General features: G+C 35.7%; 5 protein-coding genes across 7 annotated transcripts; 2 read left to right on the forward strand and 3 right to left on the reverse strand.

Annotated features, from left to right (window-relative positions):
- Positions 1–6,009: 6,009 nt before the first annotated feature.
- LOC106374966 (zinc finger protein SHOOT GRAVITROPISM 5-like) lies at positions 6,010–6,969 on the reverse strand. Of its 3 annotated transcripts, none has more exons than XM_013814879.3 (2): positions 6,318–6,969; positions 6,010–6,235 (listed from the first exon to the last, which is right to left on the reverse strand). In XM_013814879.3, the coding sequence occupies exons 1-2, from the start codon at positions 6,680–6,682 to the stop codon at positions 6,202–6,204; spliced, it is 399 nt and encodes a 132-aa protein (XP_013670333.1). In that variant the 5' UTR covers positions 6,683–6,969; the 3' UTR covers positions 6,010–6,201. The 3 variants fall into 3 exon arrangements, with proteins under 3 accessions (XP_013670333.1, XP_013670332.1, XP_013670331.1); XM_013814878.3 differs by having other exon boundaries at positions 6,010–6,238; positions 6,318–6,968; XM_013814877.3 differs by having other exon boundaries at positions 6,010–6,251; positions 6,318–6,938.
- An 11,718-nt stretch (positions 6,970–18,687) lies between these two features.
- On the forward strand, positions 18,688–21,142 carry LOC106376557 (deoxycytidylate deaminase-like). The gene is made up of 9 exons (XM_013816653.3): positions 18,688–19,015; positions 19,138–19,213; positions 19,731–19,770; positions 19,875–19,933; positions 20,077–20,114; positions 20,197–20,260; positions 20,490–20,543; positions 20,716–20,817; positions 20,919–21,142. Exons 1-9 carry the CDS (start codon positions 18,831–18,833, stop codon positions 20,979–20,981), a joined length of 681 nt encoding a protein of 226 aa, XP_013672107.1. The 5' UTR covers positions 18,688–18,830; the 3' UTR covers positions 20,982–21,142.
- On the reverse strand, positions 21,035–23,558 carry LOC106376556 (SNF1-related protein kinase regulatory subunit gamma-1). Its single transcript, XM_013816652.3, has 6 exons — positions 23,155–23,558; positions 22,415–22,587; positions 22,135–22,290; positions 21,790–22,065; positions 21,547–21,710; positions 21,035–21,466 (listed from the first exon to the last, which is right to left on the reverse strand). Exons 1-6 carry the CDS (start codon positions 23,357–23,359, stop codon positions 21,166–21,168), a joined length of 1,275 nt encoding a protein of 424 aa, XP_013672106.1. The 5' UTR covers positions 23,360–23,558; the 3' UTR covers positions 21,035–21,165.
- Positions 23,559–34,039: 10,481 nt separating this feature from the next.
- On the reverse strand, positions 34,040–34,564 carry LOC106373538. Its single transcript, XM_013813698.1, has one exon. It carries the CDS (start codon positions 34,562–34,564, stop codon positions 34,040–34,042), a length of 525 nt encoding a protein of 174 aa, XP_013669152.1.
- An 18,378-nt stretch (positions 34,565–52,942) lies between these two features.
- On the forward strand, positions 52,943–54,186 carry LOC106374680. Its single transcript, XM_013814655.3, has one exon. It carries the CDS (start codon positions 52,946–52,948, stop codon positions 53,930–53,932), a length of 987 nt encoding a protein of 328 aa, XP_013670109.2. The 5' UTR covers positions 52,943–52,945; the 3' UTR covers positions 53,933–54,186.
- The last annotated feature ends 17,903 nt before the right edge of the window (positions 54,187–72,089 follow it).

Here is a 72,089-nt window from a genome sequence, read left to right on the forward strand (position 1 = left end):
TGTCCAAAACACCATATATCATACGTGACGTAGCGACCACGCGCCCCTACCAGTTTCTCACTATAGAACGCAACAGGACGACCTTGTTGACTTAAAACGCCGCCGATGACCAGTTTGTACGCATCGCAATGTAACTCGAATGGCAACGAGAAGTCGGGAAGAATAAGTATCGGAGCTGTATAAGTCACAGATCAAGGGTTTAATCTCAGACTTCTGAAACTTGTCGACGAAGGTAACTTCAAAAACAATAAACAGGGAGAGAATACTTTTCGCAGTGCTCGTTAAAGCTCTTAAGGGCGCGAATACTCAATCACATTGCTCGTTAAAGCTCTTAAAGAAACTCAAGATCTTCTAAAAATCAAAGGTGTCTTACATAAGCATTTGATGCCCTTATTTATACTAACTTCATATTCCTTTTTGCCTAAGCTAAAGGATATATGTTTATCCTAAACTTAAAAGGAAAAACCAACATAAGAAGAATGGAAACACTTATGAAAATAGAAATATGAATGCTAAGCAAAAGAGGAAAAGGATGTTTGTCTATGCTGCATCACGGTTATCATCCATAAGCTGTCCTATGCTCAATTTGACGAATTATACAGAATGAGAAATCAGAATAAAATTATTGTTTAAAGTGCACAAAGTATGGGAGGTGGTTGAACAAGAAAGCACTGATGGAGAAAAGAACAACATGGCAACTGCTTTGCTTTAACAATCTATACCAGAAACCCTCATCCTACCGGTAGGAGAACTGGATACAGAAAAACAGGTATATGATGCAATAAAATCACACCATATAGGAGCAGACAGGGTGAGAGAAGCCCGACTTGAGACTCTAATGGCTGAGTTCGATATATTGAAGAATGAAGGATAATGACAAGATCGATGATTTTGTTGGCAAAATATCTGAAATATCATCAAAATTTGCTGCACTAGGAAAAGCTATTGAAGAACCTAGACTGGTCAAGAAATTTCTTTCAAGGCTTCCTCGTAAAAACACATTCATATTGTGGCTTCCTTGGAACAAGTTATTGACATTAAGACTACGAGTTTTGAAGATATTATAGGGCATTTGAAAACCTATGAGGAAAGTGTTGTTGAGAAAGAAGAAGAAACAACACAGGATAATCAAAAACTGATGTATGCTCCCACAGATTCTCAACCTCCCTCGCCAAGCCGTGATTCCTATGGATATTCTAGAGGAAGAGGGTGTGGTGGTCGTTACTATAACATAGGAAGAGGAAGAGGCCGTTACTACGATCGGTACTATGGTGAAATTTATTTATCAAAGATCTCTAGCTATCGCGGTGATAAAAATGGTCACTATGCATCATCATGTCCCGACCGCTTGCTGAAACTACAGGAGACATCTGAAAACAAAGAGAAAGAAGACACGCATGAAGCAGAGGAACACGCAAGATAAAAGTTCATCATGCCTACTTGATAAGCAAGCAAGACATTCTTTCCCGCAAGCAACCACATATCATGCGGACAATCTACTTGATCTGATACACGGTGATCTTTGTGGTCCTATCACGCTTCCTACACCTAAAAAGAAGAGATATATATTTGTTCTTATAGATGATCATTCCCGATACATGTGGTCAATTCTTCTTAAAGAGAAAGGAGAAGCATTCGAGAAGTTTAAGAAATTCAAAACCATGGTTGAGCAGGAAACATGAACAACTATCAAGACATTCAGAACTGATCGTGGAGGAGAGAGTTCATATCAACAGAATTTCAATCCTTTTGCGAGTCATCTGGTATACCCAGACACTTGACAGCTCACTACACTCCTAAACATAACAGAGTTGTAGAGAGACGTAACAAGACGCTGTTAGATATGACAAGAAGTATATTGAAGCATATGGCGTGTCCAAACTATCTACTGGGAGAAACTGTGAGACATGCAAATTATCTCATTAAGAGAGTAGGAACTCGTGTTCTTGTGTCTAAATCGCCATACGAAGCATTCAAGAATAAGAGACCGAACGTTGAACAGATACGAGTCTTTGGATGTGTTGGGTGTGCCAAAGTAGACAGCCCACATCTAAAGAAGCTAGACAATCGATCATGAGCGCTTGTACACCTCGGAACAGAGCCGGGATCAAAAGCCTACAGGTTGTATGATCCTACAACTCGTAAAGTGAGTGTAAGCAGAGACGTCATCTTTGATGAAAATAAGATGTGAAATTGGAGAAGCAGTACTGAAGAAGTAACCGTACCTGGAGCGTTTGAGATCAAATTCAATGAGTTTGGAAACAGAGGAATCAACAAGAATAAAGATATTGTTGGGAATGCAGATGAAGAAGGCAATAATACAGAGATACCTACTGTTGAAGAAGAACAAGACATAAACGATCGCAATGAAGAAAGTTTAAGAAGATCAACAAGAGAGAAGAAGAAACATGCATACCTTGATGATTATATACAGCTAACCGAACTTGAAAGTGAGCGTCTTCTTCTTACAATAAACGATGAGCCATGGGATTATAATGAAGCAAAGGAGAAGAAAGTGTGGAGAGACGCCTGTGAAGATGAGATTGTTTCTATTGTCAAGAGCAAAACTTGGGAGCTGGTCGAACTTCCTGTTGGAGCAAAAGCCATCGGGTTAAAGTGAATCTTTAAATTTAAACGTAACGCTGATGGGAGTATAAACAAATTTAAAGCTAAACTAGTGGCCAAGGGTTATATACAAAGACATGGTATAGACTATGATGAGGTCTTTGCGCCTATGACACGCATCGAGACGGTGAGGTTTCTTATTGCTCTAGCAGCTTCAAGAGGTTGAGAAAATCATCACTTAGACGTCAAAGCCGCATTTCTTCATGGTGACTTAAAGGAGGAAGTGTATGTTTTCCAGCCAGAAGGGTTAGTGGTCAAAGGGAACGAAAACAAGGTATATAAACTGAAGAAGGTACTTTATGGTCTACGACAAGCTCCAAGAGCCTGGAATGAGAAACTAAATAAAATGCTTAGGAGTTTGAATTTTGTTAAGTGCTCTAAAGAGCCTGCTATTTATCGTAAGCAAGAAGAAGATCATATTATCCTTGTGGCAGTCTATGTTATGATCTTCTAGTAATTGGGACGAGTCATGATCGCATACTTGGGTTCGAGAAAGGAATGACTGCAAATTTTGAAATGAGTGACTTAGGTATGCTAACCTATTACCTTAGGATTGAAGTGGTACAACATGAGAAAGGAATCACACTAAGATAAAGATATGCGATGAAGATATTGTCTGAAACCGGGATGGGAAACTGGAATGCACTTCACTTATCTATGAATCCAAGTCTGAAACTGTCGAAATCATCTGAAGAAGAGGGCGTGAATGAGAAGGAATATAGAAAGAACATTGGTGCCTTAGATACTTGATTCACACACGGCCAGATCTCTCTTTCGCCGTTGGTGTTCTGAGTAGATATATGCAAGCGCCTAAACGATCTCATGAAGCAGCTTTGAAACAGATCTTGAGGTGTCTACAAGGGACAACAACCATATGGGCTTGAGTTCGTACGATCGAATGAGACAAGAGTAGTGGGATACAGCGACAGTAGTCATAACGTGGATGAGGACGACGGTAGAAGCACAACCGGACATGTCTTCTTCTATGCCGACAGTCCTATTACATGGTGTTCTCAAAAACAGGAGACAATTGCATTATCATCTTGTGAAGCCAAGTTCATGACAGAATCTTGTGAAGCCAAGTTCATGACAGCGACTGCGGCAGCTAAACAAGCTATTTGGCTTCAAGAGTTTCTCGGAGAGATAACTAGGACAGAGTGTAAGAAAGTGATGACCAAGATAGACAACTAATATGCTATAGTCCTAATGGAGAATCTTGTGTTCCACGGTTGTAGTAAACACATTCATCGATAATACCATTTTATACAAGAATGTGTTGATAATGAGTTAATCGAAATGCAGTACGTACCCGGGACTGAACAAAGAGCTGATAATTTGACTAAGGCATTGGGAAGGATCAAATTCAAAAAATTAAGAAGCCTTGTTGAAAAATGTTGGAAGTAAACTTGAAGTTATTAGCTTGGTTCCCAAGCTAACCTAATAATATTTGAAATAGCAAATATAACTTATATAGGATATTCATTGAGTTCTTATTCGTTGAGTTCATTGAGTTCACATATTCGAGATTTTATAATTGACACTATTAGATATTTACGTATCCTTTGCCAAAAAAAAATTGTTTATGTACGTAGGCATAAACACAATATTATATAAGTAAAATAGGTGAAATGAGCATAGTAATGCAATAATTATACCCATCATTTCCATGCATACATCTCTTTATGTACATGTACGTATGTGTTTTATTACTTGTTTATTTAAAAAAAAAAATCATCAATTTTTCGTTGACCAAACATTAATTTCAAAGATGATGATTACAGAAAATAAAATGAGCCATATATAGGTTAGCCAATTATATTAAAACCATACAAGTCATTCATTCTTTTTTTTATTTTTCTCGTCGTTTATTATAGGGTTATTTTTCTGTGTAACCAAATTTTGAATCAAAATTAAGAATATAACAATGATTTTGACATAATTAATTCACTAACATTTAACACTCATTTCAGTCAGTTATACTCTTATTTTGTGTAATTACCCGGTAAAAGAAGGAGAAAACAAATGACATTGTATGGACAAAAATGAAACACAACTATTTTCTATCACCTCACATAATACCATACACGTTATATACTTATTTATCACATGTATATGCATTGTAGACGGTATAATGGATGGTTAAGAGTGAATTGTGCCATCACATATAAAAAATGTCATGAATTTGTGCTGTCTGAGATTATATTGATTGTGCTTCAAACAACCAGGAATGCACAATCAAATGGTTTGAAAATTTATGAGTGTTCTATTTTATATCACCAAAATAGTATAGAATTTCAACCTCACTTCAACTTTAAATACTAAACTTTATCCACAATCACTAAATACTAAACCTCAACCCCAATCCCTAATTACTAAATCTAAACCCTAATCACTGAATCATAAACCCAAACATAATCTATATAATATTTTATAATATTTTATTTTTATGTAGAAAACATAGTATGGATCCTTCACAGATAGTATGGAAAACCTATTCTATTCCATTTATATTAGTCGAGCACCAATGTAAAATAGTATGAAGAAAATAAATTGAAAAAATGATCATGAATTAGACTCCTAACCTTTGTCCAACATTCGAACAAAATGAATTTCATATTCAGACGTGAAGAAATTTGTGAACAGTGTTATTGATTAAGAGATTTTTGAAAAAAAAAAAGAACAAATGGTGAAAAGGTTGAACCGGTAGATGTAAAGGATGTTTAGAATATAAGACAGAAAATGCATTGAATATCACAGTCAATTTTTTTTTAGTTATTCAATGAATTATGAATTGTTTGAAGGTTATACAATATAATTTCCCTTTATTATATATGGTGCAATAATTATTTATCATTAACTCTAATCTCACGTTACGTTAATATCAAGCACTTAACTAACTGATCACACTAATTGGCTTTGTTCTGGTGGCTAATTAGGGACATAATTCGAGTTTATTTTTTTTGTAACTTATTCGAGTTTATTTCTCAATATTATTAATGTATTTAGCTGATGTTGCAAAATCGACATGGTTAATGTATACTCCGTAATTAACTTTAATTTTAGTACATCTCCGATTATACACATGTAATTTATTGAATTGTTTTATAATGCCTATCTAAAGAGTCAGGTCCGAAAAGATTATGTTGAGCTAAAAACAGAAAAGAGAAGAAAATTTTGTGTAATTAATAGTTCATGAAAAAACAGTTCAAAAAAAATAGTTCATGAAAAAACAAGAAAACGTTTAGTGAATATCTTATCGATCTAGATATATAGTTTTCCTTCGATTTCAAGAAAACAAAAGGCAAGGACAAAGATTACCAAACTCGAAAATGAGCACAAACTATTTACCACAAATTTGTTTATGGGAAAATAACAAAATAAAGATTTAAACAAAATAATTTCTCCTTTTTCCAAATTATTTTCTCATACTAAGTAAACCAGTACTCAAATTTCATTTATAATAACAATAGTTAAGAGAAACAAATTAATACATAAATTAAGGCTTAAAGCGTTGCCTGCAAGAGTAGCAAGTGATCTCCAAGCAAGTCGTATCGATCTTCGTCATTGATCTCTCCTTCAACCTCTCCGCTCTCTCCACCTCCTCCCTAGCCTTCTGCCACATCACCCTAATCCCAAACTTAAAACCATTAACCAAACCAAACCGGAACTAAATATAGTTTAAGCTTCCTTACCTTGCACGAGCAAACTCAGCTTGAGCCATCTCCATCTCACGGCGAGTCAGCTCTCTGACTCTCTCCGCGTAAGCTTTCTCTATCGCCGCTAGTCTTATCTGCTCCGCTGCCTGCCACTTCAGAGCTTCCACACCACTACCTCCTCCTCCGCCATCGCTTAGATGCTCCACCGTCGCTGTTGGAATTGTACTGAGGCTGATGGAGAGTTTGAGGTCGAGATCTTGGTGGATCATAGATGGGGAATGGTGGTGATCGGTTGTTATAACTGTTGGTCGGAATTTCCTGACTCGAGATTCTGTCGACGGTGGAGAAGGCAAAAGCTGAAGCTCTTTGTGATGATCTTGTTGTTGTTGTTGCTCAGCCATTTTTTGGTTTTGTTTTTTGTTGGGAGCTAAAAGGCTGCTGTTTTCAATAAGTGGAGGGTGGCATTACCAATCACTTTATATGTAAGCTGCTTCGTGTCTGTGAACATATATATCCACCGAAATGTCGATTGCACCCTTTGTTTTGATAATTGCGTTCAAAATAATAGACGTGGAAATGGAATCTAGCTGAACTTGATAGTTGTGGAATCAACTCTGTGTTTTTCTATATATAAAAAATTAACCTAGCTAGATATTATAGATATGTTTATTAATAGACACTACAAAAGTTGTTGACAAAAAAAAAAAGACACTACAAAAGCTCAGCCAATGTAAAATTTTCACTAATTCCACATTACTAGTACTGTATAGCTCTTCCCAAATCTCGGCCACTTTTTTTTTTTTGAATATAAAATCTCAGCCACTTAACCATTTACATCCCTAGTATATATTTTGAGTTATTTGATAATTTTGTTTTATAGAATGAATATCTCGATAATCCTCTAACAAACGACCGCCGTACCATCATTATGTGAATTTGTTGTTAGCTCTGGCTCCATTGATTATCCCCATCGATAAGACGAAATGATTTGATCGTATAACAATTAGAACTTAGTTTCTTTAAACACCGACTTAGTTTATCTTATAGACGAATTAATATTTACCATTATCACGTTTTAATCTATGTTTTTAAGAAGAGAAATCATAATATAAACTAATAATTAGTTATATATATAACGTTGACAAAGATGGTTGGTTTTTCAAACATAACCATCATTATTCTCATCTATGATGTTTTTTTATGGATCATCAACTGTAAATGTATACCTACACATTTCCATATTATCCATATGTTTCGTTTGAAATTTGTAAATCACTTTCACGTAGGAAATAGTTTAAATAGTGTAGAGTAAGTCTGGTGTTTTAAACCAAACCCAAAACCCGAACCAAATCTAAACTGAAAAACAAAAATCCAATTAGACTGTTATAAAAAATACCCGAACAAGGACTAATAGCTAGGTATTTTTGGATTCGAATACAACCCAAACTGAACCGAAATCCAAATTAGGATCATAAAACATCTGAATTAGTTAAATCTATTTTTTTTACATATATTAGGCTAATTTAGGTATTTAAAGTTTTTAAGAAAAAAATAATTTGATTTTTATTCTTGTTTCCAATAATTTTAGTTAGTTTAACAAGTGTAACTAGTATTTTTTAAAGAATTTATATATTTTGAGTATATTTGGTCAATTTCATTATTTTTTTTTAATTAACTTTTAGACAATTTTATACATTGGTTATAATCCAATCCAAACGAACCTTGAAGGAATTGAACTAAACCTGACTAAAAAATTAATAAAACTTGAATAGAACTTATGAACATAGTACGAAAACTCTGAAAACCCGAATCAACCGAAACAAACCTAACTGGGAACCCAAGCCTAGTTTTGAGAATTTTTACTAAGACTCGAGATAAGGAGTCACCAAAGTCCTAAATTTCAGAAGGTTTATACCATGAATTTCATGCAAACTACTGTTATTTACGTTTGCGTTTATGTTTAAATAATATAGCATGTAAACGCAAACCAAACATGTCTTATACACAACGCTTAGTTAAGATATTAATGACATATATAACTCATAAGTTCAGATTGAAATTTCTTTATTGGTTTTGAAAAACACACTGGAGCACTTGGGTAAAGAGAGAATAATGGTCGACGGAGGGGTAGTTTTGTGAAATGAGGGTAGAAACGACTAATAAAGTCAATCAATCTGTAGATAAATTTTTCGTTGGATCAATGACAGAGATGGGATCATATGACGGATCACGTTACTGAAGCATGAAAGGCTTTTCAAAGAAATCCTTTTCACTTTTCATCATCTTTCTCATTTCAAATGTTATTATAACTAATAACTTTTGGGATTATATATAGGGTGGTATAAACATATATCTGTTTCTTTTTTCTATAAAGATATGGAAAATGAGAATGTGGTAGTGTAATAATTGGAGATGCACGTGGGTTAATGGCTTTGAAAAGCTAACAAGCTTATTGTACTACTAAGTACGAATATATTAGTCATTTAATCAAGTTCTCGTTATGAAGTTAAAAGGGGTTTCTTCTGAGTTGTGTATAAGATAAAAATGTAGTTAATGTTTTTTGTTATAAAAGTAATGAAAAATTGAATCTTTATTCATAACATAGAGGTTCATTATATGGGAGATTACACCGTCATAGATAAATAGAAATATTACAAATCATAATCTCTTGGTTATGAGCCATCCACAATCTGGTTCATAACACTCCCTCTTGGATGCCATAACCATTTAGAGCTTGCAATGTGATTTAATGTTGCCTCATTAAAATTTTACCAGGAAAACTCAATTGAGACAAAACCATGCTGAAGGAAAAAGAGTACAACACACATTATTCCTCCTGATTTGGACATTACTGAAGGTCCCTTGGACCTCTCCAATTTTTTGCAATTCGTGGGTGATGAAGATCTTGGGCAGAATATGATTCGTACTCGAACATAATAGTTGGTTCTTCTTTACCATCGGCCATGCCACAATCTGATCGAACATATTGAGTCATTGACCTCAAATACACACACACGAAATCTTGGATGATGTTGCTGTGATATGTGTGTACCATCATGTGTAAAACATAACCTGTCTGAAAACAAATCAATAAAACCAAATAACCCCTCTTTGAGTTGGTTAGTATAAAATAAATCAAAATCAAAGGCTTATTCATCGTCCTTCTTATGGACCAATCAGATCAGCGTCTAAAACAAGACTTATGCATCGTCCATCTCAGGACTAAATGGACTTCTTTATCGTCCACCTTTGGACTGAATGGATCAGTGTCCAAAACAATCTCACGCCTGTGTACTAGATAATGGGTGAGACTGGTGCATATTAAATCTCTTGAGTACCATTTTCTGTATATACTATTTGATGCACAAGGATTCCATTGTTAATGTACTCAAGCAGTAATCCCAAACAAAACTTTGTTTTCTAAGATCTTTCATCTCAAACTCTTTCTTGAGATATTCAACTGTTAGAGAAATTGTATCCAGAGATTCCTAGGATATTCAGATCATATACTTTGATGATTATCAATATTGTTCTCGAGAACTTGTTGTACTTTCAGCTCAACACCCTCTAGTACTTTCATTATCCAGTGGACCATATAAATATGCAGTCACTACATCAACTTGCTGCAAGTCTAATTTTCTCTCTTATATAGCCTGACTTATGAGAAATCTAAAAGTAGTTGCATCCACCACATGGGAGTATGTCTCATCATAATCTATTACTGGTCTTTGTGAGAATCCTTGTGCAACATCAGCTTTATATCTCACGATTTCTATTCCTTGCAAGACCCATTTATATCCACTGGTTTTAACATCATATGGCGTCTTAATCATATGGCCAAATACGCCTTTCTTCCTTAAACTATTTAATCCCACGTTTTCATTCAATCCAATCTGTTCTACGAGTGTGCACTCTTATATTAACGTGAGTTCATGATTCTCGCTTATATTCATAAATTCAAGTGCTACCTTGTATGCAAATAAATCATCTTATGTCGACATTCCTTATTGGTTCCATTATGTTCCAGACATGATATAATCGATTGAGATTCATTATTATCAGGACCTTTAATACTTTGCAGCTTGGCGTCCCAAGCTACATTGTTTGGTACCTGTACCTTAGAGCCGGCCGGCCTTATCTCCATGTCTGGGATGGTTTCCTTAGTAACCTCGGATTTGGATTTTGATTATCATTCTCTGCACCTTTCTTTTGTTTATGAGGATTCTTATCTTTTGGAACCTATTGGTCTACCACGTTTCATACGTTATCTAGACTCTGTAGCAACTTGACTGTGTCTCTTCTTGGACATCAAATTCGTTGATGCTTTACAAGCTGGTTTATATATGACTTAGTCATTTTTTTCGGGTCAGCAAATGTGTCTGGCATTTGATTAGCTAGCTTTGTAAATGTATAATCTTTGGACATCTATTTCACATTCTTTAGTCCGAGGATCTTGCCAAGACATCGATGGTTGATTCCATTCTATTTCTTTTACCATTCTTTTACCAGCTTTATTATTTTTCTCCTCCTGGTCTTAAAATAATCCATGTACCTGGCCTCAAATATAATCACCCATAGTTGGCTCAAAGTACTTTATTGTTGTGGGAGAATCATATCCAACATATATCCTCATCCTCTTTTTGAGGTTCCATCTTAGTTCTCTGTGGTGGAGCAATTAATACATAGATAGCACATCCAAATGTCTTATGATGGGGTATGTCTGGCTCTTGACCCGTTAATAATTGTGATAGGAGATATCTATGCTCACTAAATGGCCTGATGCGTATTAACTTAGGTGCATCTAAATTCTGTGTGGCCCAAGCTGTGAATGGGAGTTTTGACCTCATAAGTTATGGTCTATCAATCAGCTATTTGTGTTTTAAAAGATTTCGGCCAAGCCGTTCTTGTTATGGACATGTATCACATAATTGTCCACACTTACCCTCATGGACATACCATAATCATTTAAACGCTTGGGACATGTATTCACCAGTATAGTCTTTATTATGAAAAAAGGGCTCGTAGCCGTTTTACTGGTGATGGCCTAATGAGTTTCCCTTGTGCACATGCTACACACGTGAGATTCTTTGGGATAACTCTTCTTATCTTTTAATGTGTGCCTTTTGAATATCAATTTTCGCATCATGTTTGGACCAGGATAGCCAATCCGGTCGTGCCATAAAGTGTATATTTTCGCAGGCTTTTAGCCTCTATCATACTGATCTATGCATAGTCTAGGTCAGTAGAGAATGCAGGTATAGTCTTTAGGACTTATTATGGCATTGGGTGATTTTATACATATATCTGAAGGAACTCTTTGTTTCCTTCGCCCATTGTTTCAATATGGAAACAATTCATTCTTATATCTTTAAAACTCAATAGGGTGCTCTTGCTCTTAGAGCTGGTTGAATATAAGGCATCATTGATTTCTAGATGCATACCCTTAGGCAATAATATATTAGCCTAGCCATAGTTTTCTTTCAGACTGACGATACCTGATTTAATACTTATATTGGCATTTTCAGTGTACTCATATAGAAAAATCATTAATTCATTTAATCTAAGCAGACAATGTAATAGAAATAAATTCAAGGAAATAAAAATCAGAGAAATCATACAAGCAAAGCAATCACACAAATTTGATGTCGAAATCAGTTTATCAACTTGATTCTTTTAGGCAATCATAAGTCTCATATTCCATAAGATCATCTTGATCATTTTTGAAATTATTTTCACCATCTTTATAGACGAAGTGGGTTTCAGGATTCTTCTCTTTCAGACTCTCTTTGGGAGTCCTTCATATCTTAGTCCAATGGTTCCCCATTCCACATCTATGGCACACTGATTTGGTCGAGCTTTGTGGTTTAAAGGATATACCACGGCCACAGCCATAATGATTCCCACGGCCAGATGTGTTATAGTGGCCATGGCTACGTCCTTTCCACCCTCCATGGCCATGGCCGTGTGGTCTATCATTCTGGATGTAGTTACCTTCTTTTTTTCTCTGTTTCCTCCAATCAAATAGGGCCTTTGGTAATAGCAATGTTCTTTGGTGATCATATCTCGATTTTTTTTAACTCTGTCCACAGGTCTAGAGGATTCTCTATAGTCAGATACTTATCTTTGGGACTCTTAATAAGATGATGACTAATAATTAATATTGCCATGTATCAATCTTTCTCATTTGGCATTATCGCCTTTTGTGATTCATTCACCAAGTCCTTTGACTTTAGGATAAACTCAGTATCCAGTGCTCATTTCAAATAATTATCTCCTGAGAAATTTAGGGCAGCAAAATCCAAGTTGATTTTCGACATCTCAAATCATATATCACTCAATATTTAGGTATAATTTTCATGCGGCCTTACTCTTAAAAACAATCAATTCGGATTTCAATCTTGTGAGGACAATGAGACTATCAATCTTAAAGACATTTAATCAATCAGTCAATTTCTAGCAAGTCTCGGCAATACTATTTCTATGTGCTCATAATATTATGGTTTATCAAGACTAGCAAAAATGGATTCAATTAATCATGCAATTAGGGTTTAACAATCAATGGATTTTAGCAAGACTAGTAAAAAGATTTATTAATCACTCAATCAGTTTCAAGGCTGATTTTAGCAATACTTTTAGCAATACTAGAATATAGGTTTCAAGCATGAATTTCAATGAATCAGTTTCAAGGCTGATTTTAGCAATACTAGAATATAGATTTCAAGCATGAATTTCAATGAATCAGTTTCAAGGCTGATTAGTATTTAGCATAAACCATGTGTAAATAATTTATCTAGTATCCGAATTTATCAAACCTCAAAAACATATAATCAGATCAATCAATTTAATCGAACTTAGCATACAATCTTAAACCTCAAGATATTGGATTTTATCATGAATCTATCAACCTAGCATACGAATTCTCAATTCTCAAAGACATCCAAATCAGATCAATATAACCTATCATACGGATTATTTAGGGTTTCTATTTAAAACAGATCAGATTACAAAACTATCAATCCTAGCAGATGATATTAAACCTCAAGAATCATGCAATCAGATCATTCGGATTTTAAACAAGTAAACCTCAATCAATCTATCAACCTATCGGATTATATAACCAAAGCAAGCTAGCAACCTATCGGATTCAATCAATGTTTTAACAGGCTGGTCGGTTTAAATAATTTTAAATCAGATGAACAATTAACCAAGCAGGATGAGAAAATAAATCTATCAATTTAACGGTCAAACAATTCTAGCAACATAGCATCAGATTCAATCAGATTTAAAACCTTAATGATCAAAACCGAAAACAGTTTTGATTTCAAAATATTCGATTAGGGTTTTAATATGTGATTTGATAATAATAGTATAATTAATTCTGATACTTATATTATTTAGGGTTTATAGATATAGGGTTAGGGTTTATCGGATTTTAACTTGTAAAAACCGATTTGGGGTTTTAATCATGTAGGAACATGATTTAGGGTTTGGGGTATCGAACTTTTAGAGCTTCGATTTACTCAATTAGGATTTTTGATCTATTACCATATGGTTTTGATTCATAAAGATTAGGGTTTTAGGGTTTCATTCTTTATCAATCAATCCATGTTCGATTATGGGTTCTTAGGTTTTGAATTACCTTTTAACCTTAGATGATTGTTGAATTGGACCACCAAAGGAGTTGAGCCGCGAGCTGGACACAAACGGGACGCGAGCTGGAATGGATCGAGTCGCTTCTATCGGGTCGGGGACGTCCTTTGTTGCTTGATCGGGAACGCCTTGATCGTCGGACGCGAGCTGTCTGATGCTGTCGCGAACGAGGAAGAGGTCGCGTGCTGGAGCTGCTCTCGGGTCGCGAACGTCTGAGCTAGGATCAGGAACGCCTTGGGCTGAAGCTGATCGGGGACGCGAGCTGGAACAAATGCGGGAACAAGAGACACGATCGGAGTTTAGGGTTCGTCGGATCGCCGGCTAAGGTTAGGGTTTTAGGGTTTTTCGATTTGAGTATTAGCTTAGGGATTTAGAGTTTCGTGCTGATAACGTGTTATAAAAGTAATGGAAAAGTCTATCTTTATTCATAACATAGAGGTTCCTTATATAAGAGATTACACCGTCATAGATAAATGGAAAGATTACAAATCATAATCTCTTAGTTATGAGTCATCCACAATCTGGTTCATAACACTTTCTATATTTTCTATTGATCTGTTTCTTGATGTAATTCTGATCCTGATACTATCACAACCAAGTATTATTATCCTTTAAGGTTTCCAAACTTATGTTCCTCTTTTCGTGTCAGTATCTTTAATATTATACATTGTCTGATATCCCGTAATAACCAATATATGTGTATTCCTTCCATTTAAAATTCACCATCAAGAAAATCGTATGTCTTCGTTGCACCCAGAACTAAAGGCGTTAATTTGAACAATGGACACCATGCTACAACACACAAATTGCCAACATTTTGGGATAGACTACAAAGATATTATATCGATGACTTTGGATTCGAAAGCATGGGGAGCTAAGCATTGCTTCAAAGAAGATTTCTAGACTTCAAGATTTCTCAAATACTAAGAGAGCATAATCAGACATTAGATGGTTTGGCTAGGATAGCTCGTACTTTTCATCGTAGTTTAATTTTTGTTGATTGTTATTCCAGTCTAGATTCTCATACCACATTTAGTTTGAATAATAGAATAATTTTTTGATGTTAAGAAAAAAAACGCACAGCACATTTTAAAGTTTAGGTAGTCCGTCAAATATGGAGCTAATGGTAAGGATAATATCAGTTTGAGTGATTTGTCTTGTAGATTTATACTTGAGTTTAATCTTTAGAAATTTTTTCATATGGATATTTTCCTCGAGTCAAGATTTAATTGAAGCCTAAGTCCGATCCAATTATCCAAACCTCAGTATTATGCTTCTAAACATGTCACATGTAGTCCAGTTTCTTTCATTGTCGTTGTAATCATCTTTACTTTATCTAACAACTTTGTTTCGAAGGGATGCAAACCTATAAAAGTGATTGAATGTGAAAGTTAAAGAACTCAAAATGCAAAACATATATATCAAGAAGATACGTTAGAACGAACTTAGGCTTCAATAGAATCAATCTCAGCCACTTAATTATATTATTGGCAATTGTTAACATGTATATTATATCTTAGCAACTCAGATAAACTGTATGACTGAAAAGTCATCATGTGTATTTTATTTCAAGAAAAAGTTTGTAAACCCGTTTTAATGAACTTCACGTACACTTTGTCTCGTATTTTTTTCATTTTTATGATATTTGGCCCACTAGTTTTAGGTCGTTTTCTTTTAAAATGTTTTCTGCTATTTCACCGAAAACATTTTAGGAATTTCATGTTTAAAGATTAAAATAACATAGTTATAAAAACCAATTTATTTGACTGTCAATAAATTTTGAGTTTAAAATCCATACACTATAGTTTTCCATCAAAATAAAAAAGAGGGTAAAAGATGTATAAACTACACACTGAAAACCGTACTTTGGAACTTCACACTTCTGTCGATAATATAAGGCTTATTTGCTACCTAACCAAATTTGAAAGTAAAATTAAGTTGTAGATGACATTGATTTTGACATATTGAATAATCTAACATTTACATCCAAAGTGTGCCGGTTATACCTTTCCTATTTGCAGTTACCGGGTAAACATGACGTATCACAAATAATAAATTGTCAGGAATGACTAAGAACTATTTCATATGAAAGAAGAAAGAGACACCTACGTCACACGTTTATTAACCACATACATATACACTAAGTGTTATATTCTATATTGCCTAAGTAGTATATGAGGTTCAAACCACACCCACAATCCTTAAATATTAAACACTATCCCAACTCCAACTCCTAAATCCTAAATACTAAACCCTAAACCCTCATTGCTAAACTCTAAACTCAAATATAAACTATAAACACACGACTGAATGACAGTAAAATTAATAGATAAAATAGAAGAATTTTCAATAAAGAATGTATTCCATATCACCGAAATAGTATAAGACTCTAACCCCACACAAAACTCTTAAATACTAAACTCAGCCCCAACTTTTAAACACTAAACCCTAAACCGTTATCACTAAACCAAAACTCAAATGTAAACTATATTATATATCTATAAAAGTTTTTAATAAAATTAAAATCTGAAACTTGTAAACAATATTTTGTGATACTAAACTATACTATATAATCATCTGAAAATAATATATAAGAGAAATTTGTGTGAATCTACACTTGTGTGGATGTAGTTTACGAAATGATAAAATTGACTTTGTAAATGCTTAGTTTTGATAATTACACGCATAAGTATGAATGATACAATTACAAAACATACCTCTTGCTTATTCAGGAGTTCTTCATATTAATGTTTAATTTTATTTCATTACAAATCACAAATATTAATAGATATGAAACAATGATTAGTACGCATTATCATTCTAAACAAAATAGAACATTTTTCTCAAGCAACAAATAAAATATAACATGATAAATAGCATAGTACATTAATATGAACACGTCAAATAAGATAACCGTAGAAAATGAAGGGCCCGAGAGACTGTTATATTTTATAAATATAGTATAGAAATATATGTGTATAAGAGTAGACTATATCATAAATAGTACAGTAACATTAAACAAATATGTACACAATATGTAAGTATCTCATTCCTAGTATTCACCAACCATGATTTTGAAATCACATAGTCGCCTTCCTCGACTTCGTCATCTCCTCCGTCTTCGTTAATGTCCACTTCTTTACCCAATTCCTCATCGTCTTACTGGGTGTGGCTTCCTCACCTACTTCCTTCTCTCCTCTGTCGTTGTTGCTTTGTAGTGGCATAAATTGTGGCAATTGGATAATCAGCGAAGATTCACCTCCGCGACGATACCATTGCACACGGTCTCTCTCTCTATCGGAAAGATATGCCAAGTGGAGCAAATCTTGAAATGAGGGGTTGAGCCTCTCCAATTACCACGATTTACTTTTGTTACATTAAATTTTTTTTTTTCTCTGCATTTTTCATCGCTTGCTGCAAAAGACAATATGACTATGTTACACACAATACATGTGATACACACAAAAAGTAGGGCAATTGATCATATATTAAATTACAATTTGTTTGATAGCTATACAATGCAATTTCCCAATAATATAATTGATACCTTTTGAACCTCACATTATCAAAGATAAAAATGTATATTATTGTTCTAGTTAATTAAGAAATTGCAGGCATAATCCGATATTTTCCGGATCAATAAAGACCAAAAATGTTTAATTAGTTTTGAAGTACAATGATTCAAAATATTCCTGGTTCTCTTCTTTTGAGATGATTGTTGGGCAGATAAAGTTAAACTAATATTGAGTCATAAACTTACACGAACTATAAACTAGGCATGGACATTTACTAACACTAACTATAAACTGGCATGAAAATTTCGGGTATCGGTTCGGTTCGATATTCCGGGTATATGGCAGTTTAGATAGCGGGTAGAAGATCTATTTATTACTTCACTTATTTTTGGTTTGAGTTCAGTTCTAGTAGGTTTGGATTCGGTTCGGTTCAAATAATAACAATAGGAACCGGAAAATGCCTGGAAAATTCAGTTTTCATTCGTTTCCGGTTCATGTTCGATCATTTCGGATAGTTCGAATAATTTAGGTAAAATATCAGGTATTTTGAGCAAAATATCGAATAATTAGGATGATCCGGATAAAAATCTCAGGTATTTTGGATAATATCCGAACATCTTTGGATAATCACAGATATTTCAGATAAAAATATTCTTCACCTTTAAAACAAATCATGTAAACTAAGTTTTTATTTGATTGTTTAATGAGAAGTAAGAATAAGTACAATGTTTTGTTCTTTTATACGAATTTGGAATTTCATGAATGTTAATGTTTTAATTATTAAAGTCTTCAACACAACTGATCATATAATAATATTTAAATAAAGTAAGAAGTAGACATAAACAATATTTTTACCCGAAAATTTATGGTTGTGAATCCTCTGATTTGTGAGTTGCAAAAAAACTAATTACGACGTTGTTTTATTAATTGCTTTATTAACAAAATTTTGGTTCACATACAAATTTAGATTTGGCCGATTCATTGGGTTGTCGATTTCCAGACTTTAACCGGTTCAACTTTAGATGGGTATTAACTCAACCCGGAATAGTTTTCGATTTGTGGTTTAACCTGGTCCGACCGATGGTCCGATCGGGAATTAAGAACACTGGAATATAGAAATATAGAAACTATTAAGGTATTTGAAGTTTTTGGTCTGATTCCAGTTTTTGATATTTTGGTTCGGTTCTGCTTCGTGTCTTCGGTTCCGGAATTTTTTTGTCTAGGCCTACTATAAACCAACGATCTGTACCGGAAACGGGTGGATTTTACTCTCTCGCCCTCTCTCTGATAGTTTCCCGCTACATTTTCTGAGTTGATAAGAGGGAACAGAGAAGATTTCGCTGAGTACAATAGAATCTCTTTGACAATCGACTTAGAAGCTTCCATGAACAACGCTCGAGATCTCGCAGTCGTCTCTACTTCTGCAATTGTCGGTGCTTTGATTTCAGCTCTTGCGTTTCGCTTCTTCTCATCAAACCCTAAGCCCCGAAGATCTGCTTCCACCGAAATCTCCGCAGTTTCCAGAAGATTCCCTGGTCTCGATCCTTACAGCCCTTTGAAGCGAAATGGGTTTGTCTTTAAATTGTCTTCTGAGAGCTCGAATTCTTTTTTTTTTGTTCTTATAGCGAAAGCTTCCAACTTTATCTCTCTCTCGAAGATGATTGATAGACTTTGCTTTGATTGCTGCGAAGGTACTTATCATGGGATGATTATTTCATGGCGATTGCATTCCTTTCAGCTGAAAGATCAAAGGATCCTAACAGACAGGTACATGTTTTCTTGTAGGTTTCAATTGAGATTATGTTTGCTTTAGTGTAAGTTCTAAGTAAAGTTACAGCCTTAGGTGAATACAATCTTTAATTGAGAGTCATGAAATGTATTTGATTCTATGAAGATTGTGGTTTATATGTGAGTTTTATGTGTCTTGAAATTTTTTGTTGTAACTACCCAATATATAAAGTATGAAATCATTCAAATATTTATGATGATACAGTTTGCTATCATCGTTTTTTAGGTTAGAGACTCCGTGTTAAGGTAGCACACTGGCTGATTAGTGTATTTTGTTTGGACGTTAAGGTCTAAAAGGTTAGAAATTTGAACCTGAGAATTGGACTCAAGGCTTACAAATTAGATAATGTTATATAAGATGCCTTCCTTTTGTGACAGTTTTGTATATACTTTTCTGATGGATCATATGATGCAAAAAGGGTTGTATCTCTTGTTCATTCTTCATTTTTAGAGATGCTGCAAATATTCTAAATTGACCATTCTTATGCTTGGGCAGGTCGGTGCGTGTTTGGTGAGCCAAAATGGTGTGATTCTCGGTAAGATTACTTTTGTCTTTTGATATCTTTTTGAACAGTTATGAGAAAATGGGTTCTGTAGGGATTGACATGAATAAAGAAGTTTCATCTCATACTTATTTAAGGAATTGGCTATAATGGCTTTCCAAGAGGTTGCTCGGATGACAGACTTCCATGGGCCAAGGTATGACAAACGCATGCCTTCTGTCACAAAATTGTTGTACTTATGTAGTCACTAAACTGTAGAGTAAGGGTAAAAAAGACGATGAAATGGTGGAAAATGAATTGTCTACACTTTTTCTTAATTTTTCTGCTGCCAAATTTCAGAAATCCAAAACTGGGGACCCATTGGAGACAAAGTACCCGTAAGTACTAATTTCAAGTTATAAATCCTCATCCTGGTTCATTGCTTAGTTATTATGATGTTTCTGTTTCTGTTTTTTGCAGATATGTTTGTCACGCTGAAGTCAATGCCATTCTAAACACAAACCACGCATCTGCGGCTGGCCAGGTTAATCTCTTTGAACAATGTTTTCTTGTTTGAGCCAAAGGACCAAAACAATATTCTATGCAACAGCTATCTAGTTGAAAATGCTATCTATTTGCTGTAGAAAACCAAAGACTCTCTCACTTGCAAAGAGAGTGAAACAGCTATTTGCCATAAACAATTTGTGTTCCAAAATATTTGGGTGTTTGGATAGTTCACTTAAGTTTGTTGGTCTTCCTCAAACCTTTTGCAGAAGCTTTATGTCACAATGTTCCCTTGCAACGAATGTGCAAAGATTATTATACAGGTTTGTTCTTCCAACAACTCGTATTGATTTTTCAATTTTGGATCCTAATAAGTTACTGGAGGGGCAATGTTCTATTGCTAATGTCTTCATATCAAACACCAGAACCTGAGTGATCTGTTTAGACCTGTTAACAGTAATGCAAATAGCTTCGTTTTGGTTTTCGCTGTTGCAGTCTGATGTTGCTGAGGTAATATATTTTGTGGAAAAGAGATTGAATGACTCAGATATTGCCTATGTAGCATCTCACAAGCTCTTAGCCATGGCCAACATCAAAGTAAGGCCCCTTACATTAATCAGTTGATGACCTTACACTAGAATGATTTGTTTTGGGGATCTTGTTATGGTATCTAACGCTGTGTTAACCAAAATTTTCAGGTTAGGAAACATCAACCAGAGATGGACCAGATCTTGATCAAGTTCGAAGAAGACTTACTGTGACCAGGGACCTAACTGGTTCTAATTCAAACAGTAGGAGCAAACCTGAATACATATTCACTTTAAGACTTAGCTCTTTCTTCATTTAGTATTCCTGTTTGAACGTTTAAACACAAATTCAAGGACTTTTGCACAAACAGATAGAGAAGCATTACGAAACCAAAGACAAATTTATCACAAAGAAAGCTTAGACTCGGTAGTTTTGAGGGAGAGGCATAACACCGTCAAAGAAATCACCAAAATAGCCAGGCGGCTCATGTACAAGTCTTGCAATGATGTCTCTGAGAGTGATGAGTCCTTCAAGGTTACCTGAATCATCCACCACATACATCCTATGGATCTTCTCTGCGTCTAGCATCAAAATCAGCTCCTTCAGCGTATGGTTCTTAGTGCAAGCGATGACACCACTCAGGATAGGTGCTGATGTATCCCCATGCTTCTCCAGATGCTCTCTAACCGCTACTAAGAAGTTCTTCGTTGTGATTGACCTAAAACAAATGACCAAGAGAAAGCATTGATGATTGACCAATGCCGCCAACATGTAATAATATTACAAAGTATTATTAACCTGTAGTCATGGTAAATCTCAGGTGCAGTGAGGAGAAAGTGAACATCTCTAAGGCTAATGTTGCCTACTGGCTTCTGACTTTTTCTTTCAACGACGGGTATGCCTCCAATTCTCTTTCTCCTCATCAGCTTGAACGCCTGAAGAACTGGTTCATCTTCATATATCTGAAAAAGAAAAAGGGTGATGGGATGTTTAGAAGAAAAAAGAACTCAATGGAGCTATAAGTAAGGATTTCAAGCTGACCTTTATGATATGATCCTTTGACATAATGGGAAGACCGACTTCAGAGAGAGTTTTGACACCCCAATCCTCAAACCAGTGAAGCCCTGCGCATTCTGCAAGCATATGGATAACTCCTGACTGTGTGATTATGTTCTCTATCTTTGCTTCGCCTAGATCAACAACTGGGATGCTCTTCATTTTGTACTTGGAAAGAAGCAACAGCATGGTTAAAAAGGAGTTGTCTTTCTGCAGAGCAAGGAAGGGTGCCCATCTGAATGTTCCAGAGATATCTCGAACCTGTCAAGAGAGAGGAATATCAATATGCGTTTCAGCAAGTGACAAAACTTGTGGGGGTTGTTACTTCACCTTGGTGTTCTTGTATAGCTCTGAAGAAGTAAGGACCTCAAAGAAGTTTCCAGAAGTTACAGCTGAATCTCCGTTATCCAGGATAACGGCGGTGAAGTCATGAGAAACTCCATTTGAACCTGCAACAGCAGGGCTCCTTGGAGATGTTGGGTCCAACTGTTTTTAATAAAGTAGACAAGTAAAGCAAATACATGAAATTTTAGTTCACTCGGTATCACAATCTAGTTGGTACCAGGTCACCTCTTGTAGTTTCATGAAGAAGGTTAGAAGAAACACTGACCTGATGCAAAAGCCAGACAACAATGCCTGGAAACTCCACAATACCGATGTAGCGGTCAATCCAGCTGGCGTCTTCAGGCGCGTCAACATCTACAACAGGAGCGCTCAAAACCTTGAGTTTCGATAGTGTCTGAACAGCTTCAGCCAAGCTTGTGTCTGATCTTAACTCGATGTCTACACAGGAAAAGATATCAGCACATGTCTGAGTTAGCAGAACTGAAGCAACTTCTGATAAACTGTGATAAGAATAATGCAATATATAGTTTTCCAAGCAAAAGAGATACAATAAACAATGATAAGGTCCCAAAAGCTTAAGAGAGAAACTGTTTTCAATATTCTAAATTGGCAAGTTCTGACTTGAAGAACTTTCTTTAACTTAGAATTTTAATCCAGACCACATAGCCAACTACAATTCATCAACACAGACTTATTAAGAGATCATGGGACCCATCAAGGATATGATATTATGGTGGTATAAACTTCTTAGATCAATCGTTTGTTCAAAAAAAAAAAAAAACTTCTTAGATCAATCAACATACTTTCCTTTTTTTTTTTTTTGAAACACGAACATACTTTCCATATATCAATCAAATATCTAATCTTTCATAAAACAACATGAGCATCCTTCAAAAAAAAATTATGATCATATATCTAGATACGTCTCTATCAAATTGATTCTGGCGCAAACTCAAACCAAAGCTGATTCAAACACATAAGAGTTGACCAACTCCAACTAAATACCTTGTGAATGAGAGGAGAGAGGGAAAGCAGAGACAGGGATGCTCTCGAAGCATGCGTTGAGCTTCTCGTTAGGGCTGAGCTGCGGCTTCTGCTCATCCCAGAGATCTTCCACACGCATCCCTAGCTTAGCTTCCGGGCTCGACACCTCACTTCGATGCCCTAAGCTCTCGCTCCTCACTATCTTTATCTCCGGCACACTCGCCATCTTTCCAACAACACTGTAAAGGTACCGTCTTTTTTCTCCGGCAACACCAAAATGATGACAAAGACCCCTCTCTTATGATCCGTCAGAAGGTTTCTACAATCTTCAACTGTAATAGGGATTGAAGTATACCCATTACGATCGCGACACCATAGTATAGTAGAGATCTCGCTGCGGAGAATAATTCAGAAGAAACAAAAGACCCCCCGTGTCTTTAATGTTTTGAATTATACCCAATATGTTATTAATTGATCAAACAAATCCATGAATTTTCTATTGGATCATAAAGATACGGGCTTATTTGAAACAAAATGGATTTATTGGGTGTAAATTATAATTTGTTTTCTCGTTGCCTTCCAGTCGTTAGTGGACAGGGTACGGTAGACTGGAGTAGTTGTATTGTACTCCTTCAAGTACACTCGAGATCTGAGTCGTTGGATTGAAACCTGTTAACACGTGGAAGATCGACAGGGATTGGTCGCGATAGCGGAAAGCAATGAGTATCATAATATGTCTCCTTCTGTGAAAGTCATGCTTATCTGTATCATCATCATTCATCTCATCTTTAATACTACTTTTGTGTCCGCGCCAAATATTTAATTTATTTATTTGGCTTAGATCATTATGCCGACCTGTATAATGCGGATAACAATGTTAATGATTGGTGCAGAAAGAACTCCGGGCCTGATGGGTTCACAGCTTCCTTTTATCATCAATTCTGGGATGTTTATTGTATGGTGAGAAGATTCTTTGTCAGAGGCGCATTAGATGATGGCATAAATCATACCCATATATGCCTCATCTCAAAGTTCCAAGGTGCTTCCGATGTATCTGATTTCCGTCCTATCAGTCTCTGGTCCGTTGCATACAAACTTATCTCTAAAATCATGTGTCAACGCCTTCAACAATGTCTTGATGGAATCATCTCTGAATCACAAGCAGCCTTTGTACCTCGTCGTCAAATCTATGATAATATCTTGGTTGCTCACGAATTGATCTCGGCCTTATCGTCAAAGAATGATTGCTCTCGTTAGTATATAGCAGTCGAAACTGATATCAATAAAGCTTATGATCGAGTGGAATGGTCCTTTTTGGAAGCAACTATGCATCAGTTAGGTTTTGATGATCGTTGGGTGGCCTTAACAATGGAATATATAAGATCTGTTTCCTACTCAGTCCTTATCAATGGCCTCCCGTATGGTAACATCAAGCCAACGAGAGGTTTACGACAAGGTGATGCAATGTCTCCATATCTATTTCTTCTGTGTGGGGAAGTTCTCAGTCAAATGTTGGACTATGCTCAACACACTAATCAGCTCCAAGGCATGAAGTTAGCTTGTCCTACTATATCTCATCTATTCTTTGCCGATGCTTTTCTATTTTTCTGCCGTGCTACTCTGCAAGATGTAACATGTTTGGCCTCGATATTTGAGCAATATGAAAGGATCTCGGGTCAAAAAGTGAATTATGATAAATCTTCTATCATATTTGGTAAAAGGATTGACACTACAATACGTGCTCAAATTCATCAGGTCTTGAAGATTCTTTCAATTGAGGGTGGAGGTAAATATCTGGGGTTACCAGAACAGTTCAGTCGTAGTAAAGTCTCAGATTTCCATAGTGTGGTTCAAAGCATGAAGAAGCAGCTCTCCCCATGGTACAACCAATATCTCTCCCCTACTGGTAAAGAGATTTGATTAAATCAGTCTTACAAGCAAAACATGTGTATCCTATGAGTTGTTTCCTCCTTCCTAAAACGGTTTGTGATGAAGTTAATTCTCTGCTATCTGGTTTCTGGTGGGGACAGAGTGAAGGGAAAAGGAAGATTACTTGGATCTCGTGGAAAAGACTATGCTTACTTAAGAAAGAAGGAGGAATGCGTTTTTGTGATCTGAGGGCATTCAATGTGGCTCTTTTGGCTAAGCAGGCCTGGAGAATTATAAATAATCCTCAGTCATTGCTTGCTAGGCTCTATAAAGGAAGATACTTTAACTCGTCGACATTATTACAGTCGACAAGTTCAACTAGTTCTTCGTATGGATGGAAATCCATTCAGGAGGGTAAGAACCTTTTAAAGAAATGTATGGTTTTGCAAGTAGGGAATGGTAGGACAATTCGAGTTCGGGAAGATCTTTGGCTGCTAGTTCTCCCACCACGTCGAATGGAGTCGCCGTGTCTTCTACCTAATATGATAGTATCATAACTCATAAATCAGTCTACAGCTACTTGGAATGAGGAAAAGTTAAATATGTTTCTTCAGCACGAGGAAGTTGAGTTGATTAAGATTATTAGGTTATCAAAGTATAACCAATCTGATCAATATGTCTGGCCTTATACTTCCAATTTGGATTACTCTGTTAAGTCTGTACACTGGACTGCCACACATGATTTTTCGGAGGATGATGCGATAGTCCCTCCTGAAGGATCTGTTATTTTGAAGGCGCAAATCTGGAATCTGGAAATAATCCCAAAAATACAGCAGTTCATATGGAAGGTCATTTCAAGAGCTCTTCCTGTCTATGTCCAGCTATGTTCTCGTGGAATCAATACGGATCCAACTTTTCAGCATTTCTGTATGGAGGATGAGACAATCAATCATGTTCTTTTTCTTTGCCCTCATGCTCAAGCTACCTGGCGATGTTCAGGTCTTCCTCTATTCAATCTTCAGTCTTCTAATCTTGAAGAAAACATATCGGCTTTATTCGCATTTATGAATAATGTTGATACTTCTAAAAAGATTTCCAAGTTCTCTTTTTTGGGTGTTATGGTATATCTGGAAATCTCGGAATGAGTACCTCTTTAGTCAAAGGAATGTTCATCCAGTGGAAGATATTTATAGAGAGTCATCAGCCAATGATGAATGGAACTCTATTTATGTTAGTAAAAAAGCTTCTCCGGTCCTTAATCTGAAACCAACTACATGGGATCCTCCTCCTATGGGTTGGTTAAAGTGTAACTTCGATTCTAGCTTTAGAAAAGTAAGTAGCAGAGCTGGGATTGGGTGGATTATAAGAGATGCTAAATGTGTGTTTGTGTGTGTGGGTATGGTTCGTATAAACAACGTCTCAACTGCTTTCCAGGGAGAAGCTCTTGCTTTATTGTATGCAATGCATCAAGTGTGGATCCAAGGATGGAGACAAGTCTGGTTTTAAGGGGATAGTACGGAGTTAAATCGTGTTGTCAACCAGGTGGTTCCTCATCATGCTAAACTTGGTAATGTGCTTCATGATATTCGTCATTGGATGTCTTTATTATCAGAATGTTCCTTGGGTTCTGTCAATCGGGAAAAGAACATGGCAGCTGATGCGTTAGCCAAATCTATATTAGAAGAACAAGAAGATGTCATATGTTGTTTAATTCCTCCTCCGTGGTTGATAAAATTCTTGTATTGGCCGTATACTATTTAATATCAATGAAATGTTGTTCAAAAAAAAAAACTATCTGAAAGTGTATTATCACACCTCTATATGTTTTTTATTTTGGTTCACGAAACGGAATTCTAAAATTTTGGTTCACACAAATTTTTGTACATTAGTTAAATAAATGATAACTTGTTTTAGTTACAGCTAGTGCGGCTCTGAAGCTTGAGAAAGACCAGCTTTAGTCGCCAAATTAGCTTATATATATATTTATGAGCATCATAAATACCAAAACATGCATGTATCCTAGTGATTTTGTGCTTTTTAATTGAGTTAAAAGTTCTCGATTCGAAGTACATGCGCCAACAAAAACTTTTTTGCTTTAGGCAATAATCTAGACTGAACCGGGGCTGGTTACAGCTAATGATGTTTCACTTCAGTGGTAGATGCAGCACAAAATTTTTGAGGTAGCAAATTACACATAAATATTAAAACTAAGATTAAAATGTAATTTTTAGTTGAAGAAAACAGTTAAAATTTGGGCATGTTACAAAGAATTTGAAATTTTTATGGGAGAAAGTGCCAGCAACTTAGTGTATGTACATCCGCCATTGTTTCACTTTGAAACTCAAGAGTGTTTTAGAAATTAAACAAAAAAGATTTAGTCAGCTTATTAGGGATTTATCAGTCTAATTTATTAGGTTAGCAGAGCCGTGATTTATGCAAAAAGAAACATTGGCTTAGTCGCTTAGAGCATCACTTTAAAAATAACACTTAATTACATGTATCTAATTATTTACTAATCTTAACGAATAAAAATGATCTATATGGGTTTTCTGAATATGAAGAAGATGAAGTATTAAACTTGATTACATAAGACAAAGGAGCTCTAGTATATAAGGACCCACGTAGAATAATCTGGAATCCTTTTCCATACATCTAGCATATACAATTGGAAAGTTAACTAAGCTGGATATAACGATAAGAATGAATCAAAACGATTATGAAGGATTAACGCTTGAGTCGTACATCCAGCTTGTTTTGTTGTTTCTCTATTTTTGCCTTTCGACCGTTGAACGAAGAGGTTTTAACTTCATGGACTGAGGTTGAGTTATCTTGGGCTTTAGCTATCGGAGGCCCTAATACCTTAGGACTCTCATTCCCCCCTCAAACTTGTGTAGACAGAGGTGTCTACACCAAATTTGTTTCAGAGTTCAGTGAAGGCTCGACGAGGTAAAGACTTAGTAAAAATGTCTGCTAGTTACTGTGAAGCAGTTATGTGTCTAGTCTTAATCAAGCCCAAGACTACCTGCTCACGAATATAGTGATAATCTGTATCAAAGTTCTTTGACTTGTTATGGAGAGTCAGGCTTTCACTCAGGTATACAGCCGATAGATTATCACACATCAGTATGATAGCTTGGTCTTGAGTAATACCAATATCACGAAGAAGAGAGGAGATCCAAGTGAATTCTTGAGCAGCAGGCCCAAGGGCTCTATATTCCGCTTCAATAGACGGCTCTATATTCCGCTTCAAGCAGAACACAGAAAACCGATGTTGATCATCTAGTTTGTTGACAGCCAGCCCAGTCACTATCATAGTAAGAAGATAGAAGTAGTTGAGCATCTTTCTTAATGTGAAACCCATACTCTAGTGTCCCCTTTACGTATCTAAGAATCCTCTTAAGAAGGCAGAAGTCTGATACCGTAGGAAGATACATCCTCTGACACAAAAAGTTCACCGCATACTGAATACGTGTGATCGTTAAATGCTGCAGTTTCCATGCCAAGCTTCTGATCTTCAAATGGTGTTTCGTCGACTTTTTCTAATCGCTGAGGAAGAGGCGTTGGCATAGGATTGCAGTCAGACAATGATGCTTGATGAAGGATGTCTTCAGCATAAGCTTTCTAATGGAGCAAGAGACCATCTTTATAGGACTGAAACTATATTCCGAGAGAGTAGTGAGGAGTACTAAGGTCTTTCATGGAGAACATATCACTGAGTTTCTGTAATAACTGTTGGAGCAGGCGAGGACTACTTCAAGTCAGTAATATATCGTCTACGTAGAGAAGCAGAAGCAATGTCTCATTATTTTTGTGATTGGTGAACAAAGAAGGATCAGACTTACTACAAGTGAAGCCAAATTTGATTAGAAAGTGACTGAATGTGTTAAACCATGCTCTAGGAGCCTGTTTAAGACCATAGAGTGCTTTGGTTAGTTTACACACATGATTAGGCTTCTCTGGATCAACAAAACCCTGAGGTTGATACATGTAAACAGGCTTGAGCAACTCTCCATGAAGAAAAGCACTAGTGACGCCAAGTTTTCTGAAAGACCAATCTTTGGAGATAGCAACATCAAGTACCAGTCGTATAGTAGTTGTTCGAACCACTGGACTGAATGTTTCCAAATAATCCAAACCTTCTTCCTGCTCATTACCTCTAGCAACCAACTGGGATTTGAGATTAGCACTGTTCCATCATGATTGAATTTAATAGTGAAGACCCAATGTCTACTTAGAATATTCATATCCTCTGTTATTGGAACCAGAGTCCAAATATCCAACATGTGTATAGTACCAATTTTTTTTCTGACACAGACTCATTCTAACCCGGATGTGTCAGCTTCTGCAAAGTTTTTAGGGAGCTTAACATTGTGCTTTGATGCAAGCAAAACATATCTTGTATTCGGTTTGTGAATGCCAACTTTTCCTCTTGTCTACATTGTATGTGTGTTAACAGCTGCAGGTGGTTCTTCGTGATGAAGATCTTCATCATACTGATGGCCATGATCAACTTCATGATTAACGTGAACCTCTACTTGAACTGGTACTGGAGTGGGGTCGGTTGAGGAGGTAGAGACCGAGATACCTGAGACATAACTTGTTGTTCAGGTATTGGTTTAGCTTTCTGCCAAGCCTGAAGAATAGACGTCTTGTAATTTAGGACTAGATGCTTATGCTGGTCTTTAAATGGTAAGCAATCTTCATTAAACACCACATGTCTCGAGATATATACTTTACCACTTGGTGGATATAAACACATATAGCCATTGTAGTTCGAGTTATACCGAGAAACACGCATTGCAAAGATCTTATCTCAAATTTGTTTGCAGTGATTGGTCGGAGACATGGATAACATACGGCACCAAATACTCTTAAGAAGAAGTATTTTGGGTTGTCTTTGAATAAGAGCTCATACAGACTGCAGATCTTGATGGAAGGAGATTGACTACATAGTTTGCAGTAAATAAGGCTTCCAACTAATACTGCAGTGGCATACGAGAGTGGAACATCATAGATAATGCCAACTCGACAATATGTCTATGTTTCTTCATTGCAGTTCCATTCTGCTCTGGAGTATAAGGACAAGATATTATGTGTTTTATCCCACATTGTTGTAAGTGAAGCTTAAACTGAATGCTAGTAAACTCGCCGTCACCATCACTCTGGAATTCTTTGATATTTCTAGTAAATTGGCTTTTAACTAACTTCTGAAAGGCAACAAAGACTTGAAAGAACTATGATTTCATACGAAGAGGATACAACCAAGTAAAACATGTGTAATCATCCAACTGGAGAGGGACCTCATAAATCACAATGAATCACTAGAACTAGAAGAAAAAACTGCAATATACTGCTCTTTCCCATCCGACAAGGCTGACAAACCGGGAATGATCTGGTCTTGTTAACTTCAATCTCCTTGCTGATTCTGAGTTGTTGAAGGACACTACTGTTGGAATGTGCAAAACGATGATGTCACAGTTCTTCCGAAGCTGCAACATTCATGTTTGAAAAGTACACCTCCAACACATGATCCTTCGACACAGAGAGACCTTTATTTTGTGGTCCTTTTGACACCACTCTCTGCTTTTGCAGATCAATGACATAAACATGATCAGCATCAAAGAAGACCCCACAAGGTAATCTTCACACTATTTAGAGATAGACAGCGAAGATTTCTTTATATCTAGACATACTAGAACTTCGTTTAAGGATAGTGTACCTGAAGAAGAGTTAAGTGTCGTGGAACCAATATGTGTGACCGGTAAGTAAGCCCCATTTCCCACCATCACAACATCATTTCCTTCATATGAATGTGCTTCTTGAAGATTGTTGACTGAGGAAGTAATGTGTGCGGATGCTCCTGAATCAGGGAACCACTCTTCACCGGTTTCATCAGTGACAAGAACAGAGGTGTAGGTCTGAGAGCTCTGGTAGTTGTTGTCAAACCGATTATAACACTTTAGGGCAGTGTGGCCAATACGCCCACAGATCTGACAGGTGGGTCGTTCCCCCTGAGTGTTAGGTGTCGTCTGATGCTGAGTAAAGCCTCTACCTCGTGTTGTGTATCCTCCTCTTACTCTTGAGAAACCCGACCTTCCACGGTGATGAGGAATTGTATGACAGTGCGTTGGAGTTGTACTCTTGGTTGTAACCTTTTTGCTTAACATTGAACGCAAGATGAGGTGTAGTTTCTCATACATCTTCATATGACCACAGTTTTGCATCAAAGCTATGAATCTCTGAGATAACATCGTTAAATTTTGGATCTGGAAACTGAGACAAGGAGCTCTCAATCACTGTTGCAACCGGATCGTATTCTCTGCTGAGGCCATTAAGAGAGCCAAAAAAATCATTGATTCTTCAACTGGCTTCCTAATTGCACTCAACGACTCACATACAGTCTTGAACTCACGACAATACACCGCTAAATTCTTGTCTTTCTCCGTAAGAAGTTTCAAGCTATATCTTGAGAGAGGGCTCTTGTTGAAGTTCTCTGCGAGACACAACCACACATCTCGTGAAGTAAGCAAGGTGTGAAGGACCTCTTCGGACAGAGTCCCAAAGATCCACGAACAGACTAGCTGGTCAGTGCAGGACCAGTGCTCGTACAGCGGTTTTTTTTTTACTTCGATCTGGTCATTTCCACGAGCCATGATGCGAGTCGGAGCTGGTGATGGAGCTGCACCGTTCACAAAACCTAGAAGTTTGTAGCTTGCTATGTCTTCCTCAGCAAGTACTTGCTGTCATTAAGCTTCAAGGTCACTGAACTAAGGACATGGAAATTGCTTGGAAAGGGGTAGGGATTCAAAGGATCCGCCATTGACACCTGTTAAGGCCAGAGTGTCTCTGATACGATATGAATATGAAGAAGATGAACTGGGAAACTGTTAAAGACTGTATTCAACTTGATTACATAAGACAATGGAACTCTAGTATATAAGGACCCAAGTAGAACAATCTGGAATCCTTATCCATACAGCTAGCCTATACAGCTGGAAAGTTAACTAAGTTGGACAAAAAGATAAGAATGGATCAAAAAGGTTCCGTAAAATCAATGCTTGAGTCTTACAGCCAGCTTGTTTTGTCGTTCCTCCGTTTTCACCATTCGACCGTTGAACAAGGGTTTTAACTTCATGGGCTGAGGCTGCGTTATCTTGGGCTTTAGCTATCGGAGGGCCCAACACCTTATGACCCTCATGTTTAAGTTTAACGCTACTAATCTTAACTATTAAAAATATCTATATGAGCTTAAGTTTAAAATTGTAAATAGTCAAATATGGATCATAATTTAAAAAAAAGTTTATTAATTAACACATTATTAGTTTATTAATGAAAATAATAATAAGATACTTAAAATCTTTTGATTAATTTGTTAATCTTAAATAACAAATTAGCAGCAAAAAAAACATAAAACTATTGTTGTCTTGCCGTCTTTTTTTTACTACAATCACAATGAAATTAAATATTTCTTATTGACAAAGCTTTTTATCTCACTTTTTCTGATAAATCATTATAATTAAGCTATTATGCTTCTTATTTCCAATTACTTTTATTTACTTGAATAATTTTATATGGTTTGCCAAATCGTGAATAATTATCATAATCTTATATGTTGATAGAAAGATGACAGTTTCAATTATATATGTCGAAAAGAGTTTTTCAAAACTGAAACTGATAAATCTTATACTCATTCGAGTATGTCACAAGAAAAATTAAGTGATTTGGCTATTTTTTAATTTAAAATATATTTTTAGAAATATTGATTTTCAAAGCTTGGTCAATGAGTTTATAGAAGAAAATTAAAAATAAATGTGTTTTAAAATATTATTTTGTTTGATATTTTTTGCAAAAATGGTATTTCTTAGACATTTTTAGGAATGAAGGCATATTTTCGCTCATGGATACAATTTCTGCTCGCACGAATCTGGCAGGTTACTAGATTTGAGGAAATTGTTGGCGGAGTAGTGAATCCATAATTTCTTTAACTAGTATCAAAATATAAGTAAAAATATGTGCCTATAAAAAAACTTCATAAAGTAATTTATAAAAGCATCTTTTAATTTTTATCTAAAAGTATGTAATCATTTCTAATACACCTTTAAAGAAAACATATTAAGCCAATTTTTATAAAGTTAATCTCCAAATCCAAATTTATTTACCTTCACAATCTTAATTGTTGAATAGAACTACATATTTCAATAGTTGCAATCAGTGGCGGATCTTGGATGAATTTCTACCCGGGGCAAAACAACAAAACACTAGTAATATATTTATAAATTCAATTTTTCATCGAAGGCGTTAATAAAATTTTAAGCAAAATTACATTAAAAAAACTCATGGGGGGCAGCTGCCCCACCAGCTCCCCACCTAGTTCTGCCACTGGTTTCAATAGCAATATGCCAAATTAAAAACAAAAACCTATAAATCAAAATAAATGAGATATGATTTCGTATAACTAATAAGTTCTCCAACGCAAATCAGTTTATCATTCTAAAGTCTATTACAAGAAAAAGTCATCTCCTCTAAAAGAAATCCCCACAAAAAGGGCTAAGCTTTTTTACATTTTTTTTGACTGAAGGTTTTCATATTAAAATGCAAAAGAAAATGTAAAAATATTACAAGCCCATAGAACTATAGTTTGCCGTCCCAAGATCATTTTAAAATATAACCCATACCCAATATCAAAGATCAAGTGAACCAAAAGCCCAAACTAAGAGCTTCCGATGGAGAGAACGATGGAGGAAAACGAAACGGTAGTAGAAGGCGATCATAGCCAGTTTTGCATAAGCCTAGAGGATGTCACCCGTGAAGTGATCCTGAGGCTTAGGATCTTTTCCCTTATCTGCCTGTCAAGTAACCGGAGAATCGCATCAGTGGAGCGGAACAGGTTGCGATGCAGTCTATTGTTTCTCTAAGTCCAAATCCAGTAAATTGCTGCTTGCCAACCTAGTAAGGTGAGTTGTCTGATGATTTTATTCCCAGTTAAACTCTGCATCTGCATTAGACTATCTGCCCACTGTCGCTGTGGTTGTAAGTTTCACTTTGATGCCACTGCAGACCACATGTTCCACGAGAAAGAGCATTCGAAGAGTAGGGGATCCCTTGATTCATCAGCCGCATTACAGAGGAGGCAAGTGGAGTCACTCTGCAGTCCCCATCTAAGTAATCGATCACGAGTAGGACACTTGTCGAGGGTAAAGAGCCAGGCTAGGAAACTGTGACGAGGGAATCCTCCTTTGTTCCAGGTTACCTTCGCCCAAGGTACGGATTGATCATCTCCCCTAAGCTTGTTGTAGACATCGCTAGTACTGTAATTCTTGGTTGGCTTATCTTCTAGTATCCATTCATAGTAATCTTTATCTTGATTGAGGGAGCCAGTTGTTAAGTAAATCTGAAGTTGTAGCCAATCATCTGATCTAGCAGGTGGAAGTAGCCAATTCCCATCGTCATTCATGTCAACAAGGGAAGCAGTCTGAGGGATTCCTAGTCTAGACTGAGAAGTACTAAGTAAGAAGTTCTCCATCGATCCATAAGGTGACCAGTTGTCCACCCAAAACGACATATACGCCCGTTTCCCACACGCATCTTTATCCAGGTAAAGACTTCTCCTCTCATTTTGATCAACTTATTAGCAAGCCAGGAATTTTTTGGATTCACCGTAGCAGTCCAGAAGTTACTCATGTTACCACCCAAAACCTCACTCCTATACCAAGCCACCCATATTGAACCAGACTGGAAAAAGAGCAACCAGAAAAGCTTTAAACAGCAAGCTATGTTCCATGTTAGCAAGGCTTTAATCCCTAGGCTCCCTGCTCCTTAGTCTTAGTGACCACTTCCCAAGAGACTCGTGCAGTGTGGCTACCTTCAATATTCCCATTCCAGAGAAACATCCCACAAAGGAAGTTCATTCGCTTAATGCACTCCTTGGGAAGTAGAAATGTAAAACACCAGAAATTGTTTATTCCCGCAATAACCGTCTTGATTAGAAGTAGTCTTCCTGCAAAGGAAAGGCTCCGCACACTCCATGAACTAAACTTCCCTTTGATTTGATGCAGGAGGACCTCACAATTGTGGAGAGATAGCTTCTTCGTGCACATAGGAATACCTAGGTAACACACATGCAGAGAGCCTTGGTGCATCCCAGTAGACGCTTTGATGGTATCCAGTTCCTGCTGAGTGAGACCAGAGGCAAAGAAAGAGGATTTTTGGACACTGACCGCGAGCCCCGAGCGAAGCTCAAACTCTTTCAAGACCTGTAACACATTCTGCACTGAAGACAGTGAGCCATCAATGAAAATCAGGAGATCATCAGCAAAACATACGTGAGTGAGCTTAGAGGAGGAGCATCTATGGTGATATTTCACTTTAAGATCCGATGCTGCCTTGTTGAGTATGACCGAGAGGACATTCATAGCTATGACAAAGAGGTAAGGGGATAGTAGATCCCCTTGTCTCAACCCTCTGGTTCCTTTGAAGTATCCTTGCACCCTTCCATTGTACCCTACCGTGAAGTTCGTTGTACAAACACACTTATTAAGTCAACCCACCAGCGCTGCAGGTACATTCAAACCTTCTAAACTGTTTAGCAAAAATTCCCAAGATAGCGTGTCAAAGGCTTTAGCTATATCCACTTTGATAGTAATATTTTTAGGATCGAGTCTCTTGTGATAACCGTTGACTACTTCTCCCGTTAAGACTGTGTTCTCTAGGAGTAGCCTGTCTTTAACAAATGTCGTCTGATTGGGGATTATTAACGCAGGTAGCATAGGCTTCAATCTCTTCACTAAAAGTCTTGACACCACTTTATAAACAGTGTTTAAACATGATATAGGCCGGTATTTCATGATGAGCTAAGCACCAGTGTGCATTGGGACTAGAGCTAGGATTGTGGCATTAGTCGTGGCTGGCAAGAAGGAGCAGTAGAAGAAATGTTGGATCGATTTAATGACTTCCTCTCCTAAGAGGCTCCAGGTTGCTTTGAAGAATCGTGCAGTAAGGCCATCAAGACCAGGGGCTTTGTTGGGATTCAATTTGAACATTGTTCGAGTGATTTCCTCCGCAAAAGGGATTAAATTCATAGCAGCAGCAAGGTCCATAGTACAGCTATAACCAGTGAGGGAGCTGAAACATTCCAGAGTGGAAATGATTGGAGGAGGAGCCAAGTTCAATGGACCTAGGATGCTCTGAAAGTTCTGGACAGCATGTAGGCTCATGACTAGAGGATGATAGATAAAAACTCCCGAGAGGAGTTGGAAGGAGCGAATGGAGTTGTAGCTGAGCCTAGTTTGGAACACTCTGAAGAAATAGGCAGTATTCAAGTCACCTTCTTTGAGCCAGCTGACCCTTGACTTTTGCCGAAAATAACTCTCTTCTATCCGCCGTAGGAACATCCACCTTTGAAGAAGATCACGTTCCTGCTGCAGGTTAGTTTCAGAAGGATTATCCAAAGCTTGTACCTGCACAGCTTGCAACAAACGGTTAGCCTCAAAAACCCTCACTTGAATGTTTGAAAAATTATCTATGTTTAGTTGTTTTAACACTCCTTTGACACTCTTTAACTTCCAACACAGGTTTGCAAGGTTAATGGCCATGCTTCCGGCGTGATTCCAAGTCTCAGTAAACAACTGGGTGAATAGCGGGTGCTTGGTGAGGTAGTTGAAGAAACGGAAATGCTTGGTTCCAGCCACAGGGAGGGGGAAAGATAGGTCAATAAGGCAGGGCGAGTGGTCTGAGGTTAAAGGTGGTAGAAAGTGGGCTGTGTTGTTAGGGAAAGCAGAGATGAACTGGGAGTTAACCAAGAGGCGATCTAGCTTTTTACATTCACTACACAGATAAAGACATAAAGTAGTGGAGACAAAAATATTTAGGAACCAAAACAAACAAAATACAGAGAGGAGACAAAAATATTTAGGAACCAAAACAAACAAAATACAGAGAAGGCACACCTGAAAACAATAGACTTGTTTCTAGATTTTGGTCGGAACGTGAAAGTGTTGGGGACACATATATTTTGGAGCCAATTTCGAGAAACTGCCTTCAAACATGGAGGTATATTGAAGGAGAATGATATAGATATAAATAATGTAACTCAATATCAACATCCGATCTTAGCTCAATTGGTAGAGCGGAAGAATGTAGTTTGTGCCAGCAAATTTTTGTTTTCTTTTAATCATGGGTTGGTCAACTAGTCAATTAGTACAATATTTGTTAAACACAATATAGAGAGCAGAGAGGGTGATAAAACCAAACGACCTTACGATATTAAACGGCCCATCTAATTGACCCTGTAAAAGAAGATTGACGAGAGACCCGTCAGAAAAAGATTTCAAGAAATTAATGTATTGTGAAGTTTTTTTTTAACGCTGAATAATTATGCTAATACAAACTATGAGAAATATTACAGACGGTTTTATAGCCGACAGTTCTATCTGCCTTGTGAGAGTTCACGCATGACTGCATAATATGGCCGGTACTCATTGCGTCATGCTGCAGATCTCTTTTAAGTTTTTTTCCATTAATTCGCATAATTTTGTCTTCTCTAGGGCTCGAAACCCAGATTTCTTGGGGTAGAAGGATTAATAAACTTTTAGTCAAACCACTGGATCAAGGGGGCTTCCACATATTGTGATATAAAATCTTAAATAGATATTTTAGAGATTATTACTTTTTAAGTTTTTATTCATTGTAAATCGTATTTAAAACAATGGAGTTTTTTTTTCTTAACCACGACGAATTGAAAAGCTTGTTGAAAAGATCAAATTATACGAGGAAGCAACATTGACTAGTGTTTAAAGTTCAAATGGTTATATTACAGGTATGGATTCAATATTTAGGTGATGTAATTTTTTGTAGATTATAGGATGCAAACTTATCGAAGGTTTCAAAGTACTATAGGTAAAACCGTTTGTTATGGTTGTGTGCGGTAAAGAGAGCATCCATCGAGGATGTGGTACACTCATAATTATATGTCGATCAAAGTGTTATAGAGAAAACTTCGTAGTAAAATTATCGGTAAAGTTGTTTATCAATATTGCATATATTACAAATAATTTATTATTATTTGTAATATAAAATTATAAATAATAGAAATAAAAATGATATGATGATTTACTCCATGTTAAGAGAAAAAAAAAATCATCTTGGAGAGTCTCTTTGATGTTTTGATATTGAATTTTGTTTTTGTTGATAAGTAGATAAAACGACATGTTTAGTTATGATTACATAATCATTAAATTTCCCAAATAATACAGAAGCTTTATGGTTTAGTCACTCGATAAGAGTATACGACTGTAGATCATAACCATATTAAGAATTCTTAGCTTCAAAAACTAGAACGCGTTTTGTTTTTATCCCCAAATCAATTTGAAGAGAAGATATCTGCTCAACGGAGACTAGGGGTGTGCATGAATTAAATATTTGGATTTTTAGAAGAATTTGTGATCCGATTTATTCTATTCAGATCATCAATTTTTCCATTATTTGGTCATCCATATATTTGATGTCCATATATCAGAAAAATAATATTTTTAACTAGATATTCGATTTGATCCGTTCAAATAAAATAAAATAAATCAAAAGCATTTGTAATTTTTACATTTTTATCATAAGCTAGTAATGTAGAAACGTAAATTATACAATATGGCAAATTGAATAATTATAAAACATTTGTATAAATAAATCGAATAAATAATATGAATTACCGCTACGAGAATTTAGAAAGAAAACAAGTTTGCAGAAGCGAGACACTCTCTTTTTAATTATATAAACTCTCCATAGTGTGACATTTACATAGCATTCCGAAATCCCATGAGAAAATTGTGTATAATTCTGTCTTTTATCACTGAAAAACAAATTCTATCAAACTATTAATGTTGTATTCTTAGACTCTGTAAACTAAAAAAAAAGAGATTTTTCTTGTATTTATTGTGATGTGTTGAGAATGAAATAAGTTTAGCTCTTATATAACCCATATGGTCAACAAGAGTCATAAAGTGGAGATTTGAGAATTGATTCTCACATTTCTCATTTTGACAAATATTAAGACTTATTTTACAAATAAACCAGAACTGGTTTTTGTATACTTCATATTCCATAATAATGATATTAATATCATAAATTAGAAAATATATCCTTTTTAACTTTTCTCAGCAAATTTCAAAAATAAATTTGTAACAAAAATAATAACCATTGGTCCATTTATCAAATTGCAAAACTTGAAATTCGAGACCAGTTCAAATATATTCCTTACTCAATTTATATTAGAATATGAAATATTTTGTAAATCTTTTTTTCTAAATTTTAACCTATTTGAAGCATATTGATTTTGACATGTGATTACACTATTTTATAGTGTCCAATATTCGTTATTTTAAAAAATGGTTTTGCCGAAAACTTACTGGGAAAAGGAGTTCTAACAATGATCATAAGTTAGCGTATTTAACTAACATTAGGTCGCTAGATCTATATAAGTTATGAATTTAGTGATCTTAAATGATCAGTTTTGGGGGTAAAGATTGAAAAATGGGAGAAGTAGGACCTGAGATGGATCGGATATCCGGAGTATTTATCCGGATTCACCGGATCCGTAAAATTGTTATCCGGATCCGGATTCAGGCTCTCCAGATATCTGGCCTAAAATCCGAATACCCGCGGATATCCGGATCCGGATCTTTTTTAAAAAAAAAATTTAAAAATTTAAATTTAAATTAAAAACTAGCTAATTAAAATGATTTATTTAATTTATTATTTTATATAAAAATTGTATATAGTATACATATATAAATATAATTAAATTTTAGATATTTTAAATAAATAGTTAGTTCGGATCCGGATATCTGGACTTAAAATTTTATTATCCGGATCTGTATCCGGATCCGCCGAATCCGTAAAATCAAGATCCGGATCGGATCGGAATAAATCTCGGATCGGATAACGGATCTCGGATATAAGTTTCAGGCCTAGTTGTGGCTACTTTGGTATAAGTATAACTGGATCAAAGAGTTATTGTCCCAATGGGGAAAGTAGCTGTGCCTTAACGTGGACAGTAGCTTATATGACTCATCCTGGTTTGCCAATGAGATTACACTCCCCACACGTGGATGCAAACCATTTGCCTATTTTACATGTTACGATTCTTGATTTTTGTGACTTTTACGGCTTTCAAGACGAACCTAATTCTTCTCTTCACACGAACTCTTTAAACTCCCAAATATCTAACTAACTATAGTTGGCGGACTTTCATTCGTAGAACATGCTTGCTCTTAACTAGAGCAATCTCCATTGGTGTCATTAATTAATAACAAAAAGAAAGATGTCGATGATGGTATTTTAGAAAAACTGTTCGCCGGAATGGGATACTAATTAGTAATTAGTACAGAATTAGGTATCAAAGCAGCAGGTGAGATTCAAAAATGTTTTCCTTTCAATGTACTATATATTTATATTCTTAAAGATAAGATATTGTCCGTGTTTCAAATTTTGTCCGGCTTCTACTTTTGGAAAGCAAATCGGCCCGTCTAGTTATTGTAATCACTATTCCTAGGGACGTCTGTAAAGGGAAACCCTCCAATTATCAAGTAGAAATAGTATTTATATCATTTGCTATGTATAGATGGACAACATATTTTATTATTGGACCATTTCATGTTTATAATACATAGAGTATAGGGGATGTGAATATTTTTCTTACGTTATACATGATATTATCATGTGGCTTAAATCTTGGTCGTATCATTCTAATACTTTTTCAAGCTCTACTCCGTATGTTCCCGAAAGTAAGATTTTCTAAAGTGTTCACGATTATTAAGAATTCAATAAATGTTTATAATTTAATTTTTTTTTTACTTTCTTTTACGTCAAACGGTCATTCTATTACTCAAACTTGAGGTGACATAGGTAACTAGACCGGAATAGAACAACCAATAAAATGTAACTCTCTATGGCAGGATTTAGCAGTCTTAACTAAAAAAATTGAAATTTGATTGTGCGCTCGTGGAACATGAGTGATGTTGAAATTTTTCTTTTACTTTATTATACACTTTACAATAACTTTTCACCAATAAAATTTAATCAATTCAAATATTTTCATTTAATATTTCTTAAAAGTATAAAAACATATCTTAAACATATAGAAAATCTATCTTTGTGGAAAAAGTAAAAAATCTAAAACATTTTAATTTCGGGAGGAGAGGGAGTATATATTATCAGTAACAGTGTAATTTGAGAATACTCTATATATTGAAGTTAAAGGCTGTCATACGCGAGAATAATGTTTTATAGGGAACTAGACGTAACATGTGGGCAGAAACTTTACGATTGAAGTTTATCTTAAACGAAACAAGCAATATATATATATATATATATATAAAATATATACTTATATATGAGTTTTTTTTTTTTTTTTTGATAACTCTGGTATCTGGGCAGCCACATTCCCAACTATCCCTCCGTAGGGGGTCCAGCGCCCCAACGGAAGGGATGTTAAATCCGCTGTGGCCGAGGCTCGAAGTCGTGATGGCGGGCACCTCAGCCGAGGTTCCTTTACCACCAGACCACGAAGCCCGGTTTACTTATATATGAGTTGATAAATAACACAACATGTTGTGTAATGACTTCCATGAATATATAGTTTTATATAGAACCATTTTGAAGTTGAATATATTATATATGATCCTCATACGGTCATACCTGTCTTAATCCGAAGATCACAAATAGTTGAATCCAGTCTTAAATTTATTAATGAAGTAGATTAGTAGAAATATGAGTTGATAATATTTTTGAAGTTTATCTGATGAAACATTCCAAAAATTCGAGATACCTCAGGTGACCTAGCGGCAGTACTGAAGGAATTCTCACACACGACTGCCAGAGGTTACGGATTCGACTCTCTGTCGGCGAGGTGGTACTAAAACCTCTCCAAAAAAATCCTAAGGGGTTTTCATGGATGCGGAGCCTTTCGGGGTGGGGTCAGTCACTATAAAAAGTTTACCCACAACAGTTTTGAGATACCTCAGGTGGCCTAGCGGCAGTACTGAAGGGATTCTCACACACGACTGCCAGAGGTCGCGTGTTCGACTCTCTGTCGGCGGGGTGGTACTGAAACCTCTCCAAAAAAATCCTAAGGGATTTTTCTGGATGCGGGGCCTTTCGGGATGGGGTCAGTCACTATAAAAAGTTTACCCACAACAGTTTTAGTGAATTTTAAGAAGTGAATACTCTCTCTCTCTTAAATCCTCCCAAAAAGAAACCTAGCTCCTCCTTGCTGTTAGGGTGGCCGGCGCCGCCTCCATTCCTCTTCCTACGCCGGTCGTCCCCCCCCCCACCCCTCCCTTCTATTTTCTTCTTTTCTCTCGTCTCTCCTCTCCCTTCTCTCCTTCGGTTCCTTTCTTGGAGTTCTAAGGCTATGCGTCGCCGCGGCTCAGATGTGAGGCTCCTCTCTGATGGTTTGTGGTGGTGGTGGTCTAGATCTGGGTCAGATCTAGATTTCGGTGGCGGGTTCTCTCTCTTCCTCTGCCTCCTCGTTCTGTCTTCTCGGGTTGGGTGAGTCGATCCGCTAGGATGGTGACGTTTATGTGTCTCCGGGGTGGCTGAGAGGCGGTGTCTCTTCTGCTTCTTTGGTGGTCGTCGGTGCCGTTGTTTTAAGCCGGTCGATCGGTCTCTCGGGGGTTCGTCGGAGTTGCCATTGGTTCGAGTCAGGTTGGTCCGTTACGGGTTCTCCATAGCGGGGGCGCGTGCGAGGAGGCCAGTCGTTGGACTTGTCAACCACGGCTGTTCTTCTCAGTGGTGGCGCGTGCGGGATTGCAAGTATCAGGGGATTGATCTAGGGCTTCCTCCTGGCTGCTTTAACTCAAGGCGGAGCTTGTTATTTCTGTCATCAAGATGCAAGTTCGGTGGTGTGTGGCAGCTTTGGTGGCTCCTTCTCCAAATAAAGCTCGTCCTTGTCTGCTAGTGCCTTGGCTGCGGGTGAAGGCTTTGATCCGTGAAGGTTGCCAGGCAAGTTGCTTGCATAAGTTGTTCTTGAAGAGCCCTATCATAAAGGACTAATTCTTGAAGAGCCCTATCATAAAGGACTGATCATCGGGCATGCCAAACTCTACCGGGTTCAGTCCTCGGAATTACTGAGGGTTTCATTTTGCGGCAAGTGTTAGTTCAGTTTGTCTTGTATCTTTTGTTTTTGATGCTTAGTTTAGAATTTTAGTCCCTGCATAGTTAGGATTGAATGTGTGTTTAGCTTTGATTTATGCATTCTGTTTCTTTGTTGCCTCGATATCTTTCCGTAAAAAATTAGAAAATAGTAATAACATCTTAACATTGTTACAAAAAAAAAAAAAAAACATTCCAAAAATTCAAATTACGTAGGTATTGTGGTACCAGTGTGCGATGTGCCACGTGCTCCAAAGGCATATTAAAAGAGGATGAACATTTTTGGTTACCAAGCCAAAGCCTTGTTGACCAATTAATGAATTCACCTAAATTTCCCCCACCAATAATGAATTGACACGCTCATACACACACACTTATATATATATATATATATTTTTTTTTGAATAATATAATAACCGTTTTTGTTGCCAAAATATGATGATATTTTATTTTTATACACTTTATATATTATAATTTGGTTTAAAAATGAATTAACCAAATTTTAGATATATAGTTAATTGTTGAGATGGAAGGACAATCTTCATACATTTTTCTAAAGAATATGTTATTTACGTTTATAGTTCATGAAGAAAAGAACAAAAGCTAACTTTTTTATGGAATACCAATTTGTAAATGTAGTCACCAGGTCTAAACAAAAGATGATATATCTTTATTTTACGACGTTTAAAACCCAATATTTATAAGGAAAAATTCTAACATTATCATATTTATAGTGCATAATCATAATTACAATGACTTATACCGAATTAAATTTGAATATTTGAGCTCTGATGTCTCTGTCAAAGAAAGATTTTGGATATAAAGGGAACATTTACGGCTATAAATGTGCTGTACTTAAAACCATATAAAAATAGATGGGTCATGGGTGTATGCTTAACTACTGAGTTTTGTTAATTTATTTTTAACAGCAATTATTTCAATACTAGTATTTTTTGAGGCCAAATTCAATATTCCCTCCGTTTCAGATTACTTTTCGTATTAGATTTCGGCACACAGATTAAGAAAAACATTTAATTTTGTATATTTACTAGATAAAAACATCATTACCAATACACTTAACTACATTTCAACCAATTAAAAAATAGATAAAAATATAAAATCAATAAATTTTGCATTGAAATTATAAAACGACACTTATTTTGAAACAAAAATTTCATCCTACAACAACAAATAATTTGAAACGGAGAGAGTACCAGTTATTACTATAAAATAATATAGTAACACTGTAATCATCAGCTAATAAGATTTCTTTACGTATCCGCATGCGTGTCCTCTTGCAAAGTACGACCCATCCATAACATTTTCTAGATTCCCTCGCACCTTTGAACTCTATCCCAAATATAATGTAAATATCAATAACTACTCCCTCCGTTTCATATTAAATATCTTTTTAGAAAAAAATTTCCGTTACAAAATAAGTGTCGTTTTCGATTTTCAATACAAAATTTATTAATTTTATGTAAAATTTATTTTTCTATTAGTTGAAATATGGTTAGATGTATAGGTAATAGTGTTTTTCTATAGGAAATGTACAAAATTAATTGTTTCCTTAATCCGTGTGCCGAAACCTAAAACGACACTTATAATGAAACAGAGGGAGTATAATTTTTTAACATTGCACCAAATTTTAGCAAAAAAAAAAACTATGATTTTAAACAACCTTTTGGGTTAGAACTGGTGTCTAAAATAAAGTTTACTCTAAAAACATCATTTGTTAAAATACGGAAAAAATCATCAAACTCTTCTCTATTCTTTTTTTTTTTTTGAAAAAATTCTCTATTCTTTTTTTCTTCTCTCTATTCTTATTGCCTAGGTCCTCTGGTTAAATATTTAATTTATCCCATATGGAAAAACTTGGATCCCGGAGGAAGAGCATGAAGAAAGGCGGGGGGGGGGGGGGGCAGCTGCCCCCTATGAAATATTGATTTTTTTGAATTTCCATTGATTATTTAAATTTTCTATGGTTTAGATGATAAAATTTCTTCTAATGCTTCCTATAAATTTAGGTCAAATCTTGTATTGCCCCTGGTGAAACCATTATCTGGCTCCGCCACTGCTTGGATCGATATTTATGGCCGTTAATCAGACCAAATGGCTTATAACGAACAAGCTATTAAGTCTCCGGCCATCAAACACGGTTACTTAATATGATTTCTCAAATCCTTTATCCAAAAAATATATATATGTGATTTCTCAGATCTGACTAAATCATCTTCAAAAATCAGAATTTTTTAAGTACCATATTTGATGGATGTATTAAAGTTTTGTCCATGCATGGTTTATGCATAAGAGTTCGCCTTATATGGTAAACTCATAATAGCATATTAGGTTAAGATCTGTGCCTTGCGCGTAATCAACATTATATATATAAATTATTTTATGTATTAAATATTTTTACATATTATGAAATAATAAATATATATTAAATAATTAAAAATCAGTAACTATTAAATATACAATTAAATTGGTGCGAACATATAAATCTATTTTATTAATCCAAAAAATATTTTTTTTATATTTGATAGGATATCTTATTAAATTTAAATGATACTAACATAGATAATATATTTTAGTATATTTTTAATATGAATGTCTATTAAATGATGATTTTACTCATATAGTTTTTTTGATCATTTGTATCTTTTATAGAAAAAATTTAAATTACTGATAACAAAAATTTTTTGTGGGATTAATAGTTTTAGTAATTTATAATTTTCAAAAAAATAAGTTGTCAATGATCGTTCAAAACTTTTATCAAAAAAACTGTTCAAAGTAAATTTTGAAACTAAAATATTGTATTTTATATGTTTTATAGTTTAATTTAAAACGATATATATAATAATCTTAATAATTAATTAAATTAGACTTTTTACTTATATAATTTTTGTAATCATTTGTATTTTGTCGTAACAAAAATTTTAAACCATGGATCATAAAATTTGAATGTGAGACTTTTAACAGTTTTAGTAATTTATAGCCTTTTGTAAAAATTCAAAATATAACATATACATAAAAATCTAAATTTTTATTATATGGTTATTGTGGTTGTTTAATTTACTTAATATTTTTAAATTAAACAAATATGATAAAAGATACACTATTTTTTATCAAATTTTTATTATTCAAAATCATTAATTGCCATATATAATTTAACCACATTAGTCAATTCCGCAAATTTTATTTAAGGAAATAATAAAGTACATTAATGATGAATTTATTGTTAGTTTAATAAAAAGCTTATTATATAATTAGATGGACTAACATATTTCTCTAATGATTCTAAGAATCATTCTAGTGATGACATGTGGCTACAAAAAGAATGGTAATGCTTATCAAATAATATACAAGGGATATATCTACCAAAATAAGTTATACATATATGGATTCCTTCTTTATGTCAAGAACGGTTACCTAAACTCCATTGGCACTAAATCTTTAAAGACGCTTAGGCATGAGATCATCTTGTCCCCTTTGAAATCTAATTTGTCACAATCACTAAAAATTTAATTAAGATGCTATTTCCCTTTAAATTGAGACTTGGTCAATGATTGTAATTATAATCGATCCTCATCTTTTGGATCTTGCTTGATAAAAAAACCTTTATTCTTGTAAGACATATAGTTTAGTCTAATTTATCAATTGACGGAATATGTATTTTAAAATAGTTATTCTTGGGTTCACCCCCTAGGTGAACCTAGGTTCACCATCCAATAGGATTTCTTTATTTCAAATTCGATATCTTTTAAAAAAGGAAACAAAATATTATCGACATAGCAGCTACAGAAAAAAAAATTAAAATTTTTTTTTTAACGTCTTCAGCAAAACACTAAACCCTAAACCCTAAAACTCTAAACCCTTGAATGTTTTAGTGTTTAGTGATTTTGATTTAGAGTTTAAGATTTATCTTAGAGTTTAAGGAGGTGTTATTGGTTCTATGATTTTAATGAATTTGAAAATCCAAGCAAAATCTAGTGTTATTGGTTCTATGATTTTCAAAATCTGTATTCAAATTCATTGTTATTGGTTCTATGATTTTAAAATAGATTTTAAAATTAGGTGTTATTCAATAGTAAAGATTTGATTAAGCATTTGATTTGAATTTGGATTTGAATAGATTTATAAGTGTTTTAGAGAGTAAAATACAAAAAAACAAATATTGAGTTATAGCTTGTTATTTTGAATGGATTTGTCTTGTAAATTTTTCTCTAACAAAAAATGTCCAATATCTCACGTATACGATATCTCACGGGAACTTCAGTTGCAAATTGAACGTCCCACACGACGCCCAATCACAAGAGCTGGTCAAGATTATATAGATAATGTGTTAAAAGAAGATCCTCTTCATTTTAGAGAGTTATATCGAATGTATCCAAATATTTTTTTGAAGTTATGCAATCTTCTCAGAGAGAAGACAAGTTTAACTGATACAAGATATATCAGCCTTGAAGAAATGGTTGCATCTTTTCTCCTTGTAGTTGGTCAAAATTCGAGGTATTGCTATACAAGAGATACTTTTAAGAGATCCAAGTTTGCTATAAGTGAGAATTTTCACAAAGTTTTGTAAGTTTTAAACCAAATTTCACCAAGTTTTATGGCTACCGCCGGACCCGGAACACCTCACAAGATTAAAGAAAGTACAAGATTTTATCCATACTTCAAGGTACATTTTTTAATATTTTAACCATGGTTGAGTTATTATTTTCTATAGATCATAATTTTACTCTATGTTAGAATTGTGTCGGAGCTATCGATGGTACACATATATTTGCAATGGTGCAAAAAAAAGATGCAGCTCCTTTCCGCAACAGAAAAGGTGATATATCCCAAAATGTGTTGGCTGCATGTAATTTTGATCTTAAATTCATGTACGTACTTAGTGGATGGGAAGGTTCAGCTCATGATTCAAAGATATTAAATGATGCTTTAACAAGGAACACTAATCGACTACCAGTTCCAGAAGGTACACATATATATATATATAAATATATTGTAAATCATACATATTTTTTCCAGATAATTAACTACTTTATTGTTTAATATCAGAAAATTTTTATCTAGGTTACTGCGGTTTTGAAAACCGTCGGAACTTCTTAGCTCCATATCGAGGTGTTCGATACCATCTACAAGAGTTTTCTGGTCAGGATTTTACTCCTCAGAATGATAAAGAGTTGTTTAATCATCATCATGCTTCCTTGAGGAATGTTATCGAGAGAATTTTTGGTATATTCAAATCTCGGTTTCTAATTTTTAAATATGCACCCTCTTTTCCTTACAAGACACAAACAGAGATCGTACTTGCGTGTGTTGGGTCACATAATTTTCTTCGAAAGTTTTGTAGAACAGATAATTTTCCTGAAGAAAAAGACTCTGAGGATGTAGAAGATGTTGAAGAAGTTAATAACAATGATGAAGAAATTCTTGTAACTCAAGATCAGCAAAGAGAACATGCCAATCAAGTGAGAGCCACAATAGCAACAGATATGTGGAGAGATTTTATAAACGTATGATATATGAATGTGTTTTACTTTTTATATACTTTGTTTTATTATAAAACTGAATTTATTGCAAATCCATTTGATTGATTTTAATAATCCATTTATTTTGATTTTGAATTCCGTATGTTTGATTTTGAAATCTATATGTCTGATTTAAGAATCAACGGATTTGAGAATTCTTCTAGGATTTAAGAATATTTTTTTTTGTAATTCCTATTATTTTTTATTTATTTATTTTTACTTTTTAATTTTAAAAAGATAATATAATTTGACAATATTTTGTTTACTTTTTTAAAAGATATAGAATATAAAATAATACAATCCTATTGGTTAGTGAGGGATAAACCCAAGAATAAGTCTATAGTGTGGCAAAGAAAATATACGAAGAGTCCAAGAATATTAATGTCGTTCACAAGGATAGGAATGATGTCATTTTAACCAAAGTACTACCCTTTAAGATTAGTGGTAAATCGATCTTTCTAGAACCTGATATCGGATAACGTAGCCTAAATCTACACATACAAAAAATACTCCCTTGGTTTCACTTTATTTATCGTTTTACACTTATACATACGGATTAAGAAAACATTTAATTTTGTACATTTTCAAAATAAAAATATCATTATCCATACATCTAACCATATTTCAACCAATAAAAAAATAAATAGAAGAATCTTATTAATAAATGTTGCATTAAAATCATAAAACGACATTCATTTTGAAACGAAATTTTTTCTCCAGAACGACATTTAAATTGAAACGGAAGGAGTATCTGTTTATAAAAACGTTCGCAATGTATACCCCTAAAATGCGAGCATCAGTATTTAGAATATAGTCATAACATATATTTTCAGATTTGAATATCGATAATTACGAAGGCCTTAATAATTTAACGGAATATAAATAGAAACAATATTTTCTCGCAGTATTTTATTGGAAGAAGAAAAACTAATTATTATTTTTTAGACACTGAAGCTTGATATTGTTATTATATAATATAGTACAGTTTACTTAGTTAATAATAAAACAAAAGACTGTCTTCCATAATATTGGCGTAATAGAAGGTTGTCTTTATCTAAAAATACTAATTAATACCAAACTAGTAAGTTTTTTTTTTTTTGTCGACAACCAAACTAGTTAGTTCAAGTAAATAACAACGGTCCTTGTTTACAGTAAAAAAAAATTGGGGTCAACACAGTGTAATTAATACTATATCAAATTGTTCAAAAAATCAAGCGCTAAAGTGATCAATAGTTAATTACTAGGTTGCATGGAAACGGAAACGGATACGCGGAAACGAAGCGTTTCGAGACGTGGAAACGTGATTTGTGTTTTTATTTGCTTTAGAAACGTTTTAGAAACGTATATATATTATATATATATATTGATTAATATGTGCATTCATTTGATTATGTTTAGTATATTTTATAATACAAATAAATAAATAGCCATTCTATTTAATCATACGAAAATAAAATAAATCATCATTAAGCATCAAAGTCATATAAAAAATTCAAAATAACAAAACCCAGTACTTAAATATCAAATAGCTTAATTAAAATAAAAATCATAACAGAAAGTCAAAGACCAATAACAACATCTTCAGCCTCATTTTCATTAGCTCCATCAAACATGACCGCTTCGAACTCAGGTTCATCAAGAGAAAAATCCTCAAACTCAAGTCTCCCAAAATTAGTCTCATCCAGTGAATCAAATTGATCACCTCCAAAGTCCCACATATGATTGGGACCATCCTTGTAGGCAAGATTTCTTCTAGATAGAAGACGAAGATTAGTGTGCATAAGAAAACGAAGATTAGTGTGCACAAATACCAAATCTTCTGCTCTTTGCGGAGCAATCTTGTTTCTTGTTGCTGAATGTATAAACTTGTAAGTGCTGCAGTTCCTTTCACAACATGAAGAAATTGTTCTAATTTATTAAAATAACAAACTAATCCTTATATTTATTATTATTTATAGAAATTGTTCTAAAATAAAAAAGAGTTTCTTAAACGTTTCCAAAACAGAATCGCGAGTTTCCAAAATAGAAACGCAAGTTTCCAAACTGAAAATTTTAAGAAACGAGTTTCCAATGCGTTTCCGCAAGTTTCCGAAAGATTCCGATTCCAAAACGTTTCCGAAACGTGAAACGGACCTTCAACAGAGTTTCCATACAAATACATATAGGCAAAACTATGAAGAACCCATGGTGGAGACTAGATCTTCTTCTTCGGTGGAAAGTGAGTTTTCAAACTTCTTATGTTGGCTCGAAGAAGCTCCACTAGTGCAGACCGAAGGCGCTTGAGAGACCAGAAGCATCATCGACCCTGAAACCACCATCATCGGAGCTCCATAACGTCGAATCGCCCTCTCTCTCTCTCTCTCTCTCTCTCTCTCTCTCTCTCTCTCTCTCTCTCTCTCTCTCTCTCTCTCTCTCTCTCTCTCTCTCTCTCTCTCTATCTCAATATTTTAGTTGAAAGCAGAAATCGGGACTTAGGGTTGCGGGTCTTCAAAATCCCGCAGGTTAACCTATAGCCCATCCCGCTTTCGGCCCGTCCCGCTTTGAGCCAGTCCCGCAGCAAATCTTTACGGGCTTACCAAATGGCAGCCCAATCCCGCTCCGTAGCAAATTTTTACGGATCAGGCCCGCGGTCTAGGTCCTTGATTGCCATCCCTAGTTAGATTGTGTGATCAATATCCTAAAACGTAGACATAAATCTTTTAATTACCCGTCCCATATGTATAAGAGCAGCCTCATCGGACAAACAAATACCGAAAATAGTTTTTTAACAATTTTATGTATATTTTAATTCTCTTTTTATTATATAACTAAATTTCATTATTTTTAAAGCACTATAACCATTAAATATAATTTTTTTTTTTGATAATTTTGGTGTGATCTCAAAAACTTTTTAGGCCCAAAAACTAATCACCAAGAAGCCTATAGAAATTCGGGTTTTCTTGCCACTTAAGGCGTCCATGGGTGGCCAAAGAGAATCGAACCCATGATGGAAGCTCCGGCTGGAATTCCTTTACCACTAAATATAACACGTATGAAAGACGGAAAAAGGTATTTTATAGGGTTATAATAATAAATGCTTACTTTTGAATTGATATCTCATTCTCTTTTTTTTTTTTTTTTTTCCTTAACCAGTTATTCTTAAAATATTCAAATCCATATGGAGGTGCTCCAATAAAATGAATATCTAAAAACATTTGAAAGCAAGTGCTAAAATTAGTGATCGCCTACTATTTTAATGAACTAAGTAAGTTAAATAAATATTTTGAAATAACAAAAAGCTTGATCCAAAATACAAAATGTTCAACAAGAATGTGTTCTTATAATTATATTCTTTGACATCAATAAGTTACCTTGTTTATCTAGAAACATGCAATTGATCCATAAAACGAATGTGAATAAGGAATTCCACCATCGTATATTATCTACTACTCACACTGGACCTAGTGCTCAGATGGTTTGGCACCCGGATGGCAAATGAATATTTAACCTTACAAAGTACGCTATTTCACTCGAGGAGTTTTACAACCTATGGTTCATATATATTTGTTTCTACCAGAACGATAATGAGCCACGTTTACCATTATAACTAAAGAAACTATGAATGTAGTTTCATTTTCATTATCGAGACGATAGCTCGTAGCACGAACCAAGCTCAAACTATTATACTCCCTCCGTTTCATATTGTAAGTAGTTTTAGAAAAATATTTTTGTTTTAAAATATAAGTAGTTTTCGTATTTTAGGTAACTTTTATATTTATTGAATACAGTGTGACCAATCAAATTAAATAGACTTATTTTTTATTGGTTAAATTATATCTAACCTATTTATTATAAAATACTTTTTAAAAACATAATAATTTTCTTAATCTTCGCGTTTTTAGCTAAAACTACTTATATTATGAAACGGAGGGAGTAGAAGATTAGAAAGTATATAAATGCAATAATGCAAATACAGATTTACATTTTTCCATTTTCTTTGTCGGCGCCACATTTATCATTCTATGTCGCTGATACTATTATTACTAGGGAGAATATAAACTTTTTATTACGAATAACTTAGGCAGAAAAGAAACGAAGTAGGGAGAAGAATAAAAAACTTTCCATGTGCAACCAACCAAAACCCTTCAAGACCAACAAAACCCAGCACTAGGGTGCTTATAGCTACAACACGTGTATAGATCACAATCCTTGTAGACCAAAGCACGAGTGTAGACTCAACACGTGTTCAGCTCACAGACGTTATAAAACCCTTAACCATTGATTCAATGTTCCTCACTTCCAGTAAAATCTTATTAGCTTATTCTCAAACATTCTTCTATACAAACTACAGAGAGCGGGAGAGAGAGAGAGCGATGGACAGTAGGGGAGGGTGTTGCATAGCAAGGTACGCCGGTGGAGGTGGAACGTACCATTACGATCTGTCTAAAGCAGATCGCATCATGCTTCGGTTTCGTCCCATAGCTCCCAAACCAACTAGCGACGGCAGCGGAGGAAAGCCCGTATCCAGCGGAGAGAGCGGTGGCGGAAGCCCCTATGTCTTTAAAGGAGGAAGAAGAAAGAGGAAATGTCAGCAGAAAGAGAATAGTGGTAACGCCAGGAGGTGCACTCCGCGGAGAAAATCAGATAAATCTGTCGGTCACGGCGGACATACTATGGTGACACTTTCTCTGTTGCCTGAGACGCCGGATGAAGGTGATTTTACAGATCTTAAAGTGTCGGTGCCGTCGGTGGAGAAGCAGCACGGTCCGTTTTGGCTGAGTTTCAGCGACGACGGTGAGATGTTTACTCCGGCTTACCAGACGGTGGATGTTATGCGGAGGAAGGTGGTGATTTCTTCTTGTATGACGGTGGAGCGTGTAACGGACGCCTGGATGGACGGCTATGGTCTAGGGAGGTCTGACGAAGAAAGGAAGATGAATCTTGTGAGAGACACGTGTCCTGGTTTCATATCGGACTGTTTAGGTAGAGTGACGTGGACAAACGACGCTTACAGAAAGATGGCGAGGGATAATATTCCGGAGGAAAAAGGTTCACCGGAGAATATGAGCGGCGATAGTTTTCACGTTATCGTACGGTTGGTGATGAGGGATAGGCCGATGATAACGTACCCGGCTTTCACATGCAGGGTGAAACTACAGTTCACGTGTCAAGATCGTGAGAGAAGCTCCGTCACGGTGCCTTGCGACGCTTGGAGGATGGACAATGGAGGTTTCGCTTGGAGGCTTGACGTTAAGGCCGCTTTGTGCCTTTGACCGGTAGTGAAAATGTACACCGTAAGATCAGTATAGTAACGATCAGCGACAAACGGTCCCAATCGTTGCATTGTATGATCTCCTCGAAAAATATATGCATTTGCAAAACTTAGTTTCTAGCTAGTTATTTCAAGATAATAGTTATGTCGTTTATGTTCCATCTTCTTTTATTTTCTTTTCCTCGAGTAGATTTTGTTTAGGGTTATTGTAAAAAAGGGTCTTTTTCTTCTTATTAATGGATTTCTGGTTCTAAATTCCGAGATAATTATTGTTTAAAGACAATTAATGAAGGAAAAATTGTAATTGTGGAAACATAAAAAAAAATTAGATGCGTTTATCCCCGGTTTCATATTTCACGGCAGGGTCGTCACCGCCCAACCATGCAAAATCCAAAAGTGGTCCACAACATGAAATGTACGTTATCTATCGCTACAAATAAATGTAGAGTTCATAAATGTACAGAACCGGTTTTGAAACACTGATGTACAGTATAATATGACTGAACTGTTTTCTATTCTTGGATTGGTATATGTCCCCCTCTTTTTTTTTTTTTTTTGAGCAACAGGTATATGTCCCCCTCTTATTTAACGATTTCAATGATACCATTCAATCCGATATCTAAACCGACCTCTTTGACCAAATGCTATTTCCGTTATTAAATAATACAGCTGTCATGTCGATGGATTACAAGGACATGATTATCGCAGGTTTTTAAAAGAGTTTTTAGAAAAAAATATTGCGTGGATCTCTTAGAAACATAAAAATTGGTCACATAAAACACCAAATAAGGACCGATTTTGGTCTTTTTCTTGAACTGTTCGCGGAATCTACTGACACATGATGATTCGTGATTGGTGCGTTTTTTAAATTTTTATTTTAATCAAACAAATTTTTTTTTTAGAAACCTTAGTGGGTTCGAAGGATAATCATGGTCTCGAGAGAGATCTTGAATCCATTCATAAAACTCAAATTTTTCTACAAATGATTTGAAATAGTGAAAATATTTATTTTTGTTACTTTCTTGAAGATACTTTTCAGTCGAACTGATTTTTTTTTTTTTTGTATCTTTTATTGTTTTGTCGGCACTCGCATTTTGAGCAAACAAGGAATATAACGGAGTGACAACCCAATAAAAAGGTGACGTGTTGATCAAACGAAACAAAAAGGAGGGTAAAGAATAAAAGTTGTACTACAGTTTGAATGTACTACAGTCTACAGACTCTACACCTGTGATAGAAAGTGCGATATCCAATGTTACGTGAGACACCTATCATCCATATGAAATAATGCAAAAATGTCACGTGTGCCAATGGTAACAATGCGCACCTGTTTATTAAACTAAATAGTCTAGCTCCATTAAACAAACTATGTACGGTAGTTTTAACGTTCGATTCATTATCAATATTATTTTTTAACTTTTTTTTTAGTGAAATTGCATCCCATATACATAATTTTTTCCATAATTAACTCAATATCCTAAATTCTACACCATGGTATTTTTGTTGGTAGACATACAATTTATCACATCATATGTATTTACTTGATTTCCAACTTCTTTGTGAGTTTTTAGCTAATTGATTTTTTTTTAAAGCATTTCACGTTATTTTCTCTTTCTCTTTTCCATATCATTTATTCAACATTCATTTCATTTTAATCTTCTATAGTAATTTGTTTTATAAATTCAACATCTTACCTTACTATTTTCAATTTATATAATCATCTTTTACATCATAATAATTACATATTAATAATTTGATTATAATTAACATGAAAACTAAAATAACATATAAAAATTATTATTGGGATCCAATTAACAAAAAAAAATTAAAATACTAAAATTGTTGATTATAATAAAAAATGACATTTTTTTGTATCCAAATGAAATGATAGTAGTATCTATTTACAGATAAAAAGTCTTGAATTTTGATATAATTTTGATATTTTTTTAAAAAGATTTATTATATAATAAATACTTTCGAATTATTGGGTGAAAATAAAAATCAAATGAAATCTGCACATCAAATGATAATTTTTTTGCCGAATCATGAAACGATATTTATTAGGACGCGAGAATCCAGATTGAAAATTACGAAACAAATTGAGCTGATAACGATAATATAAAGCGGTAAAACGTTTGAAAAACGATATGAAAATAGACGAATACGTGGAGTCGTGATATGTTCACTTTGCTTAACTTAATAAATCGCCCGTACGTGAGACAAGTCTCTGTACGATTTTGAGTCCCCGGATAAAACCACGTGAGACTGTTTTGCTTCACCCAAAAAAGAATCTGCGAATCAACTACCACACTATACTCTCGAGACTTAGTTTGAAAGATTAGAAGTATTGCTGGAACTTTTGTATGTGGAAGCTTATGTATGACTTTGTGAGTTCTCAAGTGCATGAGAGTATATCTTTAATGGAGAGATAAGATGTCTATTTATAGGACAGATACACAAAGCTTAGTCATAAAACAACTTGACATGAGTCATTGAGTTTGCTTAAGCTTTTGACACTTGTTACTAAGTCATCTAAGGTTAGACACCAAGTGCGCTTTATCATTTGCCATTTGTCACTAGGTTGCATAGCTTGGTCACTAAGTTAGATTAGTCACCAAGTTTATTTAGCTTAAGCCGTTTGTCACCAAATAAACTTAGATTAGTCATCAACTTAGTAAAATGCTTTTTCATCATTTTACTCAGCCCATGGGCTTGAAAATATGATGGACTTTCTGCATAGAAAGTACAATATTTACTTCACAATATATTAGATCTTTTACTCAGCCCAATATGCTTGTAAAATTCTATTCACACATACTTAATTTTTACTCAGTCCAATAAGCTTGTAAAAATAGTTACAATCCCCCACATGAATATAAGTAATTTAAACATATGCAAGACTCGAAAAAAACTTATACAAACTCGACTGACTAGACTTTACTAGGACAAGACAGACTGGCTTTATGACAGTATAAGCGAAAAAAATAATTGTATGTGATGTAGTAGCATTTTCCAACCTTGAACTACTCATTGTTAGTATTTGTCGAATTTACTTTTCTGGTGGTGAACTTGATGTCTTGAACCACCTGAAAGTTTATGTAATTAAACCAAGTCAACATATATTAACACCGCTGCGTTTTCTAGTGGTGTTAAGTTCTCATGTTTGTGTTCATTTTGGCCGTGAACTTGCCTGGTATTTCATGAGTGAAGTTGGAGGTTGTAGCATGATTACCTCCTAGAAACGGCTCCATTTCACACTCACTAGGTGATTGACATGTGAATCTGTCATAAACACAATAAAGTACCCTATTATACTTTATATACATGCATATGAAGGTCATAGTCTTATCTCATTAAAAGTCAATGCTTAACCTTTTACTTATATGAGCACTGTTATCATCTTGGGATATGAGCAGGTTTCAGTGCTTTTATCGGATATTGTTTGATTTAGTTTTCCCCTTGAACCAATTTCTTGAGATTTTCAGTCTTGTTGGTGGGGTTTCCATCAAACATCCTTAGTCGTAGGCAATAAACTCATTCTTTTAGATGATTTTAAAACTTGATCTCTCGATAAACCTTTAGTAAATGGATCCGCAAAGTTATCAATTGACTTTATATAGTCCACAGATATTACATCGTTTGAGATCAAGTGTCTAATGGTCTTATGACGTCATTTTATGTGTCGCAACTTGCCATTATAGAGAGTATTCAGTGCCCAAGCTATAGCCGACTGACAATCGCCAATGTATGCGTAGAGGTGGGACTGGTTTCTCCCACATTGGAATATTTTCCAACAAATTACGAAGCCATTCTGCTTCTTCAGATGCTTTGTCTGAAGCAATAAACTCAGATTCCATTGTGGATATGGCCAATACTGTTTGTTTGGAAGATTTTCAAGATATCACTGCACCTCCAAGTGTAAACACATATCCACTTGTGGATTTCGAGTTCTTAGAATCAGATATCCAGTTTACATCACTGTATCCTTTTAAGACTCTTGGTTCTTTACCATAGTGCAACCCATAACTTTTGGTGTATCGTAAATAATTCAATACCCTTGTTATGGCTTTCCAGTGTATATGACATGGATTGCTTGTATAGCGACTTAATATGTTTACCACATGCGCTAAATCAGGTCGTGTACAATTGGTTAAGCACATTAGTCTTCCAATGATCCTTCCATACTCCACTTGCGACACTGACTCGTTTGCGTTTTTAGTTACGTGCAGTTGAGTGCCTAGTGGAGTTTTGCAATTCCACTTGAGTAATTTTAAAATTTCTCAAGTATCTTTTCATCATAATGATCCTGAGATAAAATTATCCCATCAGGAGTTCTCGTGATTTTATGCCGAGAATAACATCCGAAAGACTCATATCTTTCATGTCAAACCGACTATGAAGCATGTTTTTGGTTCGTTGGATGATCTCTTTGCTCTTGCCAATGATGAGCATATCATCAACGTACAAACACAACAAAACATATCCGCTAGGAGTACATTTGAAATAGATGCATTTATCATATTCATTGATGCTGAATCCGTTTGACATCATTACAGTGTCAAACTTTTCATGTCATTATTTCGGTGCTTGCTTGAGCCCATACAATGACTTCACAAGTCAACAGACTTTGTGCTCTTGACCCTGGACAATGAATCCTTCGGGTTGCTTCATGTATATCTCCTCTTCTAAATATCCGTTTAGAAAGGCAGTTTAAACATCCATTTGATGGATTTCCAAGTCTCTTAATGCTGCAATTACAATCAATATTCTGATTGAAGTTATTTTCATCATATGAGAATAGGTGTCAAAGAAATCTACACATTCTTTTTGTATGTTTTCTTACACCACAAGTCTTGCCTTGTACTTATCAATTGAGCCATAAAGTTTCAACTTGGTTTTCATTAGCCATCTACACCCTAGTGCTTTGAACCCTTGAGGTAACTCTGTTAACTCGTAGGTATGGTTTTTCATTATAGAATCTATTTCACCATTTGCTGCTTCTCTCCAAAAAGGTGTGTCAGGTGTAGACATGGCTTCAGCGTAAGATTTTGGCTCATTCTCAGTGAGAACTACCATTATAAAATCTTCACCATATGACTTTTCCTTACGAGCTATTTTGCTTCATATAGGTTCGTCTCTCATTTCTTCTGCTTCGATTATAGAAGTGCAAGAAGTACTTGCCTCATTAACCGAGGTCACCGCATCTATTTCTTCACGAGTTCGTTTTGGATATTTTTATCCTTACATGGAACTATATTTTCAAAGAATGAAGCAGTCTTTGATTCCATGATTGTATTGACATTAATGTACGGTATAATATATGAATGAAAAACCTATATGCACTACTGTTGCGTGCATAACTGATGAATATACAATCCACAATTTTTGGTCCAATTGTGACCTTTTTAGGAGGTGTCACTGCCGCTTTTGCTAGGCACCCCCACACTTTGATGTATTTGTACGAAGGTACATTAACTTTCCAAAGTTCATTTGGCATTTTGCCATATACCTTATGAGGTATTTTGTTGAGGATTTCATTTATGGAGAGAAGAGTTCCCCCCCCCCCCCCACACGCATATGCTGGGCTACACCACGTGAGACTGTTTTGCTTCACCCAAAACAGAATTTGCGAACCAACAACCACGCTATACTCTCGAAACTTATTTTGAAAGACTAGAGGTATTGCTGGAACTTTTGTATGTGGAAGCTTATGCATGAATTTGTGAGTTTTTAACTGTATGAGTGTATTTCTAATGGAGAGGTAAGATGTCTATTTATAGGAGAGATTCACAAAGCTTAGTCATAAAGTAACTTGACATGTGTCATTGAGTTTGCTTAAGCTTTTGACACTTGTTACTAAGTCATCAAAGTTAGACACCAAGTGAGCTTTAGCATTTGCCATTTGTCACTCGGTTGCATATCTTGTTCACTAAGTTAGATTAATCACCAAGTTTATTTAGTTTAAGCCATTTGTCACCAAATAGACTTAGATTAGTCATCAACTTAGTAAAAAGCTTTTCCATCATTTTACTTAAACCATGGGTTGGCAAATGTGATGGACTTTCTCCGTATAAAGTACAACATTTACTTCACATTAGATTAATTTTTTTACTCAGCCCAATAGGCTTATAAAATTCTATTCACACATACTTAATTTTTACTCTCCCCAATAAACTTGTAAAAATAGTTCCACGGCGGCGCTGGACCATAATTTTTATTTTTCAATAGTTTAAACTTTACAACAGTTGACACAATATATTAACACTTTCATCGGAAAGGTTTTAACAGTTGAAACTCATTTTTTAATACTCCCTATCGTAGATGGTCTTACGACAATAAAAAAGACGAAAATCTAAAATGTTCAACAGCGTAACGATTTACAAATATATGGCTAGTGTTTTTAGGGTTTTTATCCAATCGATTATTCTTATATAGGTTGAGATCTGAGTATTTCGTATATCTCATTATACAATGCTGTACAATATACACATCAATGATTTCTTTTTTGATAAAAGAAAATATCGAAGCGAACAAAATCTTTTCTACGAAATTGAGGTCTTAACCACGAAAATTTACATGACTACATCTTTTTTTTCCCATTAATGAAAGCATATATCAATCAAGGATCAACTTACTCCCTTGTTCACTAATACTCTCCCCACGTTTTATTTTTATATAATGGTAGAAATTTTTAAGTTGAATAGTTGAGATACGTTAGAATCATCATACAACGGTTAGAATCATTATACAACAGGTAGAATTGTCAGCTGTAGAATCATCTGTAATATTTCTCATAGTTGTAGTAGCATAATTATCCAGCGTTAATAAAAAAAAAAGAATAGTTGAGATACAGTTAAAACAAGGATCATATTCAATAATCGTATCTAAAAGATTTTCTTGAAAGGTATTCCAAACTCGGGTCAAGCAGTGTGGTACACTTTCGGGCTAGTCCAATTTGTAGCACTAAGTGCGATCCTCTCGGAGCCGACCGGATCAGCCGATAGGGCTTATAAAAAAAAAAGATTTTCTTGACATATATCCTAAACCCAATATCTTCCGCAAGTTGATGATACAGAATTTTGAACACCTAGCTTGGACATAAACTTCTCAAAAGTTTGTAGTGGGAAAGAATTGGTGAACAAGTGAGCGAGTTGATCTTTTAGCCATAAACTTTGCGTTTGTGGATGGAATCCCCCAAGAAGGGTTAGAATGGCAGTTCCTGATCCTTGGGAGGTACCAAATAAATGACTACTTGAATCGGGGTTTTGAGCATACTTAGTTCATTAATTCAATTTCGTTTTATTGAGACTTAATTCCGTAAAAATCCCTGCCTTCTTTGAAATATCATGAACTGTTCTTGTTGGTTGAGCGCCCTTTTTAAGGAAATCGAGAATAGCAGGATGAAAGGGCGGGTATATTTTTTGTTTTAATTTTTTTGAAAAACTTAATTTTTCAATTTTTGTTTTTACAGTGTTTTAGAACACGATCCAGACCCGCAGTTGAACCGGTAAACCTGGTGACTCAAGCTATAACCGATTTGGGTTTTGTGAAAAACCGATATTTAAAAACATGTGTTTTTGTAATTAATATTAATTTAATTTTTTTTTTTTGGGTAACAATATTAAATATATCAAGTTGCATAGTTATATACTTATGTCATATGCATATCAGAAACTATTTTTAAACTTTATTTCTAAAGTTTGCAACACATTTTTTTTTTTTTAGTAGTTACCTAATATAATTAGTCAAGAATATTCTTATCCAAAAAATCTGACTCAGAATCGACCCGAAAATCAAAGTCTCATACTCAGTGTTTTGAAATCCGAGCCGGATCCGGGGTGTAACCGTAAATCCGGTGACCTAAGATAATTTCGGTTTGGGTTTTGTAAAAAAATAATATTTAAAAACCTAATAAAATCCCAAAAAATCACTAAAACCCAGAATCCGGTTATCGGTTGACCACTGGTTGAACAATAGATAATTTTTTTTTTTTAGTTTAATTATTTTTAAAATATGTTTTGTATAATTTTTAATAGAGAAGTCAAGTTTTTCTTTTTTGTTATCTAGAATTTAATCAATTTATTAATAATGTTTTTCCAACATTTTGGTTTGGCGGTTGCTATCTTGGTAGTCCTAAAATATAGGACTTTAGTGGTTATGAACTGCCTTGTTATTTAGATGCCATATTATTTAACGTTAGATTTTAGGTTAAACAGTTATGTTTATTTACGCATATAAGCAGTTATATTTAAATGCTCTGTTTTTTTTTAAATTTGGACTGAACTAATATCAATCGAATATGTTTCTAATTTAATAGTATTGATGCTTTCGTAAGTAGAAAAATTGTGTAGTCACAAATTTACGTTGCTAGTCACAAAAAGTCATGAAAAAAATTGTGTCTATACGATTGTGACCATTTTCCCGTGACTATTTCATGACTAAACTAGGTTTTTTTTCTGCACTTTGTGCAGTAAGTAATTTTTTAAATCTAACTTATATTTAAAAATAAATTTTATTAAATATTATAGATTTTATTGTTTTCTTACTAATATTTAATATAGATTTATATATATTAAATCAATTTGTATAAAACTAATAAAAATGATATAAAATTGTATAATTATCAAAAATTTAGCCTAAACAATATTTATAAAATTTGTAGATATATAAAAAATTAATGATCTTACGATTATATATTTAAATTTTTTAAAAATTGTAGAAATTTTTGAAAGCTTTAGCAATAAAAATTGTATAATTACACAAAATAATAATATTTCGAAATTTGAAATGTTATATATGAATATATTTATTTTATAGATGATGTATGAGTTATTACCATATTTAAAAAAAAGTTTACCAAAAAGAAATATCAATATTGAATGTAATATATGAATTATTACCATATTTTAATAATTTTACCAAAAATATAAATCAACATTAAATGAAATTATCCATGTCATATTTTTCTAGAAGTCATGTCATCAATTTTAGTAGCCAAGTCATATTTGTTTTGTTAAATTGATTATAGAGACGACATGTGGCAAAATCACTTCGCAAATATAGTTTAGGGGATACTTAAATGGGGAAATTACATGTTTACCACTTTCATGCTACCACTTTTCATTTTTACCACCATTTAAGGGACATTTTCAAAAATATCTTCTTCATTAAGTCGCAAAAGACTCTTATACCCTTGTTCATTATATATATAATAAATAAAATCTAAAAAATAAAAAATATTTTTTTAAATTTTTTTTCGAATTATACTTTTTCGAAATTCAAACCTTAAACCCTAAAACTCAACTCTAAACCCTAAACCATCAATCCTAAAACCTATTTTTTTTTTAAATACGAACCCTAAACCCGAAACCATGAATCCTAAACCCTATTTTTTTCTGAAATACGAACCCTAAACTCCGAAACATCAACTCTAAACCTTAAACCCGAAACATCAACTCTAAACCCTAAACTCAAACCTTCAACTCTAAACGCTAAAACATCAACTCTAAACCATAAACTCTAAACTTCAACTGTAAACCCTAAAACATCAACAATAAACCCTAAACCCTAAAAAGTAAACTCTAAACCCTAAACCCTAAAACATCAACTCTAAACTCTAAACCTTCAACTATAAACCCTAAATCCTAAACCCTAAACTCTAAACCCTAAATCCTAAACCCTAAACCCTGAAACTCTAGAGTTGATGTTTTAGGGTTTAGATTTGAAAGTTTAGGGTTTTAGGATTTAGGGTTTACGTTTAGGGTTTAGAGTTGATGTTTTAGGGTTTAGATTTTAAGGTTTAGGGTTTTAGGGTTTAGGGTTCGAATTTCAGAGAAAATATAGGGTTTAGGGTTTAGGGTTTACATTTAGGGTTGAGTTGATGTTTTAGGGTTTAGATTTGAAGGTTTAGGGTTTAGAGTTTAGAGTTGATGTTTCGGGGTTTTGGGTTTAGAGTTGATGTTTCATGGTATAAGATTTGGAGTTGATGTTTCATGGTATAGAATTTAGAGTTGATGATTTAGGGTTTAGAATTGATGTTTTAAGTTTAGATTAGTTAACTGTTTTTTTTTGTTAAAGTTAATCAAAAGGTTATAAATGTCTTTTACGTTTCATTAAAGATGATGGTAAAAGTTTAGTGTAAACATAAAAAGTGGTACTTTGAAAATAGTATTTTTGACAATTTTGGTAGACACGATTTTGGCACATATTTCGTGGCTAATTTGTCACAATATTGACACATGCAATTTCGTGGACTTCTAGTCACGTTTAAATTCTTTACTGTTACGTGACTATATTTAAAAAACAAAAAAATATATTTTATTATTGTATATTAATTAGTCAAAAAATAATAAAACTAATAAAAAATATAACAAATATAATCTAAACGTCAAGCTGGAGAATAGCATTGAGCTTGTATCTAGTGACAAGACTGGCAATGAACTTGAATCCATGATGAGACAAACGGTGAGCTTGAATCCAGTGACGAGCTTGAGTCTGGCGACGAGGAGACCATCAACACCCTTGAAACCGGTGACGAGCTTGACTCAGATGATGAATGTGGCTTACATGAATGTGATGGTGGCGGACTACAAGAACAAAATGGCGTGCGTATTGCCTCGTCTTCGTAAGATAGAAGAGGCAGGAGAAGACAAAGAAATATCGCAAGGCCAAAAAAGAGATGGGACATGCTGAGAAGGTCACGGGACAAAGAGGTTGCTTCGATGAGGAAACGTGTTGGAACCGCGATGTCGGCCAAATGTGCCGCCCACTTTAAGAGGTTTTGTGAATACATCTCTAATCAGGAGGTCGGGCAAAACAAGCGTCTCTTGCTCGGTCAAGCTTCCAGTACGGAGAAGTGCCTCGAGAAACTAGCTTCGAAGGGTCTGTTTGTTCTATCAGAAGTAATGGATTTGCTTGCTCGAGACGAAGTGAAGTACGCCGAGGAGCTCAGACAAACAAACTTCAAAGACATTGAGGAGGACTCATAAGTACCAACGTTTTTAGTTTAGGAGGGGAAAGAAGTTTACGAATGAGGAGTTAGATGACGTGGCTGATCCGAGTGATGCATTCTTATTGAGGAAATTGGTGAGATGGCAGAAAGCGAGAAGACTCTGAATGAAGCGGATGCCTAGCAGTTAGAGTCTACTCAGCTCATGAAGCTCGAGATGGAGTATTAAATAAGGAATAGAGTCGTTATAGTTTCTTTTATGCTTTGTGTGTTGAGAGTAGACGCTATGAGTCTCTTCACGATCGCTATGAGATCGTAGATGATGATTGATATCGCTATGAGATAGAGATCACATCTGAACATTGCAAAGCTATTTCCATTTCAATAAACGAGTACTTCCTTTTACAAATCTTTCATTTACAAATTCTATCATTGGTGCGTTGAAACAGTTCGATCTTCTCAAATCGCGACGATGTCTTTGAATTCTGGCTACTCTAATGTTTCGGTGGATCCGACGAAGTAGATCCAAGGTCAGGTGACGTTTTTGATGGGAGCGTACGGGAAGCTGGATGAAGATGCGAAGTTGAAGGATGACCGATTCGATTCGCTTGAATCTCGAGTTGATTCGCTGGATACGAAGTTGTCTTCGATGGATTCGAAGCTTGATTCGGTGCTTAAGGCGTTGGGAAAGCAACCGGTGATCGATTCGAAGAAGACCCTGGCCAATCCACGTGGCCTGCTTGACGAACGTCAGCGACGAAGACATCGTAAATTGGTCCGCTGGCATCGCGATAAGTCCTCTGTCCTACTACCGGTGCCGCGACAACGTTTACCAAGTCCGAACGATTGTCGATCACCGATTCAGACGCCGTTACGTGATCCGGTGCTCGCGTAGTCTCAATCGCAGGTATGGACTTCCCATTTCGAACGAGTTCGTGAGCATTCTCCACTGGTGTTTCGTGAGGATAATTTGAATCTAGACAAACGTGAGAATATGTTGAAGAAAAGTGAGATGCCATTATGCGTTGGTACTAGAATTTCGGAATGGCTAACGGATGTGGAGTATTTTTACGAATTGGGAAGGTATGATGAGGAAGCGAGATTGGATCTAGTTCCGTTATGCTTGAAAGGTGCTTTGAAGAAGTGGTTCGCCTGGGTGATGCGTCGTGGGGGTTTTCAGAGTTGGAAGGAATTTAAAAAGAGCTTGTTCGTGCGTTTCTCTGAACCTATTGGGGATGAGCCTAGTACCCGACTGTTTTCTATCAGGCAAACCAGTTTCGTAGCTGATTATGTATCGGAGTTTGAAGATTTATATAGCTCAGGTTTCTAGTTTGGATGATTGATAGACCATGGATTTGACCCACTTTTATCCATGGTTTATAAGTGTTTTAACTATTAATTATACATTATAGAGTCTATTTAGAATATTTATAGGATCAGAAGTGATTTGGAGAAAAATGATGATTTTGGAGCATTTTGGAGATATTTGGAGTAAGCACCCGAGATGACCATCAAGCTCGACCAGTGGTCGATATTGAAGAGGAATAATCGATCGATGTTCACATCTTGACATCGATCTAGAGCGAAGCACGCAGAAAGCCCGTTTGGTCACGGCCGACTTAGAGCCCAAGTCTTCACCAATCTACAAGATTACCCCTGACGAGTTTTAACCTAATTATATAAGCTTTGCCAACATGTTAGAGGCAAAGTGTGCTTTCTTGTTTTATTGTTTTAGACAGCAAAAGGTTTTCTAGAATTTTTAGTAGATTGAAGAGAAGATCCAAAGAGATTTGTGATTGGAACTCCATTGATATCTATCTATTTATCAATGCAGTTTTTATATCTTATTGCTGTTATGAATTGCTTAGCCATGTCTGAGTAGTTCTATTGTTAGATCTTACGGTTTAGATAGGTTATGAGGGATTAGCCCCAACTATAGATTGCTAAGTTGTGATATTAATCTTTAGGATTGTCATTAATGTCTCATTCTAGATTGGCTACCTAGAAGTTGTCCTAGGATTGTTAGATTTAAGTGATAACTTTCATCTCATCCTGAAACCATTCTAACTGAGCTAAGACTTGCTATAATAAGCGAGAGCTGATCTAGTAACCTTAGCGAGCATATTCAACTCGTGCATTAATGCTTGACCAAGCGCGTCAATCGATATTCCTATCGAATAATCGGTCGACGTTTCAACAAGTGTATCGATCGATATTCCTATAGAATAATCAATCTGACACTGGTCAATAGAAAAACCTAGAAAACGAATGCCTAAGGGTTTGTTATTAAGTGTTGAGCTCTATGATATCATGCATGCAACTTGTTAAGCATCTATAGGATTATAATTCCAAATTTCCTGAATATAAACTCTAAGTCTAACTATTTCCTTTTAAGCACCAAAACCCCCAACCAATCAATCGAGCAATTACTTGCTCACAAAACTTGCAACTTTAAATTAAAAACATTAAACAAACTAGCTTAACAAATCTGATTAGATTTATTAGATTCCCTAGCTCCTTGTGGATTCGATCCCTAAGTACTACATCTGAACCTCTTATTTGAGAGAGTAATTCACTCCTTAGGGTAATTTGAGTGATATCAAATTTGGCGCCGTTGCCGGGGACTTTGATCGCCTTATAGATTTAATCTTGTTAAGTTTAAAACCACTTTCTGACACAAATTTTTTTTTCTTGGCTTTTCAGGTACATGCCCAGCAGTACCAGAAGCAATAAGGAAACTCAGCTGCTATTCTCATCAGATCATCAAAGCTTGGAACGTTCAATCCGCAAAGAAATATGTTCCTCATCAATCGACAACAACACCTGTTCGTCGCTCGATTTTCGTCAGCCACCGTCGACCCAAACACTAGTCTCGTCGACCTACACTCGCTCACCACCATCGACCGAAGACACTCATCTTCCGTCGACCGACATCTTCCATCCGACATCGATCGATACTTCAGTCCGAACATCGATCGATACTGAGCCGCGAGACATGGTTGCGACTTTGATTCTTGTACGTGATGAGAGGGGAGACCTGCATGACCAGGAAGGTCATCTGCGTAATGCAGCAGGTCAGAAGATAAATGCACATGGGGCTGCAATCCTTGAGTCTGATACTGATGCTACATGAACCACTCTACCTGTAGATGAGGCTGCTCGACCCAGAACGTTGGTTGACTACAACCGTCCAGATCAGTTCTACACCAACATATCAGCCATTCGTCCTCCAACTATTCAGAGGGAGAATTTTGAATTGAAGCCGCAGTACTACACACTCGTGGGACAGACACCCTACTATGGGTTATCTCACGAGCATCCTATGTACCATCTGGAGAGGTTCGAGGATCTTATATCTGCTTTTAAAGTCGAGGGAGTCTCTGAAAACTACCTCCTATGCAAGCTCTTCAAGTACTCACTTGCTGGAGATGCTTCGCATTAGCTTAAGCAGTTACCACCAGGAGCTCTCACATCCTGGAGCGACATCAAGAATGCATTCTTATGCAACTTCTTTGATGAGGCGCGTGCTGAAGACTTGAGGAGCAAGATTGCTACATTCACTCAGGAGCCTGCATAGTCATTCAGAAGCTCCTGGATCAGATTCAAGTCTTATCAGAGAAACTGTCCACACCATGGATTCAATGAAGTACAACTGCTCAGTACTTTCTACAGAGGCATCGCGGTGCAGTATCAGATGGCTCTTGATGCTTCCAGCAATGGGAACTTCAACACCAGGAATCCAGAGGAGGCAGTGAAAGTTATTGAGAACTTAGCATCCAACAGCAGCACCAAGAACACTGATTTTGAGAGGAAGAAATCCCCCACCATTCTTGGGAATGATCAGATGGATGAAGTGAGGGAAAAGCTGGACAGTGTTCACAAGCTTCTCAGGAAGCAGGTCTGCTTGGTTGAGGATGCAGAGGCTGTAGACATAGAGGGTATAGCAGAGGTAGAAGAAGATGTGAACTTCATTGGTGGAACTGGATTCCAAGGATCTGGAAACCAGGGTGGAAACAAAAATTCTTATGGAAATAGAAGCAATTTCAACCAAGGTTCACAGCACCAGAAACCCTACAGCAACAACTACAACAACAATATGGGCTATGGAAACTCCTACTACCAGAAGCCACCACCACCTACTCAAGAGAGCAAGATTGAAGAGATGCTTGATAGGGTTTTTGAGGGACATCAGCGCATGCCAGTGGACTTCAATGGGAAGATAGATTCTGTCTACACCAACCTGAACACAAAGTTTGAGACTTTGAGCACTCATGTGAAGAAGCTGGAGATGCAGGTTGTTCAGACATGAGAAGCTGTTAAGAGGCAAGAAGCCTTAACAAGTGGGGTAGGAGATGATGTGATGAAGCACCACATTAATGCCATCATAGATGATGATTTCTAGCAAGTGGTGAAGCAGGAGAAGCTGCAAGAAGGAGATTTCGAAGTACAAAGTTTGATGAGTTTCGGCGGATCGCATTGGTGTCAATCGACGCTGGAATTTGAACATCGATCGACGAATTTCAATCAAAATTGATCGACAGGCTCTCCAGAGCATCGATCGATGACACCTACAGAGTCAACCGCATCTTGCAATGATGTGAGGATCATGACTCACGAGGAGTTCGCAGCAAAACACCCACGTCCGTCCAGCCCTGTTTACGTCACGATCGATAGACATTCTGGCCCGTCATCGATCGACAGAAAGAGACCGCCATCGATCGACAACCTCCAGCACCCATCGATCGACGAGCACCTCTTACATACCGAGTGCAGATGCCAAAGATAGATGTTGCACGTCTCAATGCACTCAGGCCCAAACCCAAACCTTCAGATGATGCAGCAGATCCTATGGAAGTTGATAGGGTTCCTATGGGAAGAACTCTAAGGAAGAGAAAGGAAAAAGTGGTGAAACATCTGAAGAGGGGAGCTAATGAAAAGGAAAGGGAAAGTTTCCAAAAGAGAGTCTTCATGATTTCTTTAGAAAAGCCATTCGAGGAGGCTTATTTCACCCACAGATTGTGGATGTTCTTCAGAGAAACCAGAGAAACTGAAGAGGACATTAGGAGAATGTTCTGTGAAGCTAGAGAAAAGATGAAGCAGAGGATTACAGTGAAGAAGAAGAGTGATCCTGAGCAATTTGCAATACCATGTACGGTGAAGGGTATTGAATTCCCACATGCCTTGTGCGACACAAGAGCATCAGTCAGCATCCTACCTAGGGTTATGGCAGACCATCTGGGTCTACAGGTGGAGCCTTCCAAGGAATCATTCACTTTTGTGGATTGTTCTCAGAGGAGCTCATGAGGAGTTGTGAGAGACCTAGAGGTGCATATTGGTATTGGCTAGTTCCAGTTGATTTCCATGTCTTGGATATCAAGCTAAACTGGAACTCTTCTCTATTACTTGGGAGAGCCTTCTTGTCAACAGTAGGAGCAATGTGCAACTTGCAAACCAACCAGTTGTGCCTGACACTCATAGGTCCTCATGTCCACTACAACCCTATTCTAGTCAAGAAGCCACATACGTCCTCCAGAAGTATCAATGATCCATGACTCATCGCAGCATGCCATTGTGGAACTGAGTACGAGACAGAATACTCGGTGTCGATCGAAACTCACACTGCAACATCGATCGACAATACTCAGAAGAAATCGATCAATGTTATTGAGAAAGAATTAATCGACAGTAGTCCAGAACATTGGGAGAACGACTACTACAACCCCACTATGGCAGCACACACCAGACACACCATGCATACAGAGGAGTATGATGAAGATTATGAGGAGGATCGAGCTACAGAGTAGAAAGTCGTTCTTGATGAGGAAGATAAACTTCTCCATCATTCCTCTTGGAAAAGGAATGCGCCGTCAATCGACAGAACAGTCTCAACATCGATCGACACTCATCCTAATCAGGCAAGCCGAAAACGAGCATCGACCGACATTGCCTACTTCCCATCAATCGACATTGGAGTCGACCGTGTACGAGAAGGAGACTACTCGATTGGCAGTTGGGCAGATGATCACCATCATGAATGCTATGAAGTAGAAACAACAATTCATGAGTCAGGAGAAGATGAACTTCATGAAGGTTTCACATATGAGGAACTTCTCAACATGCAAAGACGTGATGAAGCAGATCAACAACAAGCAGAAGCTACTGAGGAAAGGACATGTTTGAGCTATCCTATCGACAGAACCAACCATCCATCGATCGACAACAACCTTCCCTCGTTGATCGACATCCGTCCAAAACCAAAATTCACTATAAGCGAAAACCCAAACTATGACAACAATTATCTAACACAAGATAAATTTGGTATTTTCAGGGACCTAGATGGCTACGCAAGAGCAATAGTTGGCCATGCACTGCAAGTATCCAGAGAGGACATTGCAGACATTCTTCAGACGGCTAATGGAGCGAATAATTTGTTCATGCAACAACGCACCGTCCCATCACATCATAAGAGGGTTACAAAAGAGTTATATGACACAACTGGTGGCATAGACAATCGCTTTAAGTAGAAGACTCGACATCACACTCATCCGTCGATCGGCAACAACATTCCACCATCGATCGACAGACGTCTAGAATTCGGCAGAAGAGCCTTTGACCTTTTTGGAACCAGAAAATTCTACTGGGAAGAGAAGGATGAGTATGGAGTCTACAGAGATGATCAGGGATGTGCAAGAGATGTGGATGGACATATCATCAATGTGTCCAAGGATGATATCAGAAAGCTAATGGAAAGACCTTCAAGAGATGAGCACAACTACATACGTCTTCCGGAACATGCTAGCTCATTCACACAGACCACGCTGGTACCAGAGATCTACACCAAGGATGAGATCAATGAGATGTTCTATGGAGTCTGTGGAGCCCAAGAGAAGTATGAAGGTGATTTCCAGATGAAGCTTGATGGTGTCTACTATCCACTTAATGATAGCATCAGTTGGTTGACTACATGCATGGAGGAGATGAGGCAAGACATAGACAAAATTCAGCATGCGGCCGACAAACATCGACCAACATCGATCGACAGACACCACTCAGCATCGATCGACGACGACCCAAAGAAATCACACCCGAAGAAGTCTCAACCAGATTTTCACACCAGAGCAGAGATTGATCAGTTGGTAGAAGAGATCTACAGAACTCTAGAAACTACAGAAGAGAGGCTTGATAGGAGATGTGATGACATCTATTTCCT

Source organism: Brassica napus, chromosome C1 (assembly GCF_020379485.1).
Source record: "Brassica napus cultivar Da-Ae chromosome C1, Da-Ae, whole genome shotgun sequence".
Classification (NCBI taxonomy): Eukaryota; Viridiplantae; Streptophyta; class Magnoliopsida; order Brassicales; family Brassicaceae; genus Brassica; species Brassica napus.

What these genes read in the sequence shown, in the direction of transcription:
- LOC106374680 (XM_013814655.3), top strand. Translation starts at nt 52,946, where the DNA reads ATGTTCCTCACTTCCAGTAAAATCTTATTAGCTTATTCTCAAACATTC.
- LOC106374966 (XM_013814877.3), bottom strand. Translation starts at nt 6,682, where the DNA reads ATGGCTGAGCAACAACAACAACAAGATCATCACAAAGAGCTTCAGCTT. An exon ending in GCTGAGTTTGCTCGTGCAAG is followed by an intron (nt 6,252 to 6,317) that starts GTAAGGAAGCTT and finishes GTTTGGGATTAG; the next exon opens with GGTGATGTGGCAGAAGGCTA.
- LOC106376557 (XM_013816653.3), top strand. Translation starts at nt 18,831, where the DNA reads ATGAACAACGCTCGAGATCTCGCAGTCGTCTCTACTTCTGCAATTGTC. An exon ending in ACAGACTTCCATGGGCCAAG is followed by an intron (nt 19,934 to 20,076) that starts GTATGACAAACG and finishes GCCAAATTTCAG; the next exon opens with AAATCCAAAACTGGGGACCC. An exon ending in GTGCAAAGATTATTATACAG is followed by an intron (nt 20,544 to 20,715) that starts GTTTGTTCTTCC and finishes TCGCTGTTGCAG; the next exon opens with TCTGATGTTGCTGAGGTAAT.
- LOC106373538 (XM_013813698.1), bottom strand. Translation starts at nt 34,564, where the DNA reads ATGTCGTTTTGGGTGGACAACTGGTCACCTTATGGATCGATGGAGAAC.
- LOC106376556 (XM_013816652.3), bottom strand. Translation starts at nt 23,359, where the DNA reads ATGGCGAGTGTGCCGGAGATAAAGATAGTGAGGAGCGAGAGCTTAGGG. An exon ending in TTGTCTGGCTTTTGCATCAG is followed by an intron (nt 22,291 to 22,414) that starts GTCAGTGTTTCT and finishes TATTAAAAACAG; the next exon opens with TTGGACCCAACATCTCCAAG. An exon ending in AGCTATACAAGAACACCAAG is followed by an intron (nt 22,066 to 22,134) that starts GTGAAGTAACAA and finishes CTCTCTTGACAG; the next exon opens with GTTCGAGATATCTCTGGAAC.